Below are 72089 nucleotides of genomic sequence, written 5' to 3'. Positions count from 1 at the left end.
CAGTTTATCTGAAAGGGGTTTTGATTAATTTCCCTCCAATCGTCTATCCCAGGTTGATACGCAGCATTTCCTGATCCTAAGAAGTACATAAATCCAGTCTGGAGGTGCTTGGTCCCGGAGCAGAGTGGAGGAGCACACTGGGGGCTGGGGTACCCACGGGGGCACCCCGGTGCTCCGGCACAGGACCCAGCTGTCAGTGTGCGCAGGGAACAAGTCAGCATTGTTCCCACGAGAGAAGAGGTCACATGTACTACCGATACCACCACACCCAGGGGACACGCAGGGACGGAGAGCGGCCCCCTGCCTCCACCATGAAGAACAGGCTTCTTGCAGGGCCTACCTGTGCCCCAAGTCCCACGTACCTGCCCCAACCCCAAAAAGCCACCCTTGGCCTTGGGCCCTGGAGGCTGGCGAGCGTGTTATATAAATATTAGCACGAGGCAGATTGCTGGAGCGCCTGTGTTTCCGTGCCCCGGTGGCAGCCACACAAAGACGCCAGTTACAAAACGAAGAGACAGCCACGGGCTCGCGAGCCGCATGCCAAGCCTCCCGGTGCAAGGTCCTGTTCCCGGCCCTGTTCGGGGCCCGTACACCCAGGCCTGCAGCTGATAACACTGTAATAGTCCTCCTTTGAGGACAGAGGCTCCCGCGTGCTGATTAGTCATTTATCACACCTGGCAGCCCTGCTGAACTATAATTACTCTTCTCTTATCCTACCGCGCTGTCATGTCCGAGAGGAGAGGCGAGGCAGAGTCCCTAGTTAATGACACATTACCCTCTTGACAAGCACTTAAAGGTTTTATTGTAAATATTCAAGATATAAAACATCCGAGATTCCCTTTTTAATTATAAAAAGCAATTTCAGGGCCTCCCTTCCCCAGCTCCCCCCCCCAACCCCCAAATAGTAAAGTTTGGGCGCCTTATCCGCTGCTTACTGCAAACAAACTGATTTCCCTTTGTCACGTAAACTCATTGCTACAAGTTAACTCAGTATCTCTCTGCAATTATCAGACATATTGCCTATGAAATTGGTAATTTAAACACACATCACATTTCCACAAAAGTTAAATTTCCGCCCCGAAAGAAGGGGAAAATGTGCATTTATATGAAAAATTATATATGAAAAAAAGCCTAAAATGCAGCATAAATAGTCCGGTTTTCCTCATCGGAAAGAGAGGGAGAAAGTCAGTGAATATTTTTTTTTTTGAGATGAGTCTGCAACTGAGGCAATATATATACGTATATATTTTTTTCAAAAACTAAAAAATTGGAAATTTGTGGGTCGTTAAATCCTGATTGCCTACTTACAAGGTTTGGGGAGAAAGCCAACTTAGCATTCAGTGACTCCTGGGTTATTTTTAAACCTCAAGGAGTGTTCAGGGGTCACTTCCCTCATGTGGGGGTGAGGGTCTGGGAGACCTGCTTCATCCTGTCACTTCCCAGCTGGGCTGCCCGAGGCAATCTTTCTGCTAAGGCCTAGTTGGTCAGGCCTGAGGCTACCACGGGCCAAAGCTGGCCACAGTCATTAGGATGGAGCAATGGGTAGGGGTGGGGGAGCACATGTGAGTAAATCTTCCCTTTGATAAAGGAAAAGCAACCCCCACACAGACACACATAACCACACAACACTCATGCATGTGTATACATATGACATAGAATGAGCTCATCTGAGTAGGTTTTACCTGCCCCTCGCCTTTCACAGTATAGGTATGTTTATATATATTTTTTAAAGATTTATTTATTTTTGCATACGAGAGCTGAGGTACAGACCAGAGGTGTGGGAGTGAGAGGATTCACCAGAGACAGAGCGTGGAACAGAACAGGCAGACTGACGAAATACACTGCTGAGGGGAACAGCGGGTGACACAGGAGAGGTCTGCTGCGCCATGTAGGTCACCTCCCTGGCCGGGGATCAAACTCATGCTGCAGTGGCTGTGGATTAGCTTCATAATGCTGCGTCTTAACCCCTTGCGCCACCAGGGAGGCCCTCTATAGGTAAGTTTAGATCCAGGTATGTGGACAGCATTGGAAACTCAAGAGGGTTGGCTGTGTGTTTAAGACTCTCTTGTTCTGGTTGGTTGAACGCCTTGGCTGATGAGAATAATTGGAGAGGAGGTCTTTTGGGCTTGGAATCCAGAAGGAGATGAGAAAGTGGAAGGAGTGGCTACCCCAGCTCTGGTATTCTTTGCTCCATGGATCATCAGGGTTGATCTCTCTGATCAGGCAAGCTACGTGGGTATCTTCTTCCTCCAGTACCCCTTATTGACTGGACTTCCAAATGCCTTAATTTAAGAGGTTCCCCTCTCCAGAGAAATAAAGGCCTTTCTTTGGTGAAAGGTCCATGAGAAGTCAAAGCACAGTAAAGGGTTAAGGAAAGGAAAAGATGCAGCATTTGGAATAGGAAGACCTAGATAAACACAACGCGCCAAACCAAGGATGTGAGCATGTGGACAGATGACCACTCCTGAGCGTCAGCTGAGGGTGGTGGTGACTCCTCACCTGGCTTCTGGAGCAGAGACGAACAGAGGTCTTTGGGGGCGGGGGAAAAACAGCAAGAGGATACATTAGCCAGCAAGATGAGAAGGAAGGCTTCCTCCTTGCTCTAAAAATCTTAAAAACAGAAGATTTGTACAGTGCTAGTTGGTCACCGTCACCTCAGAGAACATAGTCAGGCAGAGGAGGGTGCTGGTTATGCAGAAGAGACAGCTCAAAGGCACAGAGACAGAATGCCTGCTGATATCCGTGGCTTCCATGGTCCAAAATCCCAAGCGGCCTTCTTTAACTGTAAGTTCTCAAGAATAGGACTACCTTTCATTCATTGCTGCCTCTTTGGTAACTGGCACAAGGTAGCATGAAGGTTTCACGAATGAAAAACTGAACGCAAGCACGCATGCAAAAGGACAGTCCTGGAAAGCAGGCAGTGGACAGTAATCCTTGAAGGCTGTGTTTCTGGATAATATGATTTCCATTTCGCCCCTCCGTCTGCTAAGGGACATGCATGGTGGACTGTTTTGTGGCAAGTCTCTGGGGTCCCACAAAGACATGAGCCTGAAGTAGGTGGGGAAGGCCATGAAGACAGAGGTGATCATTAGACCTGCGGCCTGCTGAGTGCTCACCAGGCAAGGCAATGTATTAACCTCTTGGGAGGCTGACCTCTTTGTCCTCTGGTTGGGACTGTGCGTCAACACTTGGAGTTGTTCATCTCGAGGCTTCCATTATACAAAAGAGGAAAATGAGGTTTCAAGGGGCAGAAGAACTTCCCCAAGACCCCACTGCTGGTGCTGGAGGGACCTGGATCTAGCAAGGACCCCACAATCCTTGCTCTTTTTCCTCCGCCTTGCTGCCTTTCATCACCAGAGGAGACATTGTGAGAGAAGCATCTGAGAGAGAGAGAGAGAGAGAGAGTCCAGGGTGACTCCCTAGCACAGCAGGGAGAATTTCTCCACATTTTTTCTTTGACTTTGACGTCAAGGGCTGACTCTGTTGTCAGGGTCTCGGGATAGTCCTTTCCTTCACTTTCCCAACTCAACTTGTCCTTCCTGAGAGGCTGCATCCTGCCATGCTTTGACTTGTCCCCAGAGCATCCTGTTCTTTTCAAAGGCACTTTATAAATCGAATGAAATACCAGGATCCAAATAAGCTGTCCTTCCCTGGGTTGGGGCTGGAGACAAGCTCCCCTTGAGATTTGCTCCCCTTTCTCAGCCTGACACCTCCCCCTCTGAAGGGAAAAATCACTCACACTGTGTTCATCACCTGTTTTGTTTCCTTCGAAATAATGTCAAGTGAACATGGAGACAAAGGCCCGAGACTGTGACAGAGACTTGATTACAAGAGTGGAGGGGTCCTGGCGGGTCTGAAGCTGAATAGTGCACCCCTCCTTCTCTCCTCCCCTCTTGTCCCTCTTCCTCCCTTCATTTCTTCCTTCCCACTTTCTTTCATTTTTCCTTTTGTTGCACCCTGGACTGTTCACTAAACCATCCCACAACTTGGGTGGTGACGGAATTACCCTTGGGCTCTGGGGGCTCCCTGGTATTAACAAAGAGCTGTTGTCAGTGTGATGTGCATTTTGGCGTTGATGAAACACAGTCCACAGTGTTCACAATAATACAGATGTTGACCTTTCGTAGCTCAGGATTCTGAAAATCCACTGAAGCTGGACAGTCCCCTCCCATGGCGGCTAGGCTGGCCAGACTTGCTGGAGCTCCTTCGGCTGTATCCCAGTGAGGTCTCAAGGGATACAGGGCCAGGAACTAGAAATCTGGGAGGGAATGAGGTCCTTGTTCTGAGAGATCATCAGTTGGTCTCAATGTCTCTAACACACACACACACACACACACACACACACACGACATACACACCCACACCCCCCCAACACACACCCCTCTGTCCTACTGATGTCCTCCCTCTCAGCACCTCTCCTCTCTCCCTGAACACCTGCTCCATTGCCCTCTCTGCTGCCCACCTTCCTGTTTCCTTATGGACTCTGTGTCTCCTGACTCTACCTCGCTCAGGCTGCCTTTCTTGTTATATTACCACTCAAGTCCCTGAGAGCTGAACCCCACAGTGGTCTACTGCTGTCCCCACCAAACCTGACCTGTTGGGGAGCTGCTGATGCTCTGGGCAGGGTCCCCGGGCCTAAGGCAGGGCTGGTTAGCAGATGGGTTACTTATGATGCTGCTAAGAGCCTGAGTGTGGTCTGATTACATTAGGATCATTCTGTCTCAGGAATCCGAGCAAATGGAAAGGAGTTCATCAGACATATGTGTGATTTAAATATTTAGTCCATGATATTCAACTAATCAGACTGAAAAGGACTTCCAAATAAATAGGAACTCTTAAAACCCTTGCAGAGGAAAGATGGTCACTTGTGGGGGCTGCCCCAGGGGGACACTATTCCCGGTTAGTACAAACTGGAGAAATAGATGGGAGGGTCCATTATGGACCCAGTTCTCAAATAGGCTCATGATCTTATTAATTAAAGGCACCAAAACCAGAGACTCACGTTTGTTGAAAACTCCACAGGTTAAGTGACTAACTTTCTAAGTCATCAGACTCAGCTCTGAAAACTTCCTGCTTCTTTGTACAGAGACTCAGGTAATCTGTTTGGTCTGGTAGAAAATGAAACTCCACAAAACCTTGCATATCTGCAAGGATCTCTCTGCACCTTGGGCTTGTTTTGCCCGCCAGGGCCAGTGATGAGTGGGTAGCCATGGCTCAACCTGCTGGCTCTGGTGACAGACACAGGACACAGCTGAGAAACATGTTCAGGAACTGAGCTGGGCAACATACAGTGGACTCTCTCTTGGGGAAGAAGGTCACGTGACGCCTGTGCTGGAAACCTCCATTCCTCCATGCAGATTTGCTCTCCAGCCCTTGTACTCTCCTCTGAGCCTGGGAGGTCATAAGGATGAACTACACCAGTAAGGTTCTTCCTTCAACTGGTTTCTGTCTGGCCTTAAATAATGTGGTAGACTCTCACTACCCTAGGAGCTTTCCTGGGGTGAGAGGAGCGTACCTACAGGTAAGCTGAATTATTCCACCAAAGGTTACAGTTCTGGCCAGGGGGTCTTCTCCATGTCACCATTCTCTCCTGGCTCAGTATCTGGTCCCTTTGCCCCTCCCTCCTTCTGATTTAGCATAATAGATTAAAGTATTGCTACTTTGATGCTATGATTTCACATAAGTGACCTGCAGAGACTGAGGATAAATAAGAACAGGGGTAAAAAAGCCAGTCTACCACTTCTGAGGAATTCCCTATCTCTTACGGTGGTTCTACATCCTTACCCTACTTTTCTAACTCATGTCTTTATTAAACTCTCCTCCAATGATCTTATTGTGTGTGTCATCTCTTTCCTGCCAGGATCACCTCAGCAGCAGGAGGAAATAAGGACTTCTGGCTCCCTTGGAATCCTCTTCTGAGTAGTAGCACTATTTTAATATTGGGAAAAGTCCTACTGCAAATTTTTGGAGAATACAATGTTAGAGACTCACCAAGTTCAGCAGCTCAAGAAGAAAAGGACATGAGGCATTTGGGCCAACCGAGAGCAGCTCTGTCATTACCACAAAATGAATTCCCTTTCCTCTGCTTCTGAGCATGGAGGGCCTTGCAGAAATTAAGACATATGCGCCGTCATACGACAGCATCTTGAAACATAGGGGAGCAGAAGGAAAAGTCCTTGAAGGGGTCTTTTCTAATTTTTCTCCGCCCACGTGTTTTATAGGCAAGCTTTGAAGTCTCACTAAAACAAAGGATTAAAAAATGAGGACCCTCCACTTTCACAATCCATTTGTTTCACCCTTTCAAGATGTACTTGAGAAAGGGATAAAACAAGGCATGTGGCTTCCTGTGTGAACAAACTTGAAAAATATTGCCTTTGCTCAGAAAATATTTTTAATGTTCAACTGACTTCAAATCTCCTGTTGCTACAAGGAAGATAAATATCACTGTCTATTAACAGAAGGTGGGGACCACTCATGTCAAAGATCATGATACCTAAAGTAATAAAATCAGGGCTGGATTAATAAGCACAGCCTATTTGTAAATCTATCCATCTTTTGGTTTGTAGTGTGGGGAGCAACCAAATCTCTGAGACCCTCTGTGTTTTAGGACAATAGGTGCTTTAAAAACTGGAGTCCTACAATGCTAGCCAGTTGGGAAGCTGGTTGGTTCTCTCGCCAGCTCTAATGGAATAAGCATGGTGAGTTTGTCCTTGTAGAAAGTCCCAGGCTCACATCCTTAGGAAGTCTTCTCTGATCCCTCTCTATTCAGTTTGAGATAAGTAACCCTTCACTGTTCTCCTTGACCATCCTTTGTGTAGGGCCTTGGAGCATGACCTTGAAATAGTTTGTTTTCCTGAGTCCTTGAGGTCAGAGAGGATGTCTTATTCATCAGGAGGCTCCCCTGTCTCACACAATGTGTGCTGTCAAAGAGATGTCCAACTAAGCCATATATTTTTAAAGATTTATGTTTTATTTATTTATGCACATAGGAATTGGGGTATAGGCCTGCAATGTGGGGGGTAAGAGAATTCACCAGAGACAAAGTGGGGAGCAGAACAGGCAGATTGACTGAAATATACTGCTGAGGGGAGCAGTGGGTGAGACAGGAGAGGTCTGCTGCGCCATGTGGGTTGATCCCTGGCTGGGGATCGAACTCATGCTGCAGTGGCTGGCGATAGCTAGATAGTGCTGAGACTTTAACCCCTGCACTACCACGGAGGCCCCAATTAATCTTAAATTTTTTTAAAAAAATTTGAACTTGAAGGTCAAAATAAAGATTCTTACATATATTTTCACATAAAAAAATAACACCAAAGTAGCAGTACTTTGAACCTCTTCTGGGGATCTCAAAGGATGGCAAATAAGAGTTGGCATGTGTGCCAACCCTGGTAAATGGGCAACAACTCCTCACAACACTGAATACACCAGGATCTGGGCAGCATTTCCATGCTGGCAGGAAAGGAAAGAAGATTGATGAATGAATGATGACTGCCATGGACTCACGGGGAATCATACCAGGTAGCCTTTGGGTTTACCCCCTGCCTCGTTCTTATTTTCCCCCCATCTCTGCAGATCACTGATGTGAAATCATAACAAGAACATTCACTCAAATGCAAAGAATGTGAAATCAACACTGAGTTAGGGTATTGTGGATTGAGCCTGAAAACAGACCAGTTCATGTCCACATTCACTGTTCATCGTGGTGCTGGGAGAGCATCTTAGAAATATGCCTGCGCAGCTTCTGAGTCAGACTTTTCTCTCCAGGAGCCTTCTAGAACTGGAAGTCCAGAAGTGCTGTTACCTATGGCTTCTCTGTAAATTGATTAACTATTTTTAATAAGTTTTCCTATCTTCTGTGCTTGAAAATTGCCAGCGTGTGGCATATGTAAAAATATAAATGTTTGACTCATCTCGCCAGGGGAAATGCTGATGCAGCCAGGGGCGAGCGTGCTCCTATTTTGGTAAATGTCTCCCCAGGCCCCAGGTAATCTTGACATTTTCCCATGTTCCCATGCCATCTGAGACAAACTAGTGTTGGATGTCTTTCTGACCTGGACACCAACCATATCTACTGCTCCTCAAGGAGAACAGGAGGTCAGGACGGTCCATTTTTGGCTCTGAGTCATGACCTTCTGACATGGCATCTGCTTATCCCCACCAGTCAAGGCGTTTTTATGAGATGGGTCCTGGCAGAAAGAATCAGAAAAGACAACTGCTTGGCACTCGGGTATCAGCTACAACTCCTGTTGGAGGGCTCGGCGCTCAGAGGCATAGACCTGGAGAAATCATTATCACCAGACCTGAATGTAGTTCCTGTGACTCCCGCCAGTAACCAGAGCAGCTGTATCAACTGGAGATGTGACATGATTGGTGGCACAGGGACGCTGACACTGCTCTAAGCCTTGTGGTGTTGACAACCCACATTCAAGGCAACACATGCTGGTGACACCAATCTACAGGCTCAACTCTTTCCTCTTTCCTGACATAATGTGCTGTGACAGGGTGACAGAACAGAGAATGTGTGCACGTAAAACCCCCACGAACAACAGGAAATGGAGATGTCTGCAGAGTTAAGTCCTGGAAAGAATCACAAGCGGATGTCGTGAAAGGTGTTGCTGGGGCTCAAACCATCTGAGGTTCAGCAGTCTGACACAATCACAAGGCCCCCAAAATAGGTGACCAGAGTTTGGCTGCTGGGAGAGTTGGTAGGGGAGAGGGGCATTTGGACCTGGGCTAGGGCCGAGGGCTTTTTCTTTTTGCCTAAATACTAGTCAGAATCCTCTAAGAATGGCAAATAAATTCAGACTTTGGTACTGGAAGTTCATTGAGCTGACTGCAAAAAAACATCAATTATCACTCCCCCCTCTTGAGGTGATCCCTTCTTTGTTTTTGTCCTTTCTGTTACATCCCTGCACACATTCATTACCCAAAATGTCAAGTATCGATCCACAGACACCACCGTGGAAATCATGAAAAATGACAAGTAAAATCTGACTACTTCTGAGTGTTGTTACAAAAACGTGATGATTTATGTGATATTTTTGGGAGAAGGCTCCTGAGGGCCAGTTTGTATGTTGTTAAGTAAGCCAGCTGACTTATTTGAGTAAAATTATATCAATATCATTTTGAAAAAAGTTGATTCCAGGTTTCTGCGAAGCTGGTCATCACACAGATAGGACATGGCACATAGCCTTGTTCATTCATGTATTGTCTATGGCTGTTTTCACAGTACAGTGGCAGCACTGAGTAATTGCAAAATGGCTCTACATGGTTCCACAATGCAGAAAATATCAAGTATTTGGTACTTTATAGAAAAAGTATGCTGACCCCTGACCCCTGACCCAGAGAGTGCTGCTTTTAATTAGGGACTTCCAGTGTACCTATAAGCACCCCTAAGATATCCAAGCTCTGCTGAAGACAAACGAGGCACAAGGCCAAAGAGTAATCATGGGCCAGCTCTCAAAGAAGACAGAATGTTTCACTAGGCAGTCCTAATTTTTCTGTACTAGCTAAGATAAATCTACCTGCTATAATAGGTATGAGGCTGAATACAACAGAGGTTTATCTTTCCCTATTGATTCCATGCAGTCATTCAGGGATCTAGCCTAGTTTCACGCATGGATTTCAGAACCCAGTGACATGACCATACCTAACAAATGTAGGGTGTCTCGGAAATATAATCTGGTGGTGTAGCCAGGAAAACAGGCTGGTGAACACTTAGGCACAAGATCCTAACTTATCTCTCCCACCTCCCTTCCTCTTCCTTTTATCACAATCTTTTCTATCAGAAAAAAAAAAAAAAGCACAAACAAAATACTTATCCATCTTTACTGATAGACATATACTGTGTTATCCTTTATCCATCCTAACAGATGGTTATGGAATGCTCAACTCAAGAAAACAGGCCATCTTTCAAACATGTCTCATTCTATTGGTTATATGTTAGAATCAAGAAAAGCAAGTATTTAGGACTCAACCTGTTTGACAACACCCAGAGGCAAGTTTCCAGTAACAAAATCATTACAGGATTTTAGCTGTAGACTTTGTGCAGAGTGTTGGTCATAATTGGTACTTTATGACGCTGAATCTTTGATGAGGAAACAAACCCAGTTCTAACATTCTTATAATTTGTTTTGTTAGGTGTTTTCTAGGAATACTCTGAAGCCAACTGAGCAAGCTACTTGTATCAGGTTGGCTTAAAGTTGCAGGTGGTTTCTTCCCAGGACATCTGGACATTTTTCAAAGGTTGTCACCTCCAACTCTTTAGCTCTACAAGCTAATAAATCCAGTCCTCATCCCATTCATGTTAGGATCAAGCATAGAGCTTGATCCATCACTTACACCTCCAATCAATTACAGATGTTAAAATCTTTGTCAACATAGACATCAGAACAGCTAAGCAATAGGGGAGGAAGGTGGGGGGGGGGTGCTATTTCATGGAATGCAGTCAAGATCAGAGAGAAGGAAGCCCCTGGTTCCATAGCCTGCGTTCCCACCAGCTTGTTCCCAGACATTTCCCTTCTTCAGTCTAGGCTTTCCATTTATTTCCGTATGAACACTTTGGACATCCATAGTAATCTTTCAGTTCCTTCTGATTTCTGTGATTTGCTGAAGGAACCCCTAGTGGTGGAGTTTGATGTCTCATTGGGAGATATATTTTAGAATCCTGTGATCAGCATTAGTCCCCAAAGCAAAAGACACGTCCACATGCAGCTTAGAGTCAGGCAAAAGGAGAACCCGCCATAAATACTTCTCAAAGGGAAACAAAGGAATATGTTATTCTGCAGCCAAAGGGAATCATAGCCCCAATTAGTTTCTCTGCTTGCAAATGGTTTTATAAGCAATCTGCTCTGGGTAATTTTATTATTTCAAGTACCGTTCACAACATCACCACGAAGAAATCAAAAATTGACGAAATTAATTTAGCCATCACAGGAAGGATAAAGAGATGCTCGGGAGGCGATCCATCTGATAAATAAAATACATTTCAGAAGAGAATATTATGGTAATCACTATTTATTAATGCAAGCTTCTTTAGGGTTTGCAGAATTCAAATGCACACTTTCTCCTAACTAAATAAACATAGATATTTGAGGAGCCCAGTCTAAAATATTAACAGTCCTTCTGCACCAGAAATATTAGTGCTGCCCATATTTTCTGCCTGCTTCTGTCAGGAAGCCACAGAGCATACAACTGCAGCGCCTAGCTAACCATGTAATTGATAACTCCCTACTCGACTCACTGTGGGAATCTGTCAGTTAAGGTCTAAAGATACATACACAACACTATGAAAATGAACTTGCACAAGTCTGTCTGTGGACCAGAAATGGCCTGAATGCAGTCGACATTTTGCTGCTTAATTGGTTAGGGCCGGCTTACTAGCCCACTCGTGTATTCCAGGAAAGGCTGGCTGTCCTGTGACTCTTTTTGACAGACCTATTTAGAGAGGAGGTATTTTTTTTTCCCAGATAATTGCTCAAAATCATGCTTTCAAAGTCAAAGCGATTCCAACTTGCCTGTCTGTATTTTGCCACACACAAGTTGGAAGAAATGCAAATGCATGTTCCTTTTGCTCAGAGGGACGCACGATAGAAGCTGTTTTCATTTTCTCCCCTTAGAGTGATGAGAGAGAAGGGATGCAAATCCTATAGAGCTTGGCCCATGCCTGGCGTAGCTTTTTTTTTTTTTTTTTAAAGATTTACTTATTTATTTATACAAGCACTGGGTACAGTCAGAAGCATGAGAGGGTGAGAGAATTCACCAGAGCCAGAGTGGGGAACAGAACAGGCAGACTGACGGAATACACTGCTGAGGGGAGCAGCGGGTGGCAGGAGAGGTCTGCACGCCATGTGGGACCCTTGCCCAGTGGCAGGGGATTGAACCAGCGCTGCAGAGGCTGCGGGCAGCTTCACAACCCAGCGCTCAACAGCTGCTTCACCAGGGAGACCCCCGGTGTGGCTTTTAAGGGACCAGGTCCTACAGAGGACATGGTTCACCCAACTTGGGCCCAGTGCTCACCAGTGAGAGATGCCAAATACTTGAGCCCTTAGTGTCCTTTGTAAGCCTCTCTGATTTGAAGCCATTGGGTATTTGCAGGAGCCGTACTGCTTTTTTGGGTGACCCCTGACACAGTAGATGGAGCAAGGCCTTTAAAACCACACCACCTTCAGTGGAGTCAAGAGCAAAGGCTGCACCACTATGGGCCGCTCCCCGTATGTTTCCCTCTCAGACTGTGGCCAACTGGAGTCACACTTAGTGTGAAAATCATCCTGAATGAGGTAGGTGCTGCAAAGACAGCTGCTGCCTGGTCCCTGCACCCTCTACTTTTCTTGAAAGGCATCAGTTGATATTTCCTCCCTTCTCTTGCATTTTTGGACATTTATACAGAGATCATGAATGGGCTCTGACATCAGCAAGCACAGAGAAATCCTAACCAGGGAATAAGAGAGCGTTGCTGGGAGGTGTGAGGGACGCTGGTTTGGATGGATGACATACCCAGGGATGCAGGGCTTCAGGGAAGCCCCTCTAAGGACGGCTTCAACACCAAGACACGGATCACAGGAAGAGCTTGAATGAGGTTTCATGGGTCTGCAAAGTGGTATTGGATTAGTTACTAGAACCCATGACTGTGGACAAAGAGCTCCATGGCACAGATGTCTACACACCCTGTAAATCAAGAATCAAAATGCAGGACCAGTTCTGGGACCAAACGTAACTGTATTTTGGCATTTCTGAAGACAAATAAAATGGAGAAAACATGACTCCTACATATTGCCCAGTGAGCTCTAGCCTACAGAATTACAGACTCATAACCTTTTAAAACTACAGAGAATTTTCAAGAGAATACTACTGCACTCTTTCAGATAATGAAAATAAGCTCTTTTGCAAAGCAGCTATTTTAAAGGCAACAAGTTTGTAGTTATCTCTTTGAATTAATGTTTTTGCATTCTTCTGGATAAAGGCCAAGGATTAGAACCACTGGATTATATAGTACATCTATTTTTATATTTTGAGAAAACTCCATATTGTACTATTTTCAATAGTCAAGCTATGATAACAACCTAAGTGCCTAAGGATGGATGGAGAATATTTGGTATGTACACACGATGGAATACTACTCAGCTATGAAAAAGGTGGACTCTTGCAATTTATGACAACGCGATGGAAATGGAAGGGACGATGTTTCGTGAAATAAGTCAGGGGAAGAAAAATAAAATACCAAATGATTTCATTCATACATGGAATATAGAGAAACGAAGCAAAGGAACTGATAAAACTAAACAAAAACAAAACATAGAAATATGTCTTCAGAATTGAGGCAACTAGAGGGGGAGGGTGGAAGTGGGAATAAAGTGGGAGGAGCCCAGTGGTATATAATGAAGGGATATGGGTGCTCTGGTGGTGGTGTGGCGTGGTGACGTATATCTTAGGAGATGTGAACCTATTCTTCTGAATCATATGCAGTGTTGTAAACCAATATTATCTAAATATGGAAAAAAAAGAAGGGGCAAGTTTAGTAGTTAAACCATGACTTCTGTCTCCTTAGGAGAACTGAGCTAAGGAAATGGAACTGGCTCTACTCTCCAGGTCAAAATTCTGATCCTGATTTGAAATGCCTCCAGGGTTTCCTATAACTATGGGATAATCCGACACATTATTGTTATTCCTGTCTATGGAAAACCCAACTGCATCCTTGGAGATGGTAGCAGATAAAAACACATTGTAAACAACTAAATAAATAAATAAACCATTAGTATTTTAATTGAGGGTGGATTGCCAGGCAATCAATTTAATTAACTGCGGCACAATTAATTGTGAAAATTGAGGTTTGGCTCTGACAGTGGCATTGTGTAGGCTCGGTAACAGCCAGGACTAAAATGACTCCAGTGATGTTGTTGGAGTAAAATTAACAGTGGAAGTGCCAACCTAAGGGAAACGATCCATGTTTATCAACCTCTGCCTCAGTTTCTCCACCTGTATCTAGAGCTACAGGACCTACACAATGATTGGAAAACTAGATGTTTGCTCGTGTGAAGGATAATTGCAGTTGGGATACAGGGACAGAGGGGGCACCTGTTCAGTTATCTGCAGTTATTAATCAACTCTTTGGGTGAAGGCAAAATCACCAAGACACTGAGCACTACTTTCTAAGCTAAGAGGTTGTGGGTCACCAGGGACCTTCCTAGGTGCTTCAGCATCTCCTGTCTGAGTCAAGCCTGTACATGCCCTGAGAAATGGGTACTGCTGGTTGTCTAAGAGATGTGTGAGGTACAAGCACCTTTCAATCTAATTAGTAGGTGCACCCTTTTAAAACCTCTGTTCTTGCTGGAACATTTGTGAATCCCTTACAGGCCTTACATCCTGACAGGCACCTCAGCCAGCTCCTGCTGATTCTGGGGGCTGAGCGTCTTCAACCTGCCCATAACCCATTCCTGAGCAAAAGCTAGTGGGGGATGGTGGTAAGGAATGGGGGGCCTCTTATCCCCAATACAGTAACCACAGCATCGGAGCAACTCCATGAAGTTGCTCATCACCAACTCATCCTGAGCCAGAAATGTACTTCCATCTTGACGGTGTGAGATATAAGAGCAGTTTTTACTTGGTGACAAGCCAATTCCTAACTAATGTGAGAAAGAGAAGATAAAGAAAGAAAACTAGGAGGACAAAACTAAGACTAGAAGGACATAAGAATCATTTCTGGGTGATGGGACTGCAGACAGCTTGGGTTATCTCTGTGCACTTCCTACTCAGTCTTCAAATGCTTACTGGTGACACAGATTCCTTTTCTAATCATTGAGGGGCAACCCGCAATGCATGTAGCATCAAACAAAACAGGCCCCTGAGAGGTATTTGAGAGGAAAGATTTGCTTGCCTGTCTGTTTTGGACAGAAGGGGCAGGTAGGATGAAGGCCTCCATCCAGTTGACCAGATGCTAATACAGGTGTGTGGTGCTCCTTAGAGCACTGATCTCATTCTACCAGCTTAAAGATGCAGGAGTCACAGGAGGTGAGAGGGGGATCAAAATGTACAGGAGTAAATGCCAACTGTTGGTGAGGATGTGGAGAAATTCTTGTTCATTGCTCTTGGGAATGTAAAGAGGTTCAGCTTCTGTGGCAGATGGCTTGACAGTTCCCCGAAAGGTTTAATATAACAGACTTATGGTCTGGCACTGGATGAATACCCTTCCTGGGTCTATGGTCCAAAGAATAGAAAACAGGTACTCAAACACACACCTGGAAATGTTCATAGCAGCACTATGCATAATAGCCAGAAGGTAGAACCCACCCAAACGTCTATCAATGGATAAATAAAATGTGGCATAGGCATGCTGTGGAATATTATTCAACCATGAAAAGGAGTGGAATGCTGACTCAAGGTACAAAGTGGATGAGCCTTAAAGCCATTATACCACATGCAAGAAGTCAAACACAAGCACATGTTATATGATTCTCTTTATATCCAGAGTGGATAAATCCATAGAGATAGAAAGCAAGTTGGTGGCTGCCAGGGCTGGAAGGAAAGAGGAATTGGGAGCGAGTGATTATGGGTACATGGTTTTCGTGTGGAGGTGATGAAATAGTCTGGAATTAGAGATGGCTGTTGTATAAAATGATGATGTACTAAATGCCGTTGGGTTGTTCACCTAAAAATGGTTTACATTATGGGAATTTTACCTCAATTTAAAAAAGAAATATAAAAAAGAATGTGCCTGAAAGCCTCTTTGTTTATATGTGTGTGTCTGTGTCGGCTGTTTTCCAGAACTCTTCTCAGGGGAGCTGGGGGTGAGGGTCAGAAATAAGGCCAACTCCAGCCCCCTGTGGTCATAACTAATTAGGTGAAACAGCATTATCTAGAGGATTATAGAGCCTCCCAGGAGCCTACACGGGCTCCTAATCCGCAAGGGAAATCACTCAGAATCAAGGACCCACACCTTTCCGACAAGCACCACCCTTCTCCCTCCTACTTGGAGAGCTCTCAAGTCCTTGGCTGCTCATCTCTCTGAGGAAGCCTCCTTGAAAGAGTGGTTCAAAATAGCCTCTTGATTCAAAGACATAGGAGGTACCTGAAATGCCACTTATGGGGGTAAAAAACAGGAGTAAGAGTTCTTAGGTAATTGTCTGAAAGCAGCAACAGAGTTGTGGTGTGTGTGAATGTCTGTGTGCACTAGTGTGCATGCACATGTGTGTGTGTGCATGTGTGCGTGCATGTCTGAAAGTGAACTCATGCTTCCTGGTGGGCCTCTGTGGAAAACTAATATTCCTAGACCAGGGAAAATATTTCTGATGAACTTCAGTGCTGAGTTCTAGAAAAACAAAGACAAAAGAGGGATGGACTCCAGCTGGTTAATTCCTTTTTGGTGGGCCTAAGAAAAAGGAAGGGGTAAGGGGTGGGTGGTTATGGGGACACACACTTTGGAGACATCAACCACCTGCCCTCCATTTTTGCATCTGAATCAGACACTGAAGAGACTAGGCAAATAGCGGCACTAAGATGGATCTCATGGGAAAAGTATTGCAAATGGAAGTTCTAGTCAGGAGCAGAACATGGGGAAGGAAGAAGATACAACCTTGGGCCTTCCAGAACTCCAGGCCTTTTCTCTGTCCTATTTTATCTCCGTGTCTTCCTCATCCAGGAGCTGTCTTACTGGGGTGGGTGTGAAGGCTCAGGGCGCCAAGGCTGCAGTGCTCAGAGGTTGAGGATTCTCAGTCTCGGTCCTCATGCACGCACCTTCTGGTACTGCTCATTCTCCACCTCCGAGGTCCCTTCTTCAGAAATTACTTGCTTGCCCAGCCTCCAAGCTGCCTCTGTGGCGTGCTGTGTGGTTCTGTTAGTCACAGGCCCACGCACATCATGTGCTCCGGATCTGAGACTCTGACCACACAGCTCTGGGTGCTGGGAGAGGGTGAAGACCTGGTGTAGCAAGTGCAAAAGCAGCCTTATTGGTTCTCATTTCAAAACTACTTAAAAATGAAGATCAAAAAGAAGTAGGTGTGTTTCAAAAGATGCTGGCTAGATTAAAGGGTGCAAGGAGCTATGCAAGGAGAAAAGCCCTTATTTATCCATCCATCCATCCATCCATCCATCCATCCATCCATCCATCCATCCATCCATCCATCCAAAAGTAATGATCAAGTGCCTGCACTGTGTAGACACCAAAGCCAGGGGAAAATGGCTAGAAGCACCATTGAAAGGAAGTGGCATCTCCGTAGAGAGTTTCACCAAGGTTTCCAGCACTGGCAGCTAAAATTCAGGGGATGACAAGTAACAAAGATTGCAGGGGCAGCTCACCTGCCGATATTGCTGAAAGAGGTACACTCCAAATTGGGGGGTGGAGGGTGGTTGCTTTAGGATTCTAAAAGTCAAGTGTCTTGACTTTTCCCTCTCACCCTTCGCATGGCTGCCTGAATTATTCTAAAAATTGAATCCTATCACTATATCCTCTTGCTCAAAGCCTCAACCGGCTCCAAATTGCCCTTCTCTGGACGATGCATTCCCAGTGGCAATAACACTTCAGCGGGGGGTGCACTGAAAGTGGGCTCTGGGGTTGAAGAGAGGGGGTGGCAAAATGTTAACCTTTCAATGTATACTGCATCCAAGAGATGAACACCTATATTACTGTGGCGTTACAGCTGCACGCCCCCGGCGATTAGAAAAATCATGTCCGACAAAGGCGCTGGTGGTGGCAGGGATAGAAGGTTGAGGAACACCTGGGCCAGGAGTTCTCAGCCTCAACATCATCCTTATCTGGGCCTAGATAATTCTTTGTTGCCTGCGACTGTCCTGTTCCCTGCAGGATGCCTGGTCACTACACCTTACATGCCAGCAGCCCGCCAGCCCTCTCTCCTCCCCTGTTATCACCAAAAATGTTTCCAATCCTGCCAGGTGTCTCCTGGGGGCAAAACTGGCCCCTGTTGAGAACTCCTGGTTCAGATGTGGTCACTCTCGTGAGCCCTCACTAAACTTCACTGTAAAGCTTAACAATGTTGACTGTTGGGGTGGGTGTCTTTAATTTGTTGTCATAAATTCTGGGGTCCACAAGTGAAATGTGGAAGGACAAAGCAAAAGGAGAGACCCAGCCATGCCCAGATGAGAGGCCTTTGGCAAGGTCTCATCTGGAGAGAGGAGGGGCTTAGGGACCCGAGCCAGCAAGCCTAGAAATGTCCATCTCTCTTTGTGTCCGGAGAGGCCTCATTAAATTCCGTGACTGCACTGGTGGAATTTGACTTGCAGCTGCGAATTTCAAGGCCTCCCCGGGCCTCCTGTGGACGGGAAGCTGGGGTAATAAATTGCCTCTGCTTCCCGGCCCTGGGTTGCAGGCCTTGGGAGGATACGCCCTAAACATCCCATTCCGGAGGTTGGGGGGCTGGAGGCCCCACCCCAGAGGCTGGCCGTGGGTCTCATGAACCACTCAGGCTGGGCAAGTGAGTCAGGTAATGTTTCCTGAGAGTCAGGAATATTAGGCTTTTGCTACAGCCAAAGCAAAACCAAACAGAAGGACTTCCTCGCGTATAATATGATACTTTTGAAAAATAAGGTATGCTTTCTTTTGGTTGATAATCTGCATTGATCATCCGATCAGTCATCCCATCACATCTGGGCCTGGCACTTGGAAGCTTCATCTGGGCCCCAAGCAGGAGCCTGAGAGCTTTCCTCCTTCACCAAGACTCTTCCGAGTGTGTAGGGGCCAGCGCAGTGAGCCGCTTGTGTTAGGGGAGAAGCCTCGTGCTGTTCAATTAAGATGTTTATTGATGTGACACATAAAACTCTCCGAGTTTATTATCTGGACTGGAAGGTGGTTATTTAACTGCTTTGCTCCCGTGCTTCTGTGCTTCCCTTAGAGATGGTTTTTCTCTAGCACAAATCCGAAAGACTTGGCCCTCTGACGATGCTGTTCTCGTCCATTCTGCATACTCTCCACTGCTTTTCCCTCATGCCTTGCCGCCCTCTGTGCTCCAGCACGAACGAGGCTAAGCCACAGCCTGATATTGTGTAACTTGTGCAACCACACTGCACTTTCTGGGGCACAAGTGGGGAGCGTGCACTTTTTGAGTGCAAGATTCTTTTCTTTAGAAAGGGGAAACATTTTAGAAAATAATTCTAAATGCTCAACAAAAAAAGGTGAGGTGATTTCAGTCCTTCCAGGCAAGAGAAGACACACTAACAACACGATTACCTTAAACGAATCCTTGCATTGGTAATGTTAGGTGGGATAAATAAACTCAAAGGGAAAGCCAAATTCTGCACATACATTCTTTTCCCTGGTTGGTGGTGGTGATTTCCCATTTCTATTTATCACAGAAAGTGGGGTCCTCAGTCATGAGCTCTGGTGCTGCCACCCCCACCTTGTGGCCCCCGCTTTCCTCTCTGTATGGGAAAGAGTGTTGGCGAAGCCACACGCAAACCCTTCTGTAGATTTTTTACTTCGGGGACAGATTTCTCAATCTCAAGCTAAATAAAATGACAGGATTTAAGCTTTCATTGGCTAAGACAGTGCTTAGGAGAACAGGACAGAGCAGAGCAAAGCAAACAATAACAAAACGCTGAAGTGTGCTCTATTCCAGTTTGGGAGATCTAGACAGAAAGAAAAAAGTGTCCAAGAAAAAGAAGGGAGACTTCTCATTCAACCGACATTTTGTTACAGATGTTTGAAGAAATTGGCAGATGCTTTAAGAACAAACAAAAGTTCATTTTTGGTTGACTCATTATTTAGTAACTCTGTTTTGGGTAGTTAAAAAAAAAAAAGGGGAGATAGCTCTAGGAGAATTCTATTTTTCTTCCCTTTATCACCTTCCCAGTCTACCCAGCTGCTTCCACTAGGGAACCTAAGTACCCAAATGCCAACATGACAGCCCGACTTTTGCAAAGCGGCTTAATTACTCATTACGAGATTCCATCAACACAAGCTCCGGTCTGTGGTTTTGTAATAAGGGCCGTTATCTTCCCCTGGATTTTCACTCCTTCACAAAGGGGGATGTGGCAGAGATTTCCGCAACCCCACTTTATATGGGAAGGGAATGAGTGGATTTTAATGCATGAATTTGATGTCATTAACAATGCTGACAGCTGTTTAATCCCAGTGGAAACAACAGCTGAGTCCCAACTGCAGGAAAAATAATTAACTCTTCAGTGCGTTCCTCGGAAAGGATCGCATGAATCAATTAAGTGTCTCATGCCTTACCTGCAGTTTTTGTCAATTACTCAGCCATTCGGTTGGGAGACTGTGGCACTAATAAAATGACAGGAGGTCCTTACAGGCGAGGAGACTTGTTAAGTTCAGAGAACAGATTTATTAAATGGGCCAGTTCTAAGTTTGCCATTAATTAAAATTAAGAACCATTTTTTATGTTTCCACTGAATCACAGAGCATAATGAACTAAAGTAAAAGGAAATAATAAAGTAGGAGCCGTGGTGACCGAGTGTCAGGGAGGAGATGGTGGCTGAAGAAAGAGAAAGAAAAATGGGCTCTGCAGCCGAAACAGAAACAGAGGGTGGGGTGTGCATTGCCCGTGCTACTTTATGACAAGTGCCATTTAATTTAAGTGGGACATTGAGACACCTGCCAGTGACGGTAAATTTGCTCCTTTTCGCCCTCCCCCCCAGAGAGGATAGGCCTCTCTCCTAGGCTGCATGTTCTTTTTTTTTTTTTTTTTTTTTAAACCCTGCTTGCTGACATCCTTCCGGTGACTATCTCTACTGCTTTTAATTTGTAAAATATTATAGATATAAATAATGTCTGATTAAGATCCTGCTTTGAAATGTGTGGGACTCACTTAACAGCTCCTATCCCAGAGAGCACTCCTGGATCCTTTCCATTCATTTATAATGCTAGACTTTGAGCAGATGTCTTAAGTATTCAACGTTACAAACAGCAACATTACATGAATTTAAATTTAGCTCTTTGTCTGAACGCCCCTCTGAGCATGGCAGCTGATGTCCGGGGAGCCCCGTTTCATCTGGAAAGGCCATAGCTCTGCCAGCTGCCCTGAGCCGCCTCCTCGCTGGTCCACAGAGGGAAAGCTGCTCTCTTCAGAGAGATGGGGTCGCTGGGGGTGAGGGGAGACCCTCCTTCAGGACAGAGTTTGCCGCAGAGACGGCAGGAAGAAGAAGGCTCTGTTTACAGGGCAGGTGGACACACTCAAACCCCACCTGGGAAGCTCTACCAAGCTCTGGGGGTGTCCCATACCGTTCCTTCCACCTTGAATGTCTTACACTTCTGTGTCCATGATGGGTAAATTTCGATGGCTCACTCAAAACCAAGATCAAATAAAAGCTCTTGGTGGAAATCTTTCCTGGTTTCACTAGATTGTACCAGTTTTTGCCCACATAAACTGTGAGCTTTCTAGAGCAAGAATTATGTCTTAGTTATTCTATGTTCTCAGCAACAAGTACCATGCTATATAGGAGGTCATTGCAATTAATATTACTGAAAAATAGCATCCAGTGAACTGGAAACTGCCTTCCAGAAGGTTATGCTGTGTGAGAGGGAGACAGAGAATCAAATAAAATTCTAAGAGCACAGGGAAAAGTCCAATTCTGTAATTGAAAATCAACATGATGATGCAACTATCAAAAGAACTAATGGCTTCAGAGGTGGCATTATTAGAAGCAGGGTGCTCGAGGCGGAGGTGATAGACCCTTTCCACTTTGCACTGCTCAGGCCGTACTTGGGCTTCTGTCCCAGCGAAGACTTAAATGAGGGCATCTGGGGGACAAGAGCATCAGGCTCATTGAATTTCATCACCGTGTTCATAGTACTTTTTAATAGATTGATTGAGATCTAGTTCACATGCCATCCAGTTCTCTCTCCCCTCTGAAATGCAGCATTCAGACATGTGCCAAGACCACCACATGGATTTTAGGACATTTTCATGATCCCCAAAGTTTTTCCAGCTCCCTGAGCTGTCATGCCCAACTCCTCCATGCCCACTCAGTCCTGGTAGCTCAGCCACTGATCTGCTCTCTACCTCTGTGGATTTGTCTCTTCTAAATGTTTCATATAAATGGAATCATGTGACCCCTTGTAACTGGCTTCTTTCAAATGTTTTCTATACAACAATTTTGTTGTTAAAGCAGCAAAAAGGGGGATTAAAGCCCCCCTTTTTATTGAACAGCACCAAAGGTATACACAGCAATTGAAGGTAGGTAAGAGCCAACAGCTCTGGTAGAAAGAGCAGTGTGGGGTCTTGAACTTGATCTGCTTGACCTTGTCCCTTGAAGGCACTAAGGACAAAAGCCACTGGGACCACATAGGTAGGCTATTCATCTGGTCCCAGGCAATTCAACTGGGCAGAGAGGTCTAGTGGGTTGTACTTTAGAAGGCAGAAGAAAGCTGCGCTGTTTCAAGTCTTTTTTTTTTTTTTTTTTAATTTTAAGAAACTGCCTTCTCCACGAAGGGGTATTATGTGACAAACATTCCAAGTCCCTTCTTATGGTAATACTGCACTTTGCAAATGGCTCGGATCCAATCCAATTGAACATAATAAAATGAAACAATCTGTGCTATCTCCAATAGCTTTAATCTTTACCATGCTAATGATTCCTAAAACCAATGAGCATGGTTTTTTTTTTTTTTAAAAAAAGACGAAGAAAAAGAAGAAGAAGAGAGAAAAGACACGTTCTGCTCTCTGGTTCCCGGCTTTCTTAGCAGCTGGGGCCAGTGTTCATTGTCTCCATCGACAGGGTCCTTGGGAAAAGCCCGCCCCACTGCTTTGAGGTCAGAGTAGACACATGAAATGCAGTGGTCACAGTCGCTGTACTGTCCCTCTGTTCGTGATGACTAACAATGAAACATAATTGCATCCATAATTAAGACTGCTGCCCCATTTCGCGACGCTGGCGAGAACTCCCTGGAGAACTGTAGGGAGACCAGCCGGACCTGGCCTCTCTGGCAGTCAGCCATGTCAATTTCTCTCCATCCACGCAGAATGTTCAGGGCTCAGAGCACGTGGCTGTGGCCCTAATAGGGCCTTGATAGGTAAAACTTCTGGAGAGTGTGGAAATAATCCATTCGCTCATTCACTCACTCATTCGTTCAACCACCCAAATGGATCATCTACACCCTACACTCAGAGTGAGAAACAAGGGGAAAAGGTCTGTTCCTGGCTCTTAGAGAACTCTGAGGGAAGGGAAATTAAACACATACACCCACGGGCCTCCCTGTTGGCACAAGGAGTTAAGACGCAACACCATGAAGGTGTCCGCAGCCACTGCAGCACAAGTTCGATCTCCAGCCAGGGAGGTGACCCACATGGTGCAGCAGACCTCACCTGTCTCGCCCGCTGCTCCCCTCAGCAGTGCATTTCAGTCAATCCACTTGTTCTTCTCCACACTCTGTTTCTCATGAATCCTCTCACCCCTCACCCCCTCCCCGCCCCACATGTCTGGCTTGTACCCCAGCTCTTGTATGCATAAATAAATAAAATAAATATAAAAAACATACACACAGACTTAATGTACTGGGGTCACTGCAAAATGAGAAGTGAGGACACAAGATGGGGAATCTTCTGTTACCTCCTCCTCCAGCTGCTGCTCTGTCCCAGAATGCTTTCTGCAAAGTCAACCCTCATTCTCTCCCATCCTGCACCTCCTTTGTCTATAGATCTGGAACTCTGTGCCTTTACCGGCAGTAGTGTCCTCCTGAGTCAGCTCTTGACCTTCATCGTGACCCTTCATCCATCCACTGACCCTCACAAGTCAAATCTATGTGTTCCAGTCTTGGCTGTTTCCTGTGGTCAGTTGCCTTTGACAGCCTGCGTAGGCAGGAATGGTCACCTCTCAATTGTCCAGGGTGGATTCACCTATTGGGAATGTATTCTGGACCATGTGCCTGCCTCTTTCCTGCCGGATCCCATTCAGGGTTGGGGGACTGCTCAGAAGGGCAGCTATTCTGGGAACAGCTGGCTGAAATGTAAATCAGCTTTGGAGAGCTGCTGAGTGACTATGGAGAGGAAGTTTTAGAAGGGGAGAAACTGGAACAGTGATTAAAGGAATCCTTTGGATGATTTGTGCATTCTATAGATCCTTCAGTAAAGCAATGATAATGGTTAATGATAGAAATAACAGATGATAACTACCCAGCCCTTACTATATGCCAGACACATTTTGCTTTATGTCTATTAACTAATTCAGTCCTCACAACAACTCATTATTCCCATTTCACAGATTTGGAAACCTAGACACAGTAGGTAAGTGATAATCCACAAAAAAACCCTAAAAAAAGTACACACACTTTCATACTGCTTTTCTACTTCTAGAAATCTACTCTTAGGAAATAGCTATTTTCTATTGCATTAGTCTAAAACACTCACAGGTTACATTTTAGTCTTTAGGAAAATCTTGAAGCAATCTCAATTTTCAGTATTAGCATGGTTGGCTAAATTACAATAATAGCCAATAAATGGAATATATAAGCATCATTCAAAATGATATTGATGAACAGACAATAGTATCATGGAACTGTGTGATAGTGTTAAGGTAAAAAGCAGCACAAAAACTTCTGCAGGAGGTATAATCAAAATATGTTCAGATGCCAGGGGAAGCAGTGGAGAGACACACTAAAAGAAAACACGCACCATTTTCCATTTGGTCTCATCCTAATAGCTCTGAGCAAATTTTTTTTTAAAGATTTATTTATACAAGCACTGGGTACAGTCAGAAGCGTGGGAGGGTGAGAGAATTCACCAGAGCCAGAGCGGAGAGCAGAACAGGAAGAGTGACAAAGTACACTGCTGAGGGGAGCAGCGGGCGGCAGGAGAGAGAGGTCTGCGCGCCATGTGGGACCCTCGTCCGGCTGCCGGGGATCGAACCAGCGCTGCAGAGGCTGCGGGCCACTTCGCAACCCAGCGCTCAACCGCTGCGCCACCGGGGAGGCCCTCTGAGCAAATCTTAACCCACAGTTTCTTATCCAGCATCTCAAGAAAACTCCACCTGGTCCTTTTTTTTTTTTTCCCCTGAGCTATTTCATGTAGAAAAATAAATTATATCAGTGGGTTTAATATCTCAGTTGGATAGGTAAAGCCGGATCCTTGAGCTCACAGAAAAGAAACCAAGCAAAAAAACTTTGAATTTGCAGACCTGCTCACTCAGTGTATCTGGAGTTGATGAGGCACACAGATATCACCTGGAGATAACTTTTTTTCTACTTGTTCTCAGACTCAGAACCAAATCATAGCACCTCTCTCCTCCAGCTCTACTTTAGAGCAAATTGAGTCCAAATTAGATCACCCGTTTCGTCCAATTGTATAAACCACAGCAATACCGTTTGGGAAAATCTAATAGTCTTAATCTAAGAACTGCTCCTGTGCCCACAATAGAATCAAACAAATAATCAATAAGCCTCTAGATATTATAACATCACTGAGTGAAGAGATAGAGAAGAGCAGAGTTTGTGTTTGCAGAGGGAGCTGCTTAAATGGAATCAAATCACAATTCGGCAAGGACAAAGTCAAAACAAACAATGGCAACAACCACTAAACTGGGTTAAGTAACATAGTTTGTTCTATAAACATTAACAGTTCTGGAATCTTCTAGTGGAAAGTGTTAGCCTATAAATCTGAATGATATAGGTAACTTCCTAGACATTTAAAACTTTCACTTGATAGTCAATAACAACTCGGTGAAATTATTATTAATATCATCTCCATTTAACTACTTGATAAACTTGAGGTTCACAGAGGTTGTTTCAATTTTCCAAAGACACACAGGTAGTAAATGGCATAGATAGGCAGCAAAACAAGTTTGTAAACTCAGATTCAAGTGAATCACATGTTGACAAATTGGCTTTGGAAGTCAACTACAATCCAGGGATAATCCACTTTCTCTGTAAATGAAAGCAAGTGGATAGCATCTTCAGGACCCAGTTTCTAAACCTTAAGATGGAAGCAGCAATCTATGCATACATGACATGTGCTTAGTGCAACGTCTGGTAAATGCTGGTTCTTAATAGCTTTATCATTACATCATCCTAATTATCTATCCATCGATCGATCAATCGATCTATCTGTATGTATATGCATCTCCTCAACAGAACAACTACAAATATCAAACTCTAGCTCAATAATACCAGGATGATACACATATTTAAGCAGTAGGAGAGAAATGACTATGGCCTGTGCTGGATCCCCGACCAGGGAGCTGACCCACATGTGGCACAGACCTCTCCTGTCTCTCCCGCTGCTCCCCTTAGCAGTGTATTCCAGTAGATCCACCTGTTCTGCTCCACACTATGTCTCTGGTAAATCCTCTTACCACCCACACCTCTGGCCTACACCCCAGTTCTTCTATGCAAAAATAAATAAAATCTTTTTTTTTTATAGAGGCATGTTTTTTATTTATTTATTTGTTTGTTTGTTTGTTTGTTTATACATGCATTGGGTATAGTCAGAAGTGCGGGAGGGTGAGAGAATTCACCAGAGCCAGAGCGGGGAGCAGAGCAGGCAGAAGGACTGAAGTACACTGCTGAGGGGAGCAGCGGGCGGCAGGAGAGGTCTGCGCGCCATGTGGGACCCTCCTCTGGTGGCGGGGGAGCAGCCGGGGATCGAACCGGCGCTGCAGAGGCTGCGGGCAGCTTTGCAACCCAGCACTCAACCGCTGCACCACCAGGGAGGCCCAAAAATAAATAAAATCTTTTTAAAAAATAGAAATACAATGATTGATGATGGGATGGCAAAATGGGTTACTTGCAAGTAGAGTGAAATGTTTATTGTAAATTGAGGAGACACACATTAGCTGTGTAACTCTTTCAATTTTTACGTATGTTCGACAGTTGTAATAATAAAGAATGTTGGTGGAAGGAAGGGCATACTACACAGCAATGAAAAAGAAAGGCAGACAGGAGATGAACCCCACAACAGAATGGTGAGCAAAAGCAGCCAGGCACAAGAGTGTGTTCTTTATGATTCATTTATATAGACCCAAAATGAAACCTATGGTGATAGAGATCAGAACAGTGGTTAGCACTTGGTGATGGTGAGAGTTATTGATTAGAAATGGGCACAAGTGAGCCTGTGAGATATTGGAGATGTTTCTCCCGGGCTAGCTCGTGTTTACATAGGTCTAGAGTGAGGGGAAGTTCACTGAACTCTCTGTCCCATGTGTGTGTACCTGATCGTCTGTGTGATACACCTCACGTTACATTCTAATTCAGGCAGTTCACATTTTCTCAACGCCCTCCTCTCCCCCTGCCAGGCATTCTTTCTAGGCACTTTCTGATGCATTCACTTGGAAAACCATTTCAGAGAATTGTCTGACAGAATACATTATTTAAGCCTTTTAACACGATGTGAGGCCATCTCACTTTCTTAGAAAATGACTGTCATCCATGAGAGTAACCTCAGTGTTTGAGGAAATCACGAAAGTGTGAAACTCCTCAGCCATCTAGCAGTGCTCATCTAGCTCCTTCAGACATTTTCTTTCTTCTTTCACAGTCAGACTTTTCTAGAAAAAAAAAAAAATGGATGGAACAACTGACCTCATATTTCTGCCCGCTGGTATGAGATGCAGCCATGGGGAAGGAGAAAGGAGAGGCCACCTCCATTTCATGCCATAGGGTGAGTGTTCTTGTCAACGCCTTGTCTCTCTTTTCTCTGGGAGACATGCTAGTACAGATGATGAAACTCACTCCCTTGATCAGCTCAAGGTCATTTCTTCCCAAAGCTTCCTTATGACCTGGCCCACTGGATCACAGGTAGAAGGAACATTTAGGCTCGCTTAGGAGCATCTGGAAGGGTGGCCCTGATGGGGGATAAGTGAGTTGCCTCTGGCAACAGAGGCCTGACTACCTACTGCGTTCACCCTCAGTCCCTCCAAAATGCCATTGACATGAACCTGAAAGCAGCAAGGTGGAACTACACGATTTCTGCAAAATCAATAAAATAGAAGATGTCATCAAAATAGAGATAAATTAGGATTCAGGAGGGCAATACAACCTACACTGATAACTGGGGATACTTGTTAAAAAAATAACAGATCCTCAAATTCCTCTCCAGATCTACCAGATCAGGATCTCTAGAAGTAACACTACGGAAAATTTTTATTTTATCAGACCCACAAGAGTGATTCTATTGCATGTAATGGTTTGAAGATCAAGGTCTCTTTATAAAGATTCCCTTAAAAGGAGCAGTTTCTTTCATTCATACCTTCCATTTCCATCTATCCATGCATCCATCCATCCATCCATTCATCTCTGGTCAAAAACAAAAATTTCTTATGCCAACTATTTTACTATTTTACTATTTACTATTCTTAAGCCAACTATTTTACAGAGAAGCTCATTGACTTAGCCACTTTCAATTGTATAATCATCAGCCCAGTCATACAGTCATCATGTAAAAATCACTAATATGCGAAGGGGACCCAATGGTCTATGGGGGAAGACTGGGTGCTTTAGGGTATAGCATGGTGACATTCATCCAAAGAGGGTGAGCCTATACTTCGGCATCAGACAGCATTGTAAACCATTGTTAGGTCAATTAAAAAAAATCACTTATGACAATCTTCCCCATTTTTTCTTACCAACCTATTTAAACCTATTTTCAGATATCATCCACCCTGTGGATGAAGGGCCACCTGGGTGTTAGGTAGAGCATGATCTGGAACAAAACCCTTGAATGCTTGGCTTGAGTCTTTTTTTAAGGAAATTCATACCTTTAGTTGAGAACACCAGAATCTCAAGGGTTTGCAGGTCGCCGGCACAGATCTATGGAGCTGATTACTTTCTGAGACGTTCAATTACAAGTGAGTAATTTCTTTCCCCCAAAGATATTCTATGGAGAATACACTATAGATTCTTATGTTCCCAGGAAGCTAAGGGGATTTGGATACCAAAACAAGTACACCTTTAACATAAAATCTTCAGATGAAATCTGTGTGTGTGTGTGTGCATGTGTGCGAGTGTATATGTGTGTGTAATAGATATGCCAGTGGGGGCAGGGATTCAAGAAAAGACGATGCCAATTTAACAAGAAAAAATAAAAATAGGGGGCCTCTCTGGTGGCGCAAGGGGTTAAGCACCGCACTATGATGCAATCCACAGCCTCTGCAGCATGAGTTTGATCCCCAGACAGAAAGCAACTCACATGGCGAAGCAGACCTCTCCTATCTTGCCCGCTGCTCCCCTCAGCAGTGTATTTCAGTCAATCTGCCTGTTCTGTTCCCCACTCTGTCTCTGGAGGATCCTCTCACTCTCCTACCCCCGCATCTCTGAACTGTACCCCAGCTCTTGTATGCATAAATAAATAAATCTTAAAAAAAAGAAAAGAAAAAAGAAAAATAAAGCAGCAAATTTGAAATGAACTTTCAGGGTTAATTATGATCCTTCTTTTGGGTGAACTGATATATTCCTTTATTATAGAGACACAAACGCCAGTGGCTGATGACACACCAGTAGCTGATGACACTGTATATGCTGAGCTTCCTAATCCAGCTCTCTGTCTCCTCTGGGTTGTGAGATACCAAGAGGTGGAGATCATTTTTCCCTTTCTTACCAATGGATCCATTCCATGCCTGACAGTGCCTGACTCAATAAATACCTGCTAAATCATGGATCCATGCCCTTCCCTTTAGAATGGGACAAAATGAGACAGGCTTTGCAATCTCCAGTGGCTTTAACCTAAAGTAAGTGAATGATTTCCTTTGGGTAACAGTATCCTTTCATCCTAAGCCTGGAGTTTTTCAGAACTAGTCTAGATAGCCAAAGAAAGCCTGGAGTTTTTCAGAACCAGTCTAGATAGCCAAAGAAAGCGTAACGTCAGGCGGTCACTGGGGGACAAACACTGACGTGTTTTTGCACAAACCACAAGTCAAGCTCTACACCAAGGGATTGGAACACTTGGTTATATTGTTTCCTGTCTCTTCTAGCCAGAGGCAATGGTGTTTTTGACCTGTGGCCCAAATCATGGCCATTTGGTGGGGATGGATGGTATCAAAATTGTAAGCCAGGTATTAGCAATTATATATACAAAACAAGAGGCACTGGAATCATTCTTGCTGCCCCAGTCGGGTCTCTGCTGTCTGATCCACAACATACACTCCTGCACCTGACTCCTATGAAATTTAACCCACTAGTGGCTCCTTTAAATGTATCTGACCCACCAATGCACCATACACCCCCTAGTGATATACTGAAGGCGTAGACACCACTGGTGTTTCCTTTAGTCATCCAGAAAAATCTTCCCTCATACACACCTTTTGTCTGCAGATTGCAATCACCTAGTGAGATTTTACCCTAACCCAAATAAACCGAACTTCCCAGAGGAGAAACTCAGGCATCAGGACTTTTGCAATCCCCACATGATTCCACTTGGACAGAGAAGCAATGATGGAGCACATTTCGTGCCCCCTCCTCTTACTTGTCTAGGATTTATTAATCTGTGCACTTGACTTTAGGATGATTTCCAGGCCTTATGATATCATATCTCATACACACCCTGGGGTCTCATCAGTAGCAGGACCTCCATTCTATTCTGCAGGCTTTGTTGACAAGCTCTTTGTTGACCAAGACACCTGGTTAATCATCACACTGAAAATCAGCAGTGACGGTTCTGAATATCCTAGAGGTGGGTGGCTGGATGGACAGATATTCAGACGATGGATGTATAGATGGAAAGATGGACAGATAAATGTGTCAAAGGAGGGATAAACAGGACAGATGGATGGTTGACCCTGTGAAGACTTCTACTACAACATCTGAATTATCTGATCATTCTTTTCATATGTTTGTATCCCCTAATAGATTTTAATTTCTGTAATACAGAAGCCTTGAACCTAGGTGTCTGCTTTCTCAGGGCCTAGCACAGCACATGGGAAGCTGTAGACACAGCAACAGGAGAAAAGCAGTCTTTTAAAAATAAATAACTTTATAAATCTCCAATATCCTTCCAAGAGCAGAATTTCTTGGAAGGGAGAAAAATGTAAATGTTGAAAGAGATGCTACATTGATATTTTACTTTCTTACTGTAGAAAGAAATCACTAGTGGCAAATTCTGATAAAAAATTCTAATTGGAAGATGGCATTATTGATCTTAAGAAAAAGCAGGTAGACAAGCATTTAAAAAATATTGGATTATGGATGAGAGAAAGGGTCTCACCATAATGCAACTCCCTCTTTTCGCTGATGAGAAAACACGACCTGTCAGATACTCGAACTCAGAACTCACGCCTCCCAATCCAAGAAAGGTTCTTTTCACTGTGTTATGCTGAACCCATGGAGTTAAATGCAGCAAACATGTTTTTCTTGTTGTTGAGTCAAAAGAAGGGTTTTGAAATTACATGACCTGCTTACTCTTTACCCTCTGCCCCAAACACCCTCTGATCAACTATCTGAAGAGGCGGTGATGAGCAATTGTTTCTTATCAGGCTAATCGGAAACTGGTGACCCCCGCAAATACTGTGCTATATGTGTGTTTGAGTTGTTTGAGGGTACCAAAGGAGGACTTGGGGGTCTTTGGCTATACCTCCTGTGGTGTGGGGGTAGACTCCATTCTAATGGGAGAGAGGTGCATCACTGTTAAAAAATATAGTTCAGCTTACTTTAGAAAGTACAAGCCACCATAACTTCCCAAATTGGCAAAAACTACCTGCTATGGATTGTAGTAAAGTGTGTTTTTAAATTATTTCAGAACCATAAAACCTCTCCATAGAGAGTGCTTTGAAACTGCAAATTAAATATAGAACATCTATGAACTGTATCCATTTTTACAGTAAGTATATATTTCCATGGGGGTTTGTACCATCTTTTTTGTCTAGTTACACTAGTTAATAATGCAGTGAATTTGCAGTAATAGAGTAAATGTTATTTTGATGACACTATTTGATTAAATTAAAGATGACATTAAAAGGACCATTTCAATAAAGAACAGAAATATCCAGAAGTAACTGGGGCTGAGTGTTTAAGTCAGCTAGTCTGGCGGTTTTAAAAGGACCAAATGGAATTTCCTTCACTGTGTGAATGATGAGCAAGTTAAAGAACAATAGGACCAAATAATATATGGGAGAATATGAAGGCTCGGATTCCAAGACCTAGGCAATTTTAGTTATTTGAGGCAGGCGTGACACTCGCAAGAAAACAGCTCCTGTGGTCTTGGGAAAATGTAGAAATGCATTAAGTAAAACGAAAGCGAGCGGGCACTGAGATTTGCAGCAAAAATGTGCTGATGTGGTGACAGTGAATTGAGTTGTCGCACAAACAAAAGAAAGAGCGAATGGGGGGTGAATCCTGCCCCCTGCTTCGCCCCACCACCCTCTCTGCAAATTCACAGAAGCACCAGCACCAAAGGGAAGCACCAGCGCCCTGGTGGGGAAGTCTCCGAGATTAAAAAGGAGAAGAGAGCCCTAATTATTTTTTTTTTCCAGGCCTCTGTTCATAGGGTGCTTGCCAAATAAAAGTTCTTTCTCTGAGTGAGAGTTTCGCGGACATAAATCAAGCGACTGTTTGAAAATCCCTTGACTTAAGTTCTTAGAGATAGAATCTATCTGAGGAGACATTCCTCGGCAACGTGACTGAGTTATGAATCACGGGCGCTGCACCTGAAAGACGATCCCAGATTAAAGGTGTGTGGTGGTGAGGCCCCCCGGTTCCCACAGAAACACCTGCTCTGGTGTCTCGGCCTGAAGACGAGGCGGTGTCTCCCCCTCGGTGGCGGGCCACTGCCTATGGACAAGTTCAAGCCACGAAACACTCACGTTCGTGGTTGTTCTGACAACGAAGGGGGACAGAAAGAAAAGGAAAACCTCAGCTCAAGCCAATATATTTCTCCCTTGTGATCCCCAAAAGGACATTAGTAGACGGTGTTGTTCTCAAGTAATTCCTTTCGTCGTCACATGCGTGTCAGCATTGCAACATGATTATTTCCTCACGGGGAGGGAGACAAGTGTGGCTTGTTGGAAAAGCAGGTGCTCACCTCCTTCCACCCTCACACCCCCAAAATGTGGGCCTCTTTATGTGCAAAGAGCTTGGAATGCAACATCCGTGGTGTATTTGACTTTCTGTGTATAAACCTGGAGTGTTTATTATCTCCCTGGCAGTAAATCACCTAGAGACAAAGGATGATATGAAACGTCACATCGGGCAAGTCTATTAAATAAAACACCTGGATAACAAACATTATGATGTTGAGATCTTTAAGGCTGAGCAGAATCCTCAAACTGCTGGCAATTTGTTCTCCTTGAAGATACCCATGCATTCGGATGGATTGCAATTTTTCAGAATCATGGCATACTTTCTTACGGAATCATCCTATCTTTCAGAATTTTGTGAGGCTCCGAGCTAAGTGCTGAGAAATTCCCTTTACAATCTCCAAAAGAGTCGGTAGCCTGCCCAGACCCTTGCCAGCTGCTCTCTTTCCCCGGAGTGAAGTGGGGCAATATTTGGAAGAACCCAAATTTGTTGTTTGTAGTACATTTTCTTTTTTTTTAAAGATTTATTTATACAAGAACTGGGGGACAGTCAGAGCTGCGGGAGGGTGAGAGGATTCACCAGAGACAGAGTGGGGAGCAGAACAGGCAGACGGACCGAAGACACTGCTGAGGGGAGCAGCGGGCGAGACAGGAGAGGTCTGCTGGGCCATGTGGGAATCAAACCAGCGCTGCAGAGGCTGCAGACAGCTTCACAGCACGGCGCTCAACCCACTGTGCCACTGGGAGGCCCCTGTAGTACATTTTCAAAATAAAAAATCTCAAAAAGAAATTTGGATGCGCTTTCAAAAAAAATGAAATAGAGAATCTTTAGGGCTGTGAAACTACTCTGTTTGATCAGTTCAGGGCAGACACCTGTCACTGTCCCTTGTCCACGCATCCAAGTCCACTGGATGAGCGGCACCGGCAGTGACCCTAATGCCAAGCATGACCTGGGATCCATAAGGGTGTGTCAGTGGAGAGTCACAGACGGTAACAAATCTACTGCCCTTGTGGGGTGTTAATGAGGTTAACATGGGAGGCTGTGCATGTGTGGAGTCAGGGGCGGGGGACAGGTAGAAATTTCCACACCTTCTGCTCAATTTTGCTGTGAACCTTTAAAAAGCAAAGTTGGTTAGAGAAGCAGTAAAAACACATTTGGCAAAAAAGATATTTGAAAAAAAGGTAAAAAAAACTTCCTTTTATGATATGTGCTTCCAACGCGGATCCCTACTTGAGAACCCTTCCTGTGCTGACCACACCCATGCATATTCACATGTTGCAGTAAAAAGAAGGTGTCCTTTGAGCCCAAATTCTCTGGGACTCTCAACCTGTCCCTCTTACTTGCCTCGTGGTGACCCGAGCATCCACACACCCCAAGCACTCTCTCAACCACCTCTGTACATGTGGCTTCAGGAATGTCTCTTTCAGATTGTGAGGCACATTTGGGGCCAACATACTTCAAGAACCAGCTCCGCAAATCTATTCAAAGCAGGTCTCTGGCACCTCTCATCTCTCCTCCTGATCCTGACTATGAAGTCTCCCTTTTCGACAGGGGAAAAAAAATCCCCCATAGAATTAGTCATCTCCTCCCTACAGAGCTCCCTGGTTGAGAAAGAACAAACCTAACCAGGGGACCACCCTGGTGGCTTAGGGGTTAAGTCTCAGCGCTTTGACCACTGAGGCCTGAGTTCAATTTCTAGGCAGGGAGGTCACCCACACAGCCAGCAGACCTCTCCTGACTCGGCGGCTGCTCCCCGCAGCAGTGTATTAGTAGCTCTGCCTGTTCTGCTCCCCACTCTCTCTCTGGTGAAACCTCTCACCCACTATACCTCTGGCCTATACCCCAGTTCTTCTATGTGAAAATAAATAAAATCTTAAAAAAAAAGAGCAGACCTAACAAGTATTGTGTACTTCTGAAATTTTTATAGATCCTGCCACCACCCTCAACTCTCACATTACACACTCCTATACCAAGAGGTCTTTGAGGCCAGGGCCCGGCTCTTCTATGTTCTTATTTATGTGTCTCTTTCTAGCCCCTGGCATGGGCGTGACATTTCACTGATGGTCCACAAGCACTTAAGAGAAACTGGATCTTTGGGCTGCTACATTACTTTTAGCAAGCCACTAGGATATCATTATAAATATTCAGTAAAATATAAAAATTTCACCATTCATCTACCTATGCATCATTTATCCATCCATCCAGCCACTCATCTGTCTATATATCCATTCATCCATCCATCCATCCATCCAAGCATCCATCCATGCAACCATTGAAAAAATGTGCAGTAATAGCTACTCTGCCTTGCCTTTTTATGGGTGATAAAAAGAAAGAAAAGATGACCAGAAAATGAATAAGATATGGTCCTTGCCTTGACATATGTTGCTGCTGAAGAGGAGGAAAAATTGATGAAAGCAAGGTCTGAGTCTTGTCCAGCTTTTGTCCCTTGTAGTTACTCACACAGGGATTTTTATGCCCTACCAATCAGTGACTGCTGAATTCATGAGAAAACACACCCAGTATAAAGCAATAAGCAAAAAGTGTCAGATAAATGTAATAGACAAGAGCTGAGGGTGGCTGAGCACATCCACCAGGCACCTCAGGGAAGGTGGGATTTGAGCTGGGACAGAAGAACTGGCTCAAGTTTGAAAGAGGGTGATGAGAGCGACATTTGAGAAAAACAGTTTATCCGTCCATGCGTGCCGTCTCTCCTGGCATAGCCTCTTGCAACTCTTGGCATGGGGGAGGAACTCAGTAAGTGTTTTTGCTTTGAAAGAGGTGCCTGCTGGGCTGAGCTGGGCATTGAGGCCAAAGTGAAGGGACACCATTTCTGTCCTCAACGAGTCTCTTGGGGCAACAGTCTCAGGAAAAAGCCAGTGGTAAATGGGAGGTTGGAAAGATGATAAAGTTTGTGCCGTGAAACAGCCTTTTAAAATGTATGTAGGAGAGCAGGGGTCCTAAAGGGACTGTTGATGAATCGTTTTCTAATTTGACTAGGTTTGAATCTTGTGTTTGCAATTAGCAGCACCTATTTGCATACAATTAGTGCACAAAGCCCTTAAAAAGAGTTGATTCCTTAAAGTAGGTTAAGTAACTCCCCTCCCCCTGCCAATGGTGCCTGCAGTTTGATGAGTTTCCTAAGTCCATTATCCTAGTAGACCAAGATGGACTCCAGTTGAGTTGAGGTCCAAAGGACAACACTAGACTGTATTTGCCCTGTCTGAGCAGAACAAGGATTGAATTTTAAACGGATTCTAACTTAGGAGGCTTGAGGGTCAAGAGTGGTCCTCCGTGGTTAAGGTAAACAGTCAACAACATTGGCAGATGGTCAGTATTATCACCACCAACACCATCACCCCCACCACCAACAACCACTGCTGGGAGACAAACCAAGGAAACAAAGCAAAAGCAAGGAAATGAATGATTTGTCATGAGTGTTTTGTGGCTTTGCTGAAGCTTCTGCTGACTCATGTTCAAGTTTCTCTTTGGTTCCTGCTTCCTTGTAAAATTCCAGAATTATTCTGGAACTCTGAGCTAGTACTTCTGAATCACTCACTCATTCAAGAAATGCTTGTTGATTGATAAACCTCTATGTGGGCACTAAGGACATACTGGTGAACCAAAACAAACACACAGGCTGTGGAGTTTACCATCTAGTGGGAAAAACAGGAATTGATAAATACAAAAATATATGTGAAATTGCAGCATGGTGCACTGCTGTCAAGAGGAAATGTATGGAACAACGAGAACTTATGGGGGATTTAATGCAATCAGGGCAGACTTCCTGGAGGGAGTCACACTAAGCTGTCTTTGAAATACAAAGAATGCCTGTAGGCAAAGAAGGGGAAGACCAGGATGAGTAAAGACCCTGCAGGAGGAGGTGTAAGAGAACACTCAAGAAAGGGAAGGAAACTAAGTGTGGTACGAGGGCAAGAATCAAGGGAAAAGCAGTGAGAAATTAGACTCTGGCGGCAGGCAGGGGCTAGACCATTGGGTGTGGGAGGATTACAGGTTATGGTTAGGGGTCTATCTTTACCCTAAGAGTCAGAAAATTATTGGTGTGGTTTAATTGGGATGACTGAGAATACATAGCTAAGTTTCAGTTTCAAGATCACTTGGGCTATAGTTTAAAAAATGGTAAGGAGGGAGAATCACATCCCTTTGGTGTCAACTGCTCCTCAAGCTTCCATGGAGAAAATGCTGCTACGTACTCTTCTCCAGCTGGGACCAGGAACTAACTGTCTCCTGTTCCTCTGAGTCTGTTCCTGCCATTTGCCAGCCCAGCTAGAGGCCATCACAACGGCACACATGTCTCTCTCTAACCCCTCCTTAGGGTCCAGGCCTGGTGCTCTCATCACCGAGATATAAGGTAGAGAGGATGAGTGTGTCAGACATAACAGTGTCTACTACTGGAGATGATTCCAGAGCAAGACCAACATGTAAGGGTGTCACTGTCTCCCAGATTGGAGACTGATGCAGGGGTGGAGGTCTGTTGTTTTGCCTCTTTAAAGTCATCCTGCTTTTTCCAGCAATAACACACTGGACTTCTTGATTCCATTCCTCATAATCTATCTGAATTGGGTCGATCTGATCCCAACTCCCTGCTCCCAGGTGGCATTCATGCCAGGTCTAGATAGAGTGACAGTGACTGGCTCAGAGTTGTACATGTGAACCAGTGAGGACCGACGAACGTCAATCCTGGGATTCTGGCTAGCACTCTCAAGAGGAGATTCTGTTTCACACCAAGGTTCCTTGAGCAGAGAAGCTGTGGCTCATGGTAGCCATTACTGCCCTCCTGGATTGACCCTGCCTGAAAAAAGAAGCTCACACAGGAAAGCACAGATGGAGGATGGAGGGAAACTGAATGGCAGCATCATTGGATCATCTGGTTCAATCCACACAGACTTAACCCTCAGCTTCCCATTCCAGAAACCAGTAAGTTCTCTCCTTCCCACTGCCCCCATTTTATTCCCTTTTGCCTAAACCAGTGTGGGAGGGATCTGTTATCACTCATAATTGAATGTAAAAATAAAAAATTTAGTCTTTTTCCCTTTCCACCTTCCTCTAATTGCTTCCCCCCATCCACTTCTTCTGGGAGGGAGATCAGGGAGGAGTTTTAGCAGGCTTGGAGTCAACTCTCTCCCCTGAAGCCCTTGGCCCTTCCACACCCGTGGCAAACACCTCGTACTATAATAAGAGGAGACAATCAGAGTCATAACCGTGAAAGACTGGTTTTCCCTCAAGATGTCAACCTTCCTCAAATTTCCCAAAGTCCTGGGCATGATGCCAGTAGATCACTGTAGATTTTTTTTCTTTACAACTCCCAATTTTATCACTGCAAGTGTCTAAGAGGAACCATTATTAAAATGCTTGCAGAAAGTATGGCTCGAGGATTAAAGAAAGGATCCCAGATCAAAATTTTTACCTCACATAATGGAAGTCATTAGTTAAGTTTAATATTCCATAGGCTTAGACATCCATAAATTCTAATATCAAAAACTGTGTGAGTGAATACATATGTGTGTAGCTTTGTCCACACAGAAAAAAGTTAGACCTTAAATACACAGGGTTCTGCATTGTCTCTCCAGCTCAAATTCAAGTACACCTGCTAGAACTTGGCTTTCCAACTCAATATCCTATTTCATTAGTTGCTGAGAAGGTAAACAAGCCCCTTCCTCTTGGAACAATGGCATGCCGCCATGCTTCTGCAGTAGCAAACACTGAAGAGTGATTTGCTTTTCTATTCCTTTTCCTCAAGGAAATAACCACTGAGTGACAACTCCCCCCAACACACACACACACACACACACACACACACACACACTGTAACCCATTTGGCCTGAAGACAATAAAACCAAACCAAAGAGTTGGAGGGAGTATTGGAAAAAGATGGATGAAATAAGCAATCTATAACCTACCAAGATGGGAAAACTGTGGTCACTCCCTCTGTGTTTTAAAAACAATACAAAATGCATACAGTCTTCCATGTTTAAGAGCATGACTTCTGGTGTTGGTGTCTGAGTCTAAATGCTAGATTATACTTTGAGCTGTAAGGTCCTGGGAAGGACACATGCCTCAGTCCTCTCATCTGTCAAATGGGGGCATTATAATTAAGCTGAACAATGCACTGGAAGTCCTTAGCATAGCCCCGGGCATGAGATGAGCATGGAGACATGACTGTAGTTACCTTTAAGGAGTTAGGTCCAAGAGTCAAAAAGTTATACAGATGTGGAGTGACATGTGGAATTTGCAACTGACATTTCTCAGCCCAGCACAATGAATTCAACACAATGAGGCTTTTGTCTCTCAAGGGGAAAACCCATCCCCAGTTGGTCTGGCCCACAGGTGAGTCCAGGACGCTGTGGCATTCAGCTTGGATAAAGCCACACATACACCTCAATGCTTTGTCCAGATGGAGTTAACACGAAACTTGAAGAAGGGGATTAAAAGAATAGAAATGTGTTCATCTGTGAAATTAAAAGTAGTACAGCATGACATACAACATTATGTGTTGGGGTTAGTCAAAAGCAATAATTAGGCTGAGTATGACTCTGAATACACTCATAATCAAACAAAAGCAATTCTATTGAATGAGGAGAGCTGATTCTCCTGGGAGGGGAAAATGGGAAAAATGCTGAGAGGCACGAAGAATCAGGCTAACCAGGCTGAGGGCTGATTGGAACAGCCCCCCGGAAGCCCTGGACACTGTATTAGCTTTGTATTGCTGCCATAACAAATGACCATTGACATAGCAGAGCAGCCATGGATCATCCCCACATGGCCGTGGTCTGAAGGGTTCTCTACTTAGGATCTCACAAGGATAGAGTGAGACCAGCGACACCAGCCAAGGTGTCAGCCTTCCTGGGCTCTTATCAGAGGCTCTGGGAGGGTAGTCTGCTCCCAGGTTCACCAAGGTTATTGGCAGAATCCAGTTACTTGTGGTTGTATGGCTGAGACCCTATCTTGCCTGTAGTTGTAGAGCTGAGACCCCATTTTACTTGTGGTTGAAGGGCTAAGGCTCATTTTCCAAGCAGGTGTGAGACTCAGGCCCCTTGTTCCTTCTGGCTGTCAGCCAGAGCTAGTTCTCAGCTCCCAGAGGCTGAGGTCCCCTTTATCTTCCAAGTCAGCAACAAAACATCAGGTCCTTCTTATGGTTGTCGTCTGTCTCCCTTTCAAACACAGCTCTCTGATCCCCTCTTCAGCTTCGAAGGGCTCCTGTGCTCACACTACATTCTTCCTGAAAAGCCAGTCTACTCTCCTTACTTTAAAGCTAGCTGCTTAGTTACCTTAATTGCATCTGTTAAGCCCCTTTGCTTGTGCAAGGTGACACAACCATGGGAGTAACACCTGGGGGAAGGTTACAGGGCAAGATCTGCTACAGCAGGTCTTGAAAGTGAGTCCCCGGGGAGGCGGGTACTGGAACTTCTCCTGAGTGGCTTCTCCAAAGGTCCATGCTGCTCAGAGGGGTGATGTATCAGAGAGATGGGGGGACAGTGGAGACCAAGCAAAGCTGTCAGGGGCATCCAAAAAACAGGTAGGGGAGTTGTCATGAATCTTTAAGGTCTTGGAAGGTTTTTCTAAAGCAAATGCTATTAGAGGCCAAGTTCTGACGCCCAGGAGAGCACCTTTCTGTCTGGTCACCCAGAAAAGGCACAGGTTCTGAGATCTATGAGGCATGAGCCCTCTAACCAACATCACAAAACTTCTAAAAGGGAGACAGATCATGTGTTGGGGGCGGGGGGGGGGAGCAATGATGGGTCTCCTGAATCACAGCTACCACTGCCACTGCTGTGGACAAACCTGCTCCCTGCCAGGCTCTGAGCAAAGGGCTGCATTTTGGCCTCTCACAGTCACTGACAAGGTAGGCGGGGTGACCTCTGTTTTGAGCCTTTAAAGCTCGGACAGGCTGGGGTGTGTGTGCGAGGTGACGGGGCCGTGGGGAGGGCTTTGGGATCGAGTCCGTCCCTTCCACTCCTTTCAACCCGCCTGGCAGCCGCGTTGCTCTACCCCACGCTTCATCCCACTGCCTTTGACTTCTGCTAGAATGTCCTTGCACCTAACACTTAAGAAATAATGATTTAATTACTGCTGTTTTTTTTCATTGACATAATTAAATATCCACAGTCAAGTAAATCAGCCTGAACCTGTTTGGAAGATGCTGATGAAGTGCCTTGGAATATTTTAGTCTGGGGCTTCGTCTACACATATTTTGGCTTTTATGGATCTAAAATTAGGTTTCCAATTTAGGCCCTAGAGGCAGGAGGTAAAAATTGTTATAAATAGTGTCGATGTGCCACATTCTTTTTGGCTCTCTTTAAGGGGCTAAGTGAAGGGACAAAGTAATGACTTTATTGAAAAGTGCAAGGGATCATCCCTCTGGCTTATTATGCTCAGGTTGTCTGATCTCAGGGAGGAGGGGGCTGTGAAAAGATGCTTCATGTTATCAGAAGCCGCCCTGAAAAGCCATACCAGACAAGCTCCCAGGGAAAGAGCTTTCCAGCCACCCCAACTCTGCTTCTCCGGGACGTCCCAGCCCACACCTGCAAGCTGGAACAGGGGGCATTTCCTTTCCCCTTCCTTCTCAGTTACCATGCCACAGCAAGGTGCACCTGCGCTGCAATAAATGCAAAGGATACAGCTGAGGGGGGAAAGGGAAAAAATAATAAATGCAGCTAGGGGCTAAGAAATGGTTTTTGAAGCTAATGACAATGTCTCTGCCTTTATTGCTTCGGGCAGAAACAGGAAGTTAGAAATCTAAGCGGCTGGAGAAAGTAAAACATTTAGCAAACTCATTTGCAGGCCTCCAGTTGTATTATCCTAATTTATTTTATTGTTGTGGGGTTTTTTCTTTTGGGTAGTTTTTTTTTTTTTTATCTATTTTTAATGGACGACTAATGTGCAATCTTTACTGTTTTCCCTCCCCCGCTTTTTTTTTTGGCACAGGGGCTTTTCAGCAGTAAGACTTTTTTTCAAACAAGGCTCTTTTTTAACTTGAGCCTTTATGGAGTCAAAGAAAGGGTGGGGGCAGGAATGCCCAATTCATAATCCATATTGAGTGTCTATGGTACAGGGCTTAAAACTTTACCTCGCCAGATTCCTCCTGGCTTCAGGAGAATTGTTGGAGTCACCCAGAGATCGCATTGCATGATACCCCGACCTTCCCCACCCACACCCCTGGCTGCAGTTCTCATCTCAGAATCCAGCTTTGTGCTTGAGGTCTTCCAGGCCAGCTGCCAAGTCCCTGGGGCCACTTCATCCATGTGGCCCACCCAACTTTCTTCCACAACCTGATAAATAAACGCACTAACCAGTTTTCCAAGTCTGTAACATGTCTGCAGCAAGCAGACGTGTGTGTGTGTGTGTGTGTGTGTGTGTGAGAGAGAGAGAGAGAGAGAGAGAGAGAGAGAGAGAGAGAGAGAGAGAGAGAGAGAGAGAGAGAAGACCTCTTCCAGGCTGAAGGCTGAAATCTCTTCATGTCTTCATGGTGTGTAAATAAGCACCAGGGCTAGTTTGGGCCATTTTTTGTCAATCTAGGAACTGTCCCTGCCTCTTTCTTTGAAGACAGAACAAGAAAAGAGGATGAGCTGTCCTGGCATCCTTAGAAGGGGGAAAGAAAGAAAGTAAAATTAATTTAAGGAGTTTCTTGGATAATCACCTCAGTTAAGGGAGTCAATTAGATGACTGTAAGTTTCCCGAGCACCACTTAATTTAAAAGCACTACCGGGTTCCTCGCCCTTTATCCAACAAGACCGTGAAGAAGGTAGGACAGGTATTAATTAGCCTGAAGGGGCAGATGAGAAAATTAATAGATGGGGAGATGAAATGACACGTTCAAGGTCGCTAGGGAAGTTAAGGTAAGAGTTAGGACTGGCCCCCCCATCTCGTGTCTATGAGATAAAGCATCCCACTCCCACCCCAATTCTTAGTCCCTATTAAGTAGAACCAGCGTCTGTCTACCTAGCATACAACAGCTACAAAAGGATCACTAATTTTCAGGATTCTGGAAAGAAATGAATGAAATAAGTCAAAGGTGTGTTAAGGCTCTGCGGAGAGGGGAGTGGCATATAGGATGGTCCAAAAAGGATGCAAATGTTAAAAAATCCTTAGAAATAAAACCAGGAGCCAAACAGGGAACACAGCCAAAGGACCAAGGGAGAAACTATAAGAATAAAAGAAAAGGATGTTGGGGCGGGCGCAGGCAGGATTTGTAAGAGCACCAATATCACAAAAAAAAGTTAAAAAATAATTTTGGTAAAATAAACCTACAAACAAACAAACAAAAAAGTAAAAGACAAACTCCCAAATTTTTGGTTAGGGTATATACTTTCAAACTTGAATTTGATCTTTTTGGCATGGAACCTTCAGATGTATTAAAATTAAGCAAAGAGGAAACTTCACAAGTGTGAGGATAAAAGCCTCGGAAGACTGAGAGCTGATATTTAAGGAAAGCAACCAAATGATTTAAATTCTCAAATTGCTTCTTTGTTACAAAAGATGGCCACCTCTGGAAGTCAACCATTAAACATTAGGACTAACCTAAGGCTATCTTGGTATTCTAGGGAAAAGTAAAGAGAATGAGTATCAGTGTTACTTGATTTTTTTCCCTTGTTCTAGACATTTAGGAAAAGCTTTTTCAAACAGAATCTGCCTTCTGTGTTCTGGATAAGGTTGAATTATCAGGGAAACAGCTACATGGGAATGTCAAGGCATTTCCCCACTTTGCCTTGCAGGGCCAAGTTCACATTTTATAGGGGCCAAAAGCCAGAGTGACAAGCAGTGGTGTGATCCAAGGATGTCTCCAGTCAGCCTGTTGGGGATATTGTGCCTTGTGATCCCCAGGTGCTTGTAAACCACCATGGGCAATTGGATGGGTGACTTGTCATTCATCAAATTGTGAAAAAGCCACTGAATATAGAGCTGAATACACAAATGTTTCCCAAACTGTAACATGATTTGGTTCCGGCAGGTCACATCAAATATAGATGATTGTGTATTTCAACCACTAGCTTTTGCAGATGTTTTAGGTTTACTACTATTGTAGTTTTTGCTCTCATCACTGTTTATAACTTGATTCCATTCATGGATGCAACAAGCATTTCTTGCTCACCTTGCTGAGACAATTCCTGTCCTGTCTGCAAGGAATTCACAGTTGAGTAGATGAAACAGACAAAAAATAATTTCAATTCAATGGGATAGAGGCTGAAAAAGGTTGAAGCTGATACAGGAGAGGAGCACCCCAGTTATGAAGGTAAGCTTCATCTGGAAAGGGGGCAAAGAAAAGGTCACCCAGAAGGAAGGGTTGTTTTGTGTGGAGTCTTAAAAGGCAAAAATCAAACCAAACTCAACAACAATCTTATCGTGGTTGACAGTACCATAGCCAAGAGACACGCCAGAAGTATTCTCAGAAATCAGTACATCTCTGGTTTTTGTTTTTTCTCCAATCCTCCTTTTCTTGATGAGCTTCTAAAATATCCATGGGAGAGGCTGGAAATAGACCCTTCGACAATAGGAAATCAGGCCAGTGAAATGACAGAGGACATCAACAATACGCAGTTTAGTTGATAAAGATTCTATACCCCCTGCACAGGTGATGCATCTTGGGGGCCCAGTGCGGCGCTTTCAAAAAATACACTGAGGAGCCACTGAGCCTGCTGAGCTCAGTGAAGACACTTCCCTTCGCATGGCAGAATCCAGGAGGAGTTGCAGGAAGCATGGGGGCCCTTTAACCTCTGGTTCACTTTCACCAGCTACTTTCAGGTGCCCCACACTCAATCTAGATCTTTCCAGCTGTGCCCAAGGCACTGATAAGGCAGTCTGGAGGCATTTCCTTCATCCATTTTTGTTTTCTGGAGTTGGTCCAACTAATGCATCGGAAATAGAGTGAAATAGGCATCTCTGAGCCGTATGTGTGTATGGCTTAGAAGGCACTTGAAGTTCATTGCCTGGACCTTCCTCCTCTCTCCCTGTTGGATTTCTCCAGTCTCGGACAGGTGCCTGACCTGGAGCAGTGGTCTTAAAGTGCCAGGAGTAGGACAATGGGAGATGAATGTATAGTGAGTAAGAGTAATTTCGATGTCAAAGAGACCAGCATTTTGTCCTGGGTTTTGACTTTTACTACATGAATGACTTACTGTCCTTGTACCTTATTCTCCTCATTTCGTAAATGGGCACATGAATGCCTGTTTCACAGGATCATTTCGAAAGTCTAAGAGAAAAAGCGAGGGGTTATCGATGAAATGCAAAACTAAAGATGTGTCATCTAGAAAGCCCTTCATATGTGGTAATGGTTATTTTTCTAAGCACCCTGTCTGCAGCCAGCTTTACTTATTATCTAAATCTTTACAGGAATTTTGAATGGTTGCCATCACTGTCTGCATTTTACACATAGGAAATGAAACAGAAGAGGGATGAAAAAATGAAGGCAGGCTGCAAACTGAAATTTGTCTGCTACAAACCCAAGCCTGCTTTACTATATCCATGTAATTAAACATCTTATTTCCATAGGTGAGAAGGGGTGGGGGCAAGCGGAAAAAAGACAGCAAAGAACTTCTCCTTTTGAAGAACTGGTCTTGACCCGGGGCCCTCAGCCATGGTACCTGGCACTCACCACCTGCAGGCAACTTGGGAGAAGAGCAGGAACAAGATTTCTCCTTTTCTAGCTCAAAGTTTGCTCAGTAAGGATGTCTCAAAATAGCTCAGAGATGAGATGTTTTGCTCCCATACCTCCTGATGACCATTAGACTCAGCTAGCCTAGTTCAAAGTCTTCATAAAACATTCATTCAATGGATTCTTTGGCATATCATGCGTGTGACAGAACGTGCTTCAAAATTTTTGAGGTGGAGTTACCTGTAAATCGTCAATTTTTTTCTCAATTGTCTGAAATCATGTATTTTGTCAGACTTTAATTTATGCTTTTCCTCCCTCCTCCCGGAGTTACAGAGGTCATTTATTCTTAAGTTACTAAGTTAACTTTTCCAAGGCAGGAGTTGGGGGGGGGGGGCTTATTTTCAAAACGTTTCAAACAGCTGTCACACATTTTCACAACTTGTCTCCAGCTTGTTCTCCAGGGTGACAAAGGGACCCTTGACACCAGGTAGCTTGGAGACTCCTGACTCCCTATTGGGCTGATGGCTTTGAACACTGTACCACATAGGGGTGATTCTCCCAGATAAGCAGGCAGGGTGGAAACAACTAGAGTTATTTAAGAAGCTTGATTCTTAGTTTAGCTCCATCAAGGACACACAAAGAAGAATCCACTTTGCTTCCAGGCACCTGGCACCCAGGCTACTCAAAAGGACAGCACTCTCCCTCCTAGAAACCCAAATGCGCATAATTTGGACTTAGGCATGCTAAAGAATAATTACCCGTCAGCCCCTGGCTGGGGAAAGGCAGTGAAGGGGAAGGGAAACTCAGTCAATATTCCCTCCACTTGTTTCTCCAGCTGAGCCACATTCATCTAAATTATCCTATGAAACGCGGCACCAAGTTTTCAGTGAAAAATAAAACCAAAGAATTGAATTAATGGCACAATTAAAACTCAAATAAGCAGGCCAAAAAAATAAATAAATAAAAATGTGGTAGTGAAATCATAGCCCTTGACTTATGATGCACTGTTCCATTTTATTACATTTCTTCTTCTTTTTATAATTTCTCCATAAGGGGATTAATTGCTTTTTCAAGCTCAAGAAAGGAAATCCAAGAATTTCTTCTTTGCTAAGATGAGGGGGATGCAAATACAATGTACTGCGGGAATAACAAATGCTCTATTTTCTGAGCACTCTCCCATGATTTATGAAAGGTGTACCTCACTGTGGGAAGATAATGCCATTTGAAATGGTCCATTTCATAAATCTATCCGCCTCGTCCCCAGCCGCATACAGGACTACTATGAACTCCTGAATCCAATAATGTTTTCATCCTCTATTGACAAAAAAAAAAAAAAAAAAAGGGAAAAGTAAAAAAAAAAAAGGACTTTGTTTGGAGCGAGGTAATGATGCACTTACAAGGGAGCAGCAGCTAACGCTCTGTCTCCAGGGCTTTCTTTGGCAATAGCCACAGAGCTTCCAAGGCAGGGAAACTTGGATAAACAAAATGAAGAAATAATCAACATGCGCGACATCCCTAATGTCCTTTTACTGCTAGTGGCATTAATTATAGCACGGGCCCAATCCTCCAAGCGATTGCGGAACCAAATGTTTTGCCTGAATACCCTCTCCACCATATGATAGATTTATCCTTTGGAACTGGGATATTTCCTATTCATTCAGTATATCTGCTTGTTTATCTAACGACAAGAAAGCATCCAGAAGACGATTCGGTGCCAAATAGGAGGGCAGAACCATGGAGGGACCAATCACAGACTTCAGTGAAATTCGAGGTTGTGAGTTTTTCTGGTCTTAATGAGGGGGGTGGGCTGTATACAAATCAACTCCAGACAGGCTCCAGAAGACCCTTATGAACTATGAGCAGGGGACAGAAGGAACTTCCAGGGGATCCAATGAAATGGACAGCCTAAACACAAGCACAACTTTTTACACTGGGATCATCTTGTCTCATCAGAGACTCTGGGAAACATGATGATGGGGATGTGGGGGTAACACACAGCATCTGGTGTCACAGAGACTGAGAAAGGAAGGAGATAAAACCTACTGGGCAAGGTGTGCTTTGTGTTCCTTTAAAAAAAAGGGCGGGGGCGGAATTCACTGGAAAAATATACAAGCTGAAAAACATACATGCGCATGCACAGGGGTATTTTAACCTCGGTGAGGATTAGGGCATTTTGGAAAAGCCATATGCCCACCACTCAGATGTTAATGGATTAAGAAGCAGATAAAGCTTGGGGCAGAAGACAGAAATGATGCAAAAAGGAGAATTTGAAAGAACTTCTAACACAGGATAGTCAGATTCTGATACCCTGGAATTTGCATATTTTGACTTGTATTTAAAAAGCAATTTCAAGGTCAGTTCAGTGGAGAAACACTGAGTTAAGATGGGAAGTAACCCCATTAAAAGTCTACCAGAGTTTTGCATATTTATTTTTCTTCTTCTATAGTGAGCGATGACGACTCATAAATCAAAAAATCAGGGTAAACAAGTACCAGAGAGGTTGTTTTATACAAAATGTATACTCCTTATTCTATCTATTTATACACACGAACATTTCTATTACTCAAATTTATAAAGTCTGTAATACAGGCATGCATGCTTTAGAAATCTGCATACATTTGCATAAGATAGAAAAATATATTATTGTCCCAAGTCTCGGAAGACCATGGTCCAAATAAAATGACGACTGCCTCAAATGCATTTTTGTATAATGGGATGGAAGGCATGTTTATTTTTAAAAGCTTCAGGCTTATGGGTTTTTTTAAAAATATATAAATAGATTTGAAGTTTCCAGTTATGTACACTTCATAGTCTAACCATGAATATCCTATTTGGGAGGGAGGTTGAACTGGGTAACCTTGGGTCTTTACGAGATTCAAGGAACTTCAGCAAAATGCTGTACAGATGTCAAGATCGCCATCCATACCTCTGTCAAAAAGATGGTCATGCTGGGGGTCTCCCTGGTGGTGCAATGGGTTAAGACGCAACCTAAGAAGCTGTTCGCAACCTCTGCAGCATGAGTTCGATCCCCTGACCAGGGAGCAACCCACATGGCGCAGCAGACCTCTCCTGACTCGCCCGCTGCTCCCCTCAGCAGTGTATTTCAGTCTGCCTGTTCTGTTCCCCACTCTGTCTCTGGTGAATCCTCTCACCCACCCCACACCTCTGGCCTGTACCCCAACTCTTGTATGCATAAATAAATCTTAAACAAAAAGATGGTCATGCTTATGTCACCTTGATGCAGGAACAAGGAAATGAGGCAGGTTGAAAGGGGGAAAGAAATTGGAGCATTGAAAGTAGCAGAAGAATGACAGAGGCAGGGTTAAACACACCCCCCCACACACACCATATGAAAAGTTTCCCCTGTAGAATTGAGTGCTCCTGACATTCAAACACTTTTCCTTCAAGAAAAACTTCTTTTTGATATTTTGATATTTTACAGTTTGATAGTTGGAAAATTTGAGAAAAATGCATCCTGGGTCATTTTAGAAACCAGATTTAAAAAATCAACTTTGTTTCTTTAAGTACAAATCAGTTCCTGAGTTTATTCTCTAGACTAGACTTGAAATAATTTTCAGCTACTGCCAAAAAATGAAGTCTACCCTCAAAGGATAACCATGTGCCACCACCAAGCTGATGCCAAAGAAAGAATCAAGAATAGAAAATAATTCACAAACAGGAGGTTCCAGAAAACATCCCCAGCAAAGGCAGAATTGAGTATGCGATGAACACAATTTCCAGACAGGTACTGCTTCTTCTCTACCTTTAAAAATCCAGCAAGCAGTTCAGCGTCTAACAGGTGATAGGTGCTTCGTGAATACATATTGATTGTGATTGACACCTGGCTGAGGGGTAATCTTGCTCAGCCTTGAACTTCCTGGCCTTGAGACAGCCACTCAGGCCCTCACTAGACCATGAGAGAAATGGGTTTTGAGATTCCATCATGTAGGGAGATGAAATCACACCAGACAATCCTTAACACTGAGCTCGGCACATGAACAAGCTCAGTAAATGTACGATTCGCACACCCAGATAGTTTACATAACTTATGGAAAACACAGACTCAAAGAATCATTTTGTTAAAGTGTAATCCTTACCCCTGTGTCTAATTGATATAATTTAAAACACAGGTGTATTTGGGTAAAAAGTTGCTCATGCTATTCTGGTAACTTCTAGGTAAATTTGAAATTCTGTTAAAATGAAAAGTCCCTTCCTTCCACGCCTCCCACTCTGCAAAAAAAAAAAAAAAAAAAAACCCAAAAATCAAAAAGCCAACAACACCTCTCCCCCACCCCATAGATATGTCCCTCTTAATGGAAATTTGATATACGAAAGTGTTTTTAAATCTAAAAATAGGGATGATTGATGAGAAGGGATTATTGAGAGACTGTTCTAAAGTTCCTGTAGTTTAAAACTATATTTCCACTTAACTTTCCAGGACCAGGTTTTGTACATATTGTACCAAATAACTAACAGGGCCATATTCCCAAACCCAAATGGAGTACTAATGGATTAATATGCTTTAAAAGGCATCTTTACAAGATTTAACCATGCACAAAACTCCTTGCTTCTTTTGGCTTGCAGTTAACATGTGACACCCTGAAATACTTCAAGTTAAAGAGTTACAGAAGCCTGGAATTTTATATGAGCCTGACAGTGATGGATTAAAACCATACTTAGACATACCTCAAACAGTAGCACTTACTTTTTCTTAACTCATGGTTAATCTACTGGAGCCATTTTCTGGAAACTGTAATTGCTGAGCTGTTGTCAGAAATCCCTCCCTGCTAAGGGTGCATCGGTTTCCAAAGCGAGAGGAAAAAGTACAACCAAGACACGTTCCACAACCCGTGCAGCATGTGGACCTTACCCAGCCAGGAATGTGAGAAGTTCTGAAGTTGTGGAAGTCTTCTTCAGAAGGCAAGTTAAAATCGAAGACTGGGGCCTCCCTGGTGGCGCAGGGGTTAAAGACACAGTGCTATTAAGTTATTGCTAGCAACTGCAGCACGAGTTCGATCCCCAGCCTGCAAGGGAGCAACCCACATGGCGCAGCAGACCTCTCCTGTCCCACCCGCTGCTCCCCTCAGCAGTGTATTTCAGTAGATCTAACTATTCTGCTCCCTACTCTGTCTCTGGTGAATTCTCTTACCCACCCCCTGTACCTCTGGCCTACACTCCAGTTCTTGTATGCCTAAATAAATAAATCTTTAAAAAATTTAATCAAAAATCGAAGACTGGTCCACCCATGCTTACAGCACCATTATTCACAATAGCTATAGTGTGGAAGCAACCCAGGTGCCCACTGATGCCAAAGTGGATAAGCCCAGTGTGGGGAACACATACAATGGAATATCCTTCAGCCTGGAAAAGAAAGGACACTGACATGGGTTCCTGCATGGATGAACCTGGAGGACATTATGATTAGAGAAACAAACCAGCCATAAAAAGACAAATACTGTATGATTCCTCTTCCATGCATGGTCTAGAGTCTCAAATTCATAAAGATGGGGAGCAGGATGGAAGTTGTTGAAGTCTAGTGGGATGAGAAACCAGGGGTCAGTGTTTAATGAGACCACAGTCCAGTTTTACAAGATGAAATAGGTTATGGGGTTGGATGGTGGTGATGGTTGTGCAGCAATGTGAGTGGATTTGATGCCAATGAACTGTGCACTTGAAAATGGCTAAGAAGGTCAGTGCTATGCTATGTGTATTTGGTCACAATAAATAAAATTCAAGGATAACATAGGTTTTAATGGGCGACTTCAACTGCTTACTGGCATCCACTTATGCATTTGTCATTTATTCTTTGGGTAGCTAAGCCTATGGAGGAAGGAATCTTAGTCATCTTGGGGACATCAGGCAAAACTTGAGTTGGTTTAGGCGTCTTCACAAGGTTGAGAGCCATTCAGGATTTGCCATGGGGAAACCTGCTTGGACTAGATCCCTCTGTGCCGCCACCTGCAGTACTGTCTAGAGATGAGAAAAGAGGTGAAGGTAGGGTGGACACACTACAATGTCAAAAGTCAACCATAAAACTCACCGCCTTACCCCCTTCCAGCTATGAATCTCACCTTCCTGATATTTGTCCATGGATGAATGTCCTCCTTGTTTACCCAGACCAGAAGTTGTTACTGCTTCCTTTGTCCATCTTGACATCCAATCCTCTGACCTCTCAACTCATCCCTATAATCCAGTCTCATCTACTGTATCAATCAACATTAGAAGCAAATCATTCCTGCCACTAAAATACCATCCTAGCCTAAACTTGCTTCTCAGTCTCTACCTTCTTCTTCCTGGATATTTGCCCCAGTAGATGATTATTTAAATCTTTCAGAAACATACCTATTATCCTGTCATTATCCCATTAAAATCTACTGGGGTCCCACTGCCAAGTAGATCAATTTTAAATACTCCGTTCTGGTGTTAAATGTCCACAAACACCCCTGCACCTCCCCCGCCGAGCGGCTGGTGGAAACATGGGGCCGGAGATGGGCACATAGAACAGATGCCACCCTGGAATCACGTTCACTGTGTACCCCTGGGTCTGACAGTGATGTTTCAGAGAAGCTGTCTGTCCTGCTTCCTCTAACCTATACTAAACTAAACTACCTGCCACCTTGGTCTTTATCACCATCCTGGCAACGTGTTGCCTTTAAAAAAAAAATTGTTGACAGTGTACCTTGGGAGAAAGTGCTCAGGGGGAGCAACTGATCCTTTTGCCCACAAACCCTGCTCTCCCATCCAGCTCTGTATCTTGTAGACTCTGTTCCCACAGCACAGCCAGATGTGGCCAGGACGTGTTCTGCCACATGGTCATTGACACTTCACCAGAGGGGAAGGACAGGGTTCAACCTGCACCCTGTTCTCCCACGGGGTGACTTTATGGATCTCACATCTGTCCTCCAGCTGTGGCAGCTAAACCAGGTGGCTGCCAAAGGTCTCCTTGCTCCTCACCTTGTCTGTCTGGTCTTCAGGAGGGCCCGGGACCAGCCTGAGTCATTTCCCCACTGGGCAGCTCCCTCCTGGAAACCACCACTCCCTCGCCATGAGTGATGGGCCAGCTCGCTGTGATGTGGATTTCAGTTTGCTTTAATTCCATCGGGTCCTCCCAGCGGGGGAATTCACCCCAGAGGCCACAGCTGCAGGCGTCTCTTTCAGGGAGGTCAGCGATTCCAGATCCTGGTCGGTACCTCCAGAAAATGGTGCCAGGAACATCTTGAGGACAGCATTTTCCTTGGCAGGTGTGCCTGCTGGCGGAGCCCACTTCAAGGTTTGTGAGAGCAGGGAACCGGCATCTGGGATCTATCTGTGGTTGTCGGTTTGCACATTTTGAGGGACGGAGTGAAAAAGAACTGTCTTACACAGCATGTTCTCACCCCGACATAGGCTGTGTCCATCCAAAGAAAAATGCCAGGCAAGAAAAATGCCAGCGGGTACCTGGGGTTGTCTCAAGGGCAGCCCTAGGTCACTGCCTGGTCAGTTTAAGAAAACCTCTCCCTCAGTGGCAGTCTTGGCCCCTCGTGAGGACTCAGTTGCTGATGAGCAGCTTAGAGAATGGCTACTTCCCTGTGTTTGACAGGCTGGGGTCTGAGCCCCGAGAACACAGCAGCCACTCAAGCTGGCATCGCCACCCAGAATTGCCTTCCTACATGCACTCAGTGTCTGTCCTCTGAACACTTCTCTAGTGTCCTGGCCAGCTGGACAAAATGAAACACTGGTTCCTCCACGTTCTAGACAGGCCAGGAGAGGACCCCAAGATGGCGTGTTATAAGCTTTTATACCTGCCTTCTCTATTAGATGGTGGTCTTCTCAAAGTCAAGGATGATGCCATCAATGGCTCAGTAGCTACACCTCTGTCCCCAAAGCAGATGCCCAGTAATGCTCCTTCACTTGAGCTGGCGCAGCCCAGCAACCTTCTCTGACCACACGCAGCTGGATGTTCCACTGGGGCTCGCTTTCCCTTCCTCCTTCTCATTTCTGCATCATGGTAAGTACTCAGTCACCCTTCCCCTCTCACAACTCAAGGAGAGGCTCCCTGATGACTCTTGCTGCCCCAGGTCAGGCTGGGAGATTCTCTTCCCTGTTGCCAGAGCTTTATATCACCACATCCACAACTCTTGCCAGCTCACGCCTAGTCTGAGTGCAAGGATTGTCTATTTTCATGTTTGTAACTGGTCATTCTTTCTGAAATTGCAAGCTCCTTGGAGGTGATGATATAACCTCTTATTATCTTTCTTTTTTAAAAGATTTATTTATTTATTTATTTATTTATTTATTTATTTATTTATACATATAAGCACTGGGTACAGTCAGAAGCGCGGGAGGGTAAGAGAATTCGCCAGAGCCAGAGCGGGGAGCAGAACAGGCAGAGTGAGGAAGTACACTGCTGAGGGGAGCAGCGGGCGGCAGGAGAGGTCTGCGTGCCATGTGGGACCCTTGCAGGCAGCTGGGGATCAAACCGCCCCTGTAGATGCTACGGGCAGATTTGCAGCCCAGCGCTCAACCGCTGCGCCAACAGGGGAGGCCCTTATTATTTTTCTTATTTTAACTAGAATCTAATAAGTCTTATCGACCATATGCTGGTTATGACTCAAAACATTTCATGTTCATTTTCTCATGTGATACCCACATCAAGCACTAAAGGCAGATGTTACTGTCCCCCCCCTTTTTAAAAGATTTATTTATTTATGCATACAAGAACTGGGGTACAGGCCAGAAGTGTGGGTGGGGTGAGAGGATTCACCAGAGACAAAGTGGGGAACAGAACAGGCAGACTGACTGAAACACACTGCTGAGGGGAGCAGTGAGTGAGTCAGGAGAGGTCTACTGTGCCATGTGGGCAGCTCCCTGGCCGGGGATCGAATTAGTGCTGCAGGGGCTGCGAATAGCTTCATAGGTTGCATCTTAACCCCTCGTTCTACCATTGAGGTCTTACTGTCCCCATTTTATGGACAAGAAAATCGAGGCTGTTAGCAACATTTCCCAGGTTCATAAATTAATGATGGTGCCTGGATATGAAGCCATTTCATAGCCAAGCTACCACAAACTTAACTGTCATCATCTTGGCTTTGTCATCTCAGCATCTAGAATGATGACAGATAGATGAGAGGTGAGTACTCAACAAATGTGTGAGGGATGGTACCACCATGGTACCAAGAACACTTGCCAGGGGCTTTCAATTAGTCCTTCTCTTTCACTTTGCTCACTCATTTTATTCATTCTGCTCTTTGCCCTTGATAAATCTATTCAAAAGGATTGACTGAAATTAATAGAAAACTCAAATATAAAGTCTTCGACCTGAGAGGTTAACATAAAAAGCAGAGATCCTTAAGGAATCAGCCCTAGGCTCTGGTGTGATATGATTTTAGAGACCCAGTCTCTTCCATGAGCAACAGGTGCTCCCCTACCAGCCCCCATGCTGCATCCCTGACAGGAAAGAGGTGCATGCAGAAGGCAAAAGGTGTGCTGCTTTCTCTAAGTGTCATATCTCGGAAATCCACCCAGGACTTCCCTGCCAGCCCATTGGCTAGACCCAGGTCACATGTCCACAGACTGCTGAGGGGGAGTTAGGACATGGGCTTCTTATTCTGAACCCTCAAGTTCTCCCTGGAAACTTCCGTCACTGAGAAGGTAGACTGATCTAGATACAGGGGAGCATGCAACAGTTCTGGGCCCGTAACATCTCCTGAACCCTTTACTGCATTGCTGAAGTCAGATTCTGGTCACCCATGGCAGACCCCAGAACCTCATCCCTCCATTTTCTTTTCAAATCTGACTTCTTAATAGTGACTCTTCCATGGGTGGGCTGCCCAGGGAAGCAGCTCCGGCTCAACCGCCCCCTCCTCAAGTCCCGGAAATGGAGTCTGGCAACCTTATCCTGTCCTCCTCCTCCAGGTCAATATTTTTGGAAGATAACGATTCCAGGCAGGGCCAAGTTCCTCAGATCCCAGAAAATGCTGTGAGGCATGCCAGGATTTTCCGTCTCTCCTTAGCATTGGAAATAGATTTTTAAGCAGTGTTATATGGCAGTTCCTCTTCAAAATCTTTCTTTCCTTTTCTTTAGTAATGTCTTTATAAATCACTGTTATAAAAATAAGGCAAGCAGAAGGAAAAATATGCAGTACCTAGAAACTGAAAATTCAAGTATTTGCTTTTTATGGGACACTTGAGGCTTTAAAAAAACGAGAGCGAGCGAGCACTGCTAGAAAACTTAAATACAAAAAAATTCACTGTAGGGTAACATAAAAGCCAAAAAGAACTGAACAGTTTATGAAAATAATTTGAATATTTACACTCCAATTTATAGTCTGAAAATCACCCTCCAACCACGTTCTTCTTCTTAAGTGGAAATTTTGAGAGAGTGTTAAATATGTCTTGTTGATTTTGACACAATGTCTACTCAGATATTCTCTGCAATGATTTGAAGGCAACAGGAAATTCCTTAAAAATCTGATGTAAGTATATGCGAACGCACATTATCTATACAGAGAAGTGCATTTATAAGCAGGCGTGTAGATAAAGTCTAACAAACATCTCAACTTAAAGAGGTACTTTGGGTGGCTGTTATTGTTAAAGGGAAATACTGTAAATTTAACTCGAACGAAGCCTAGGGCTAAGACTCACTGTGATTCTCTTGACAGGGAAGCTCGGGTTCAAGTTCATAGCTTTTTATTTTCGAAGACTGAGGTTGCACTATCACTTAAACTGTGTTTTATGCACAACATTACAGAAACACAGCAATGCGGGCCCATAAAAGTGTTGATGAAAGAAAACCACATGCGCTCCCATCTTGCCGTTCTGATTATTTCTTTCCAGCAAGTCAAAGTAATCCCTTCTCAGAATTTCTTACATTTTACCTATTCGGGAAAAGTAGTGGTATTGTAGCAGGCTTCCCCACATCACACATCTGTACAAAAAGTCAGTATTGACTACCAAAGGGAGAAACATTCTCAAAATAAGAAAAGTTTCAGGGACAGCAGGCCGCCAAAGCTTCTTTATTTTCAGCTCATGGGTTTGATGAAACCCAATCATGCATTTTGTAAATTCACAGGGACAGAGGGCTTTTTGGGAATCTAGGTGAACACAGTATCCAGGATGTGAGATGATGTTTTCCTTTACGCATTCTAGCAATACTTCAAAACACACACACACACACACACACACACACACACACACACACACACACACACACACACACACACACCCCAGACTGTTTACTGTATTTTAAACACAATTCCCTGCAAACTTAAGCAAAAGGGATGGCCAAGAATACTGAAGTGTCTGGGCAAAAGAATAGTTCACCGAACTTCAGAGTTAGAAACAAAAATAAACACAGTAAGAGAAACCCCTACTTCATTAGTTGGCCAAAGATAGACACGTATTCAGGGGACATAGGCAAATTCCCCCACGCTGGGGCACTGAAACGAAAGTAAAAGCAGACACCAGGGATGCAAGCCCAGGCACCAAGAAAACTCAATAAATAAATGCTTGATTAAGTCTGATAATTACGCCTTAATCGTCTCCCTTCTCTTCAATTTGGATTTAAAGGAGAACATACGACCTCATGGAGTATGTCAGCCCACATGGTGTCCTAAAGCCAGTATTTATGTGATTGCAGAGATCAAGTAACCAACACCCATTTATCAAATACTGAGTGTCTGCCTCGAGTCAGGCTCTGGCATGCTGGACCAGGGGGTGGAAAACACGCAACCTTGGCTTCCCATGGACTTGCCAACAGACATGCAAATAGACTGATGATAATAGCAGGCATAATAGCATTCACGGTGACCCTTCATGTGCCATACCCTTGGCTGAAACTTGGCATGTATTATTATCCCAGACAGTGCTTAAACCACTAAATAGGTCTTATGGTTATTATTTCTGCTTTACACACGAAGAAACCAAAGTTCAGAGAAAGTAAGTAACTCGCCCAAGGTCACCTGGACAGGAAGTGGGCTGAGAGGTGAGTCAGCTGGCAACCGGCACACACGCTCTCACCACTAAACTCCAGCTCCAGGGATGTCTATGTCATAGTAACGGCCCATCCAGCATTGACAATCCTGCTCCCAGGTAATAAACACCTCATTCCCGCCCCAAAACAAGGCTCGTTTCATAAAGGAGAAAACTTGCACTCAGGAAAAGCTGTGGTCAGTTCCCCAAGTTCCCCTTGTTAGCTGGGGCAAATCAAAACTGGCCCTTGGCTCTGGTTCTCTGGCTGCCCTGACCCAGGCTGCCTTCCAGAAACACAGGCTGCTTCCCTCAAGTCCTTCAAGCGCCAACAACCTTCCCAACAGCTAGCTGGAAGGCAGCCTGGGGAGTGGAGGGGAGCATGCAACCCCCCTACCCCATCCAGGGGGCTGAGTTCCAGAACGAAAGAGCAAGGCTGAGCCGGGAGAATGATCCTTGGAGCATCCTGCATTTCTAGTCCCTTCTTCTCTCTGAGTTTCAGAAGTCAGTGGCCAACTTGGTTGGTGCTGTGTCTAAGCTTTTCCAGACAGAGAACAGCTCCGCCAGATAATATCTGACACCTTGGACTTCCCTGTTACACATTCTTCTCCCAGCACTTTTCAGCCATTGCTCCTCTAGCCTCCTCTTTTAAAAAAACATTATTTTTCTGGGACTCCCTGGTGGCACGGTGGTTGAGCACTGGGTTGCAAAGCTGCCTGCAGCCTCTACAGTGCCAATTCGATCCCCGGCCACTGGGCGAGTGTCCCACATGGCGCGCAGACCTCTCAGTGTACTTCGTCACTGCTGCTCCCCTCAGCAGTGTACTTCGTCACTCTGCCTGTTCTGCTCCAGCTCCCGCTCTGGCTCTGGTGAATTCTCTCACCCTCCTGCACTTCTGACTATATCCAGTGCTTGTATAAATAAATAAATCTTTAAAAAAACCCAAAACATTATTTTTCTCACCACCATCCCTTGCACCCCTTTGACCCTTTCTTGTAGCCCCCTCAACCAAAGAAACCTCACCTTAGTTCATTAGTGTCTGATAGTTTTTATAACTATTCTGCTTTGCCGAGTCATCTGCTATGTAAATGTCCAAGATTGTCTTTGTGATTCTTTTCTTTGACTTGCTCTGCTGCACGTAATTCCCTCAAGCTCCTTCCATTTTGCTGTAAATGGTGACATTTCATCTTTCCTTATGGCTGAATAGAATTCCACAGTGTGGGCACACCTTCTTGATCCAAGCTCTCTTGTCTGCTCCCATCCAGGCTGGAGGACACCCTCTCTGTAGGGCAGGGTGCCAGTGTCTTGATCATACAATATCCTCTGAGCATGGCACTCCTGACTTCAGAAGCATCTATATAGCATGAGCATGAGCACTGACCAGTCAGAATAGAGGCCAGTCAGAACAGAACGGAACACAGTCACCTGGAGCCCAGGCCCCTGCCATACCAGGTGTAACCCTTAAGCTGCTGGGTCCAGGAGGCTCATCACAGCCATATCAACTGGGACTATGGTGTATTTTTTAACAAAGATTTATTTATTTATGCATACAAGAACTGGGGTACAGACCAGAGATGTTGGGGGTGAGAGGATTCACCAGAGACAGAATGGGGAGCAAAACAGGCAGACTGACTGAAATATACTGTTGAGGGGAGCAGTGGGCGAGTCAGGAGAGGTCTGCTGCACCATGTGGGTAGCTCCCTGGCCGGGGATTGAACTCATGCTGCAGTGGCTGCCAATAGCTTCATACTGCTGACACTTAACCCCTTGCACCACCAGGGAGTCCCCTGTGGTGTTTTAAAGACATTAACAACTGGTACTGGCATAAGGATGAGTGCCGCCTGAAGGTCAGCCCTGTGATATGAATGAACCAACAAACCACTCCAGCAGCCACCAACAGCTGCAAAGAAGAATATGTTTACTTTCTGCAAAATGAGTGGAAACAGGTGTCTAAATGCCTGTAATGTTATTGTGTTGCTGTCCCTTGGAGACAAATGGGTCTGAAACCAGAGGCACAAACTCACACTGTTAGCACCCAGAAGGAACTCTAGATCACCACACTTAAACTGCATGGGTCATGCTTTATTTTCTTAGCATTCTGAAATGGTCTCTGAAGGTCTATAAGAATAACGGTCTCTCCCTACCTGTGCTCACTCGCCTCTTTAATCGTTCATAGAATCTATAACCTACAGTTAACTTGCCCCCTCCTCTAAGTTCAAGTTCTTTCTGCCCAGCCACATACATAATAAGAAGGAATTGTGCATCTCACCTTCATTTGCAAGATAGGCAGGAGTGTGATCACAAGAAAAATGAATGCATCGTGGCCAAACCCTGTTAGGCTGGGGAGTAAGTCAGTCTTCCTGCAAACCCTGCTATATGGTTAGCCAAAGCATCATTTTGCAAAATGAACAGCACCTTGGCCCTCTGAGAGGGACAAAATATCACCGGAGCTCTTGAAGGTGGAGATGGCCTTTCTAAATCTCTGGCATGGATGAAAAGACATGTGTGAAAACCTGCCTCTCATTGGGAAGCACAGTTCTTTACAGTTTGGTGAAGCATGAATGTATTAAAAATGTGCATCTCTGCCCTGTAACGTGATCCCTTCTGTTTGATAGTTATGGCTCCCCAGTGAAAGGATGCAGAAAACAACATACTCAAGCGTGTTCCAGATTAAGATGCTGCAGACATAAAGCCAGGTGTCTTAGAAGGGCACTTCACACCAAGGAACTGGCGATTATTGCTCTGACTTCATTGACTTATTTAGCCTGAGAGCTTTCCTCTCAAACAACAACTGAGAAGCATGGATCTCACCCTGATGCCCTTCTACAACTTTATGTTTACATTCTGACAGTCCAGGGGGTGTTTTCTCCAGCCTGGTATGCTGCCACCTAGTGGTGGCAAGGTTTAGCCTTTGGTCACGTGCCTTGCACATAGTTTAGCCAATTGAGCAGGTTGTTGTAAATTACAAAAGAGCAGGGTATTCACTGTTTTAAAAAATAAGCATTGAGAGCCCATTGTGTGATAGATTGTGATGTGACAGACATGCATGTAAGTCCACACAACGGTTATTACACCTGGCAACAAAGTGATTTCAAGGAAATGAAGGGATACCAAGTGTCAAAGAACGCTTCAACAGACCACATCACACAGTCATGCTAACAATGGGGACATGTGGGGCCTCATTCTGAGAAATGCACTGTGTGGAATCTGATCATTGGGCAAATGTCAGAGAACATACTGAGATAAATCTACAGGGTACAGGGCATCCATGGTGGCACAAGGGGTTAAGTAAGCTCAGTGCTGTGAAGCTACCTGCAGCCTCTGCAGCATGACTTCGATCCCCCGCTGGCCAGAGAGTTGACCTGCCTGGCACAGCAGACCTCTCCTATCTCGCCCACTGCTGCCTTCAGCAGTGTATTTCAGTTAATCTGCCTGTTCTGTTCCCCGCTCTCTCTGGTGAATCCTCTCACCCCCGCAACTCTGGCCTGTACCCCAGTTCTTGTATGCGTAAATAAATAAATCTTTAAAAAAATAAATCTACATGGTACAGCCAACTCCATACCTCTACCACAAAGTATACCCAATGGTGCAATCACAGGAAAGAGACATCATTAGTCCATGCTGACTGATGGCAGACCCTACCGAATGACCAGATCATCAGCTTACTAAAGGCATAAATGAACTAGTGGATGTTGGGTAAATAACAGGGGCAGAAGTGAATACTTTCTAAATGTTCCCTTGGACTGTGACATATACTTTACTAACACCTGCTTTCTCATCCTCTGGCAACCAAGGAAGTATTTTACAGATAGGGAACTTGAATTGTAGAGAGTTTTAGTAACTCACGCTAAGACAACCCCTTTGTGTGTGGCAGAGATGAGTTGAAAGTGTGATATTTTGACTCTAAAACATGGATTCTTTCTGTTTTGTCATTGCCTTGATTTGTCAATAAATACCTCTTGATAGACATGATGACAGAAAGTTCCATTTTGAAAACAAACTTAAAAGCACAACCCAAGAAAACTTAAAAAGAAAAAAGCACTGCTTATCTTCACATGTTACAAATTTGTCTGACCACATTAGAAAGCTCCCGCCAGTCTCTTCTCTAACCTGCGTCCTGTCTGTGACAAATACCTCCTACCCATCTGCCTAGGCCACCATTTATAAAACTCCTGAACCCTCCTTCTGACATTTCTGAAGCACATAAAACTATTCTGGAAGAAATAAAGTTCACATGACTGTTTTTCTCTAATCAGAAAAAAAAAATACTACTCGATTCCTAAAAAAGTGAAATATTTTTCCTCTTTTAAGAGATTTCTAGATGAAAGCTGCCCACACATTGTAAGTTTAAAGTTCTTATCTGTGTGTCTGGCGATTCATCTATCCATCCATCTGTCCATCCATCTATCCATCCATTATATACTTTGCCTATAAAATTTCCAAAATTATGTCCTGAAACAGTTGGTGTTCTGCCTCCCCACCCCCAAAAAAACTAAAACAAAATAAAAACCGGGTATTTGGAAAGGTTAGGTTCAAGAAAAAGCTGGATGGATGGGGGGAAATGACTGCTCCATTTGTGGAATGCTCTAAGCTTGAAATGCTGATGCTGGTGCTATTTTGTTGAGGTGCAGCCCAAGTGGGCCTCATAGGAAAGGAAGGAAAAAAAAAAGAGAATTTTGACTCCTGGATGTGGAACACTTTTCTCTATAGATTTTAACATTTCTGGCCAAATAAAACCTTGGTTTTAAGTTCTTGCTTTTAGTACAATAAATACACCCTTATTGAAAACAGGCTACCTTGCTTAGGGATGGTGCCTGGCACTGGTACATGCAAGTGCCAGTTCCATCTGTTCCTCATCGGCTTTCTGGCATAGGTCAAACTTCTGAGCCTCAGCTTCTTCCTCTGTAAAAATCCACTGCCTATAAAAGCCATTCCAAGTAAAAAAGAAAAAATTAAAACCCCTCAATACATGCAGAATATATGCTTGATAGGAATTTCTCTTTTGATTTGGGTACTTGGACAAGACTGTATAGTCTTCTTTTTTTTTTTTAAAGATTTATTTATTTATTTAAATAAGCACTGGGTACCGTCAGAAGTGCGGGAGGGTGAGAGGATTCACCAGAGCCAGAGTGGGGAACAGAACAGGCAGACTGACTAAGCACACTGCTGAGGGGAGCAGCGAGTGCGGCAGGAGAGGTCTGCATGTCATGTGGGACCCTTGCCGGCAGCCGGAGATCTAATCGGTGCTGCAGAGGCTACGGGCAGCTTTGCAGCCTAGCGCTTAACCATTGTGCCACCAGGGGAGGCCCTGTATAGTCTTAAGGATGAGATTTGGGAGAACACTGGCCATCCCTATAGAGATTTAGGGTATAGGTGGGCCATTCCAAGGAGACCAGCAATATCCGGGGGTGGCAGGAGGGGACACTGTATTACCAAGGTAAAAGTTGATGTGGTAAGGCCTACATAGATGTTAAATTCTCAGCACTATCAAGCTGCTGCCAGCCACTGCAGCATGAGTTCAATCCCTAGCCAGGGAGCTGCCCACATGGCACAGCAGACCTCTCCTGACTCGCCCGCTGCTCCCCTCAGCAGTGTGTTTCAATAGATCTGCCTGTTCTGCTCCCTATTCTGGTGAATCCTCTCACCCCCTGCACCTCTGACCTACACCCCAGCTCTTGTACGCATAAATACATAAAAATAAATCGTTTTTTAAAAGAAAGTTGATGTGGAGAGAAACTACAGAGACCATTCATCCATAAATCATATATACATGATCAAGCCCAAATAAAAGATCTGAACACTAGCTCAGGTGAGTTTCCCTGGTTGGCAAATTCCATGCATATTGTTACATGTCCGTCAATCCCGTAATAAACCATAACTATGAAAACAACAGCTTTCAGTGTATTCTGACTTGTAACAAATTATCAAACTTGCAGTTGGGGGTCAAAAGTTAGTATGGGGCCTCCCTGGTGGCTCAGCGGTTGAGCGCTGGGATGCAAAGCTGCCCGCAGCCTCCGCAGCGCTGGTTTGATCCCCGGCAGCCGGCGAGGGTCCCACATGGTGCGCAGACCTCTCCTGTCTCGCCCACTGCTCCCCTCAGCAGTGTACTTCGGTCCTTCTGGCTGTTCTGCTCCCCGCTCTGGCTCTGGTGAATTATCTCACCCTCCCGCACTTCTGACTGTACCCAGTGCTTGTATAAATAAATCTTTAAAAAAAAAGAAGTTAGTATGGTCTTGGGCATTGTGCCTTCTAACTTGTCCCCTAACTCTTCCCAGTACCCAGGACCCTACCGAAACTGAGTCACACACTCTGCCTGGAGGCGTTGTCAGTTATTAAGAAAGAGTTGGTGGAAAATCCAGACCTCTCTCCACCATGAGGACCTGGCAGCGTCCAGAATCCAGATACCCCTCTGAGCTTCAGTTTCCTCATCAGTCCAATGAGGATTTGAATAAGTCATTCCATCTAAATGACAAAGTTGTTATGAGACTTGATTAATATAATGACCGTAAAGGCTCTTTGAAAAATGATAACTTCTTTTTCAATTATAAGGTATTCAGAGATAGTGTTCCTATTATTTTGGAGTTTAACTGCTTCAGGATTATACTTACTCTCCCAATTTTATCGTATTTCTCATGGCCAGGGCACTCATCTTGTCTCCATCGGCAGGTGCTGAAATTATGTCAGCTAGAACTTTCATTAGTAAACGATTTTAGTCAGTGAAAAGTAATGGCAAAACAAATGCGGCATTTTGACGTAGCTGTATCTATTCTGGCACAGTGCGGTTTCCAGGCTAATGTCTTTTCAAACAGCTCTGTTTTGCCTGCAGACTTGAATACCCTCATTATAGTGTTTGAAAAAAAAGTTCCCTTATGTTTTTTTAAAGAGCGCCATTCTTCAAAAAGATGTCAAGCAGCTCTTTTTTTCCCCCTTGCTACAAGGTGTAATGTAGAGATAAGCACAAAATCTGGTTGGAAATGTGACCTATATTGGACTGGCAAAGCTTAATATCAAGCAAACAGCTAGTTTGGGAGCTGGTTTCATCCCACCTTGCTGCTGATATTTGTAGAAAAAGGACCACATATTATTCGTGGACAGTGAGAGCAGTTTGAAAGTCAATTAGGGTTTTAAAAAATTGGAGTCATTTGCTCATAGAGTTCATCAGAGTTTTGAACAAGTCCCTGGCCTTCCTCCCAACAGCCAAAGCCAGGTCTTTTGGAAAACATTTTATTTTCATGCTCAGTGTAATAAGAAGAGAAAAGTCGTGTTTTGCAGATGAAATGGTACTGATAATAAAAAGTAGGTCACACTTTCTCTACACTGTCTCTCTATACTTTCTCTGAAAGACAAAGGAGGGATTCCAAAACGTGGATTGAGTCAGGTCAAGCCTCTGACTGGGTGTTCTTTGCACTCTTGAGTACAATTAGGAGCATTTTCAGTCAGCGTTAACATTTAATGAGGGCAGGGAACTTGGCAGCAGTAACTCTGAGGATTGAGGTGGGTGCAAAAAAGCAGAAGATCCAGTCTATTGGGAAAAGTGAGAAGCACAGGTTCAAAGGATTTCTGGTGGCTATGACCTTAGGATTGGGTGGTCATGGCCTGAGGAACTGGGGCAGCAAGGGGCAAAGAGGCAGAAGGAAGAAATGTCTCACTGGAACCGGTGGCAGATAATATTATTGTGCATTATTATTTACTCTCCACTCCCGGGGTGGGGGATTATACATCCCTGCCGGAGTGATCACATCACTTTCCTTGCCTGATGAAATAAGGCTGAAATGACAGATGTAACTTCCAGTAAGAAGTTTTAAGATCTTGTCTTGTTTCTTTTTCCCCTGCAATGAGTCCTAAACAGAGACTATGACATCAACCTGATTCCCAGAAAGGAGAAGAGTAAGAGCAGAGCCAGTGCTCTGTGGTAAATCTTTAGAAAGCACACAAACACACTCTGTTTGTAAGTCATGGAGATTGAGGGGCTGTTTGTTACTGTAGCGTACCGAGACTATCCTGACTGATATGTATCTCCAGTTCTGCCTTTTCAAAGGTGAGCAGGATAAAAACAGTATGTAACTCTATGAGTTTGCTGGCCTATAAATAAATCTAAGGCATCGATGCATCCAGAATCAACTACACAGGCTGGGATGCAAACACATTGTCACCTATTATATCTCCAGGGTGTCCATGTAAGAAAACAAAGCTGCCTACAAGTCATGGTGGCTGAAAAAAGGGAGTGGTGACTTGTAAAGATGAGCACCCAGTGGTGAGATTATGATACACCAGGGAGCAAAATACACAAAGCTTCTGAAATCAAGTGCCTGCATGCAAAGTCTAGAATCCACTACTGGTTCTTTGCTCATCCTGGGTGAGTTGCCTAACTTCTATGAGTCTCCCTTGACTTTTCTGTAGAAGTGGGCTAATCAGGGTGCCTTTGCCACACAGACCTATCGAGGGAACACCTGAGGGAACAGCGCAGAGCCAGGACACGTAGGAACCACCCAACATGAAGTGGGTTATTGTGATTCTTGCTTCTGTCGCTGTGTTTCACACCCTTGTTAGTACTTACAGTTTTCTCCCACCCAGTCTAGTGCAGAGCCTTGGGGGTCATTGTGTGAGTTGGCAATGATAAAAAGAAACTTAGCTGCTCTTGCCATTATGGAACTTAAGCTGCATGGAAAGTATCTCATGACTGTGTTTCTATCTTAGAGTAAGATCTTCTGTGTTGGGCCCAGTCAGATTAACAGGTAACCGAACTAACTTCTCCCCTGTATTCTTGGGGAAGGCAGATCAGAAAAGGCAACACAAAGTGCTCAGATGTGAAACACTGATAATGCTAGACCAAGCAAATTGAAAAGAGAAGCCAATTTAGGTTCTATGATAATATTGGGCAAGCAATTAAAACTCTTCCAGGCATTAATTTCTAATTCTTTAAAATGGGGGTAGTGAGAGAAAAAAAAAATCCTTCAGAGGCTGAGGATAACATGTGTAGTACTTTAAGGCAGCAACTGATACCCTAGACCTCAATCAAGATTAGCTGCTATTTTCATTAATAATAAAATTAGCAGTATTAATACTGCCAGAAATTCAGCAGGTCCATGAATCTCATTGTTTTGTTCAATGTGGTTTTGTTAAAATGTCAATGAGAAAAAACATTCCTGGCTGATATTATTTGAGGGCCTGGTTTCATTACATGTAGCTTTGCTTAAAGTCACAGTTTCCATGAACTTGTCTACAGTGTAAAGTGAGGACTTACTGTACCCCAAATACTAGCAAGCTTATTGTAGCCCATCACTGAAAGAACAAATAAGCCTTCAGAAAAACCAGACAGTCTTGCAGAGACTTCTGAACATGTTCATAAGAGAGACAAAGATCTGGGCCTGAAACTGAGAATGATGCTCGTGGGACACTGAAGTCAGCCCAGAGAAGACAGGAGTTTCATAAAAATATGGTGAGAAAGGGTTCCTCAAGAAGAGAAATAGGAAACGTGTCTAAATTCCATTTCTGATATCAGTCTGTCTTGACATACAGAAATTCCTTGCTTATTTTTATTTTTTTAAGATTTATTTATTAATGCATACAAGAGCTGGGGTACAGGCCAGAGATGCGGAGGGTGAGAGGATTCACCAGAGACAGAGCGGGGAACAGAACAGGCAGACTGACTGAAATACATTGCCGAGGGGAGCAGCAGGCGAGACAGGAGAGGTCTGCCTCGCCATGTGGCTTGCTCCCTGGCTGGCCGGGATTGAACTCGTGCTGCAGAGACTGCAGATTGCTTTATAGTATGGTACTTCACCCTTTGCGCTACCAGGGAGGCCCCCTTGCTTATTTTTAGAACTACACTTTACATTTCATAATATGAACTTTCTCATTTTTTCAAAAATATGGTAGACCTTTATTAACATTTCTTATGTGAGATATGTTGGTAGATTCTGAGGGTGCAGCATTGAACTAGAGGTACCATTCCTGCCTATTTATAATTATTAGCACATGGGAAAGAAAGATCAAGTTCCAAGTGTGAAGACTGGTGAAGTTCAAGGGCCTAAGCCTCCATAGCATGGAATGGAAGTGTGTTTCATGCCTGTATGGGAAGAAGTGGTTGAGGGGGGGGTGGAGATAATTACCAAGTGATTGCTTTGTGGTCTTCCTATCATCTTGAGTCAAAAAAGAAAAAAAAAAACAGCCAGGTGTTGAGTTAGGTGGATATCAGACCAGAGGATCTTGCCTAATTCCTACATAAATGCAGAAATGGGTCCCTCTAAGACAGCAACAGGAATTACATAGGTCTAAAGGTACACAAAGGGCATTCTTTATGACATCCTCTCTTCTTTTGATAATGGTACTTTTGATTTTAGGGAACCAGTGTCTCCTCCAAGTTGGTGAGCTTTGGACAGTTTACACTACCGGGTCCATGGTGAAGCCTGTGACTGAAGTCTTGCAAACTTCCAAATACCTTCATGTTCAGAGATTAGTACAGGATGGGCTTGTCAAATAACCCAGGTAAGTAAGAGTCTCAGGAAAAGAGACTTTTTTTTTTCCCCCCACTGGCTAGATCCTGGAAAGATGTGACTTAGAGCTATTGACATTTGTCTTGACATTTAAGAAGTGAGCCTGTCAGAAAATGGTGTGAAGCTGAGGAAATGAAATAAAGGGATGAAAGTTGGAAATCAAGTCCTGCTCAATTAGCCTCTGGATCAAGCTTTACCTGATCCCCTGGTCTCACCTATATTTTCCAGTTAGTTAAGCCTGTTGGGGGCTTTGCAAGTTTTCCTCTACTTGCAACAGAAAGTGTCTAACACTGACAACGCCACACAATGGCAAAAGGCAACGATTGAGTTTTTACAACTGAACAAACTTTCCCAGAATCTATCAGAGATTTAGCTTAGAGTCTATCCCAGACACGGCCAATATGATTCTTTTTAAATCTGTGAATATTGTGGCTGGATTTACTTTCTTATTAGTAGACATAGTAATCATTTATCCCTGCCAGTCATGAAAAATTCTAATGTATGCCTCTTACCCTGGAGTACTTATTATTAGTATCTCTTTTCACTTTAAAAACGATCCAAGACTGATCAGATAGTAAATTGTGAACCTATCCTCCTCGTAAGTCTTTACAAAGTTTTTTCCCCCCCTAAGAACAGAATCCCACACCCCTTCCCCAAATTCTTTCAGTGATAATTGTGGCTAATTATACTCAGCAAATAATCTCATCTTGCCATTCTTCCCATGTTTGACTTTTGGGGAATTAATCACCACTTTCTGCTGTCGAACGAGGTTCTTGAGAGCATGTTATTATTGTTTTATCTAAAGGAAACCCCTCTGAAATGGAAGTTCCATCCATCATACCTCCTGTAGTAGAAAGAACTGATTAAAACTTCCTGGCCTGTAAGCTTGTTTGTTAACATGCCACTTCCTTCTGCTGTCAGCATCAGGTCTTCCTCGAAAAGCGAGTTTAGGATTCTACCAACGGCCTTGTTTTATCAAGATGGGACAGTTTTCCAAGGGGGAGAATACTGTGCTGGGAATCTGACCACCCCTGTAAACACGATGATAACATCATGTCTGCAAACTGGGAGAAGACAATGCCCCCAAATTCCCTTTTCCTAATTAGAATCTGAAACAATAGGTGGGAAATCCGAGGCCCTGCTAACATTATCTATTGGCCTTCATTTCTGGGCATTGATTGAGCTTAGGATGTTTTTTGTGTGTGAAGAAATAGCAAATTAAAATTCATACTTCTGCCATTTTTCTCCCTGGAGTGTTCATCTGTAATAAAGATAGGGTGACTGAGATGAAAACACCAAGGTGGAAGATCTGAGAGATAGTTACACTGTGAACCAGGCCAAGTTCCCTTTCAAAATTATGCCAGTAAACAAGTATTTGATTAAGGCCCCAGTGGGATGGGAGTTTATGAAGAAATGTTTTAAAGAACTGTTTTGCTGTTTTGGTCAGGAGAGGACACAGATAAGCACCATCTCCAAATGTTGGCTGAATTATTTGTCTTCTGAGTCAACAAAGGTTATATTATCTGCAATTTCACTAACAGGACCTAGCAACTTCGTAGTGCAATTTTTCATTTTTATTTTATTTTGCATAGAAGAACTGGGTTGTAGGCCAGAGGTGTGGGTGGTAAGAGGATTCACCAGAGACAGAGTGGGGAACAGAGCAGGCAGATCTACTGAAATACACTACTGAGGGTAGTAGCGGGTGAGACAGAAGAGGTCTGCTGCGCCATGTGGGTTAGCTCCCTGGTCAGCGATCAGACTCAGACAATAGAGGTGATATGCTGAGACTTAATCCTTAGGCCACCAGGAAGGCCCCTAATTTTTCATTTTTTAAATCTGAAATGCCAAGCAGCCTGATGACCTTGGGAGTGTTGATCTGAAGGGTGGTGTTTGTCTAGGCCCTACTGGCTAGCATCATTGGAGAGAAAAGCCACCCTAGCAATCAAGTCATAGTGAGTTGATTTACTTTTATGAATGCCCTCTCATCAAACTGTTTTATAAAGTTTCAATCTACTCTGTCATCCATTCTTTCATTATCTGGGGGACCTACCCAATACCCTAGCCTGCAGCTCACTAACCTTCTCAGTTCTAGAGAAGCAGGATCTCCATCCTTGTTTTACAGTCACCCACTTTCAGGACAGCAAACCAGAGTCTGTCAGTCCTAGGTTCTTCACCACATCAGAAATCTTAAATTCTAATTGTTCATCCTTTTGATACACTATATCTGGCCTTTGGTATCTAACCAGCATCATCCAGCTCTCATTTCCCTAATTGATGTGGCTAGCACATTTGTCAACAAGTGAATTGCTTACTAGCCTCTCTCAATTCTGTTGTACCTTCTCCCTCTGCCTTGCAAATTCTGATAAATCAGTGACTCGTCTTCTTTCCCCTGTATTCCAGTGTCAGAAACCACTACACCAGAAATCAGACATCCTTCTGAATGGAAAGATCTCATTTCTCAGCAGCCATTTTGGTGACTAAGTTGCAGAAAAAAAATGTTGTGTGGGCCTGTGGGGAGTCTCCAGTAAAGGGCAAGTGTAGGCCTTTGCCTTTGCCTTTTTCTTTGTCTCTCATGCTTGGAATGGCTGGAGCTCAGAAAGTTGTCTTGAAGCATAACGGGGAGCTGAGGCGGCAGGAACAAGAGTCCCTGAGAAGTACAAACTCATCATACAGCCCTGGATAGTCTCCTTTTCACTGAGAACAACACACATTTCTCTTTCATTTATCTTGGGGTCTTGCCTTCTTTAATGTGTCACTTCCAAAGTCATTAGTGTCCTGCATTCAACGTGCAGAAGGAGGGGCTTGCACGGTTGTGTGTGGCCAGTTTTAAGGGGTCAGGCCTAGAAGGGCCAACATCACTCCTACCGACCAGACATGGACCAGGATTCATTGCATGACTGCACCTAACACCAGAGAGGCTGGAAGGTGCAGTTCAGCTGTACCCCAGGGAAGAGAGGGAAAGATTTGGGGTTATGCTCTGGGCCTCTGAATATACGACGCACAGTAAGCACATAGGTCAGAGTCATAGACTCCCTTACACTGCCTTGGCTATGGCCATTATAGGAGCAAAACCAAAATCTGTTCTGGCAGGATATAACGTGGGATGTCGGATGTGTGAAGCCACTGCTAGAGCTGAAGTCCAGCGGGGTTAATTCACCAAAAGCGAACATCTTTGGACCTGTTATGCTCTCAGACAGCTCCAGAGAGAAGTCTAAGCATCCTTCGGCAATGCTGAGTTCTTTGTGGAGCCCTCAGGATGCACCATGTGACCTTTTGCGGTTTCTCATTGCTCTGATCTCTGGCTAATGGAGAGTACTCTCCAAGCTGATGGTGTTTTAAAGATACGGCATCTAACCAATGGTAATTTGTCTGACCTCTGAAGGGAGAACCTCGTAGGTCTTACTGTCTCAGCCTCTCTTATTGGCTAGTTATATAAATTGGCTAGAAGTTGGTTTTAGAGAATCAATTTTACCATTGCCTAATCACAAGTAAAGACTATAAAGTTTTATGAGAGCTGAAGGGACTGCCTTTTATGGAGGGAAACTTAAATGAAAATTAAAGGGGACATAAAATGAAAAGAAATGAAATTCGGCCAGGTGTTTTTCCCTGGACTTTCATGCTAAGTTATAGTGCTGGGGGGCTACTCCTGCTAGTTTTGTCTCTGACAAGACACCCAGGAAGAGGAGAGAAATCAGCATTTCCAGATTGCCAGTAACACAACTCAGGAAATTCCAGGAAGAGGTTCCAGAAGGTACAGAAGAAAACACCTAGAATAACTGTGTGAACTGCACAGTTTCTCTGAGCCTTAAGCTTGTTATCTGCAAAACACAGGTAATCACCATACCCTGCTCTCAGGGCTATACCAGGGATATCATATAACAGGGCCCGTGAAATGAGCAGCACTGTGCCCACCTGCAGGAGATCTTCAGTTACAACTGCCATAATCGATGCTATTAATAAACGTTCTGATCAGTTAGATAAATAACAGCTAACACTGATTATGTGTTGACTATGTGCCAATACCAATAATAGTATTAATTCCACTTTCTAGATGAAGAGCCATTGAGAAACATGCCCAAAATAACACAACTCATGAAGACCATGACTGGACCCACCATCCAGAGTGTTCAGGGTGTCCGGTTTAGGG

This window comes from Talpa occidentalis, unplaced genomic scaffold (assembly GCF_014898055.3).
Source record: "Talpa occidentalis isolate TD23 unplaced genomic scaffold, MPIMG_talOcc4v2.1 talOcc4.17, whole genome shotgun sequence".
NCBI classification, from domain to species: Eukaryota; Metazoa; Chordata; class Mammalia; order Eulipotyphla; family Talpidae; genus Talpa; species Talpa occidentalis.
The sequence above is the reverse complement of the archived record's forward strand: the minus strand, read 5'-3'. Positions refer to the sequence as shown.